The sequence below is a fragment of the Acartia tonsa genome, chromosome 2 (assembly GCF_053477335.1).
Source record: "Acartia tonsa isolate MP-2025a chromosome 2, ASM5347733v1, whole genome shotgun sequence".
Lineage (NCBI taxonomy): Eukaryota > Metazoa > Arthropoda > Copepoda > Calanoida > Acartiidae > Acartia > Acartia tonsa.
The window spans coordinates 710,308-782,396 of NC_137261.1; the positions used below are offsets into that span (position 1 = coordinate 710,308).

Sequence of the window (72,089 nt, forward strand, 5' to 3'; positions counted from 1 at the left end):
TCGACGGAGCCTATACAAGCCTACATATCCACCAAGTGTGCGCTGTACCGGGAGGCCTACAGCCACGAAGATTTGGAGTTAACTAAATTGCGGCATTCGCAACGCCAATGTGAAACGCGTTATGATGGGACATGAGATTGCCTTGGTACCTGAGTACACGAGGCGAGCCATGTTCACCGTGACCATGATCACCAAGCAGCTGAAGGAGGGTGTGTGCCTAATGGACGCCACCGACGGGCTCACGGGATCGGCCAGCGTCCAGTTGCCCCAGTACAATGAGTCGGAGCCAATGGAGATTGGCGCCTTGGCTCCGGGTCTCCACCAGATGGGGAAGGTTGCACCAGACGACAAGATTCCAGGCCGCTGCTACCGCTGCCATGGGAAGGGCCACCGAATCAGAGATTGTCCTACGCCTATGGAGGTCAGCCTAGAAGAGCGACGCACCCAGCCACGCCGTGACCGTCCTGCCAAATGTGAATGTTGCCATTACGCAGGCCATACGGCAGCCGAGTGCAAGGCTGACTGGGACCAGGTAGCCGGCAGGAGACGTGTAGCTGACAAGGGCGCTCACTCAGGGAAGCCCAGCCGGGTAGCCAACATGGAAGGGAGCATGCCTCCAGCAACACTCCAGCAAGCAGCCGCCCCCAGCGCTGCGGGCCAATCAGAAGGAATGCCACAGTTTGGGACTATCCCAGCCAGGATCAACGTGCTGGGAGGAGCGGCTGAACCCAACCGGGTTGGCCTGGGCTTCAGCCTCAGCCACTTGGGACCGGAGTTCGTGCAGCCAACCAACATTGCGGAGCCAGAAGTCCTGCGGCCTCAACCATTCAGCCTCAACATGATGGGGCCTGCCAGACCGAGTCCCCCCAGCAAGAGCGGAGGGGCGCTACCCAGCGCCACCGAGACAGTGTACGGGGAGGCCCTGGCGGCCGCCGAGCGGGAGAGGCAAGAGGCGCTAGCCAGCGCATCTGAGTCGATGTATGGGGCGCCATCCGGCGTTGCCACCTGGGAAGGACGAGAGGTGCGATCCCGCACCCCCAAGCTGATGTCTGGGGCGGCAACCGCCGACGCCACCTGTGAAGACTGGGGGGTGCTATCCAGCGCCCCCACACTGGTGCCTGGGGCGACAACCGTCGCCGCCACCGAGATACCTGGACCCTGGAACGAGCCTGCAGCCCCAGAGGGAGGGGTGACATCCGTCACCCCCAGTTAGCCAGCGCCACCAGCCAGCAGGGAGAGTCCAGCTATCCATCATCCAGAGCCCCCTGCCAGCAGAGAGAGTCCAGCTGTCTACCACCCTCAACTGAGCCAGGATAAGTTAAAATTGACAAATGCATTGTATCCAAAATATTGTAACCCTCCAGCCTTGCCTGTGCCTCCCGCACCAGAGGCTGGGGAGATTGAGATTTGGGGTTATCAGGACTTGCCTGTGCCATATGCACCTGAGTTCCTAGGGCAGGGGAGGGATGTAATACAGGGCGAGCCTGTGCCACACGCACTCCAGCCCCATGCCACTGGGCATGCCATGGACGAGGGAAGGGCCACCTAGGGGCTAGGGGAGCTGACGCCCAGACAGGCGCCAGTCGCCTGTCAGTCTGTCATTGGGGAGGGCATCGGGACGCCCCGGGCGTCCAAAGATAACACTCAATGGAAATTTATATCTAGCCAGGAGCAGTCCAGCAGTGTCCAGCCCCAGGAAGCAGTTGTGGCCAGAGCCGAGGATCCCCAGATGCGTGCGCGAGGACGATGGCTGTCTGGCAGATTCTCCCATTGGTGGATGGTTCTGTGGGGCCTATTGCTAGCAGCTGTGTGGCCTACAACTAGCTATGTCTTAGTAGGGTTGGACTGTGCCAACCCCACCCATGTCACCACCTACAACAAAGAGCAGATGTGTAGCAAGGAGCCGCTACACCAGGAGGTACATGTCCTGCAGCAAGTCAAGATTCGGGAGACCACGGGATATAGCTGTCAACTCACAGTGTCCCAGTGGACATTTAGGTGTGGAGTCTGGGGCCACCTGAAGGTGACCTCGGTCCCCACCCTCATGCGGCCAACCAAGATTGACCCAGAAACGTGCCGGGACCTGGCCCGGAGCCGAGTCTACACCCTGCCAGGCAAGACCAAGCCATTGACGTTCCAGCTGAACCACCCCCTGTTCTTTACCCTCGATATGGTAGGCGCATTGGTCAACAGCCCCGAGGGGGTGGGTTGTGAAGGGGAGGACGTCCATTTTGAAGGCCAGCTGTACCGAAATGAGTTAGTGCTCCAGGAGAGACGGCTGCTGGTCAAGGAAGAGACCTACGTAGTTGAGAACGGACGGGTGGAGTCCCAGTCTGACCACCTGACCCTAGAGTGTCCCCAGTCCGAGCTGTCCTGTGTCACTGGAGAGGCCACATATGTGTGGGACCACCTGGGGAGAGATTGCCCCTTGAGGCTGATCCGCAGCCTCCAGCCCAGCCTGGTGATGGATGCGTTCCTGGTTGACCATCAGGCCCAATTCTTCATCAACATGACTACCCCCACCTCAATAGTGAACTGCGACTTTGAGGCCCATGCTACCAACCACCCAGCATTGTTCGTGGCAGCAGACCCGGCTGCGGCAGCGTTGCCCAGAGTATTGGCCAGGGACGTGGATGTCCCCCTCCAGGCTCAGATACACGCGGGTTACATCGGATTTACCCTGGAAACTCGAATGAGAAGTGCAGCAGCAGAAGAAGTAGCGGCCAATTGCTGGAAGCTCCAGCAGCTAGACCCGGCCCATCCAGTGCGTGTCCAGGGGAGCACGTTCTCTATTTTGAGGGGAGATGTATTGCTCCAGCTTACCTGCCAACGTAATAAGTACGTGGTAAGGGAGAGCAATGAATGTTGGGACAAGGTGCCGGTGGAGCCCACAGGATTTGTAGATGCCGTGACAAAGGTGTATAGCGGCCACGCCACCAAGATTCCCTGCTCCTCCACCTACCCCCTAACTGTACACGCCGAGGAAGGGTGGATAGAGCTAACTCCTGCACCTAAGAAGAGGCCGCCCCCGCTGGATACACCCAAGCAGCTGCTGACCGAGCCCTTGGATGACTTTAGCTCGGGAGGATTGTATTCTCAGGCCGAGCTGAATGACTGGCAGCAGCTACTAGCGTTCCCGGCGTATAAGGCCGCCATGCTGACCGGCCTGTCGTATGGCTCATGCGTCCAGCAAGGCAGCTGTTCAGCCACCGGAGACCATGGGATCGTGTCCTACAATATTGACCGACTGGCGGAGGAAGGGGAGGAAACCCTGGATGTCTGGGCTGGGTTCAGACAGGCTATTCACGAGTGGGGAGATGGCGCAGCCATACTGTGTCTGCTGCTGTTGATCCTCAAGCTGCTGGGAGACTTAACCATCATCTCCCTGGCAGCTGCACAAGGAGGTGTACGAGCCGCCCTGAACGCGATGTCACAAGTATTCCTGTATCACCCAACCCTGTATCGTAAGGCCTTGGCCAGGGCCAGGCTCACCCATGCCAAGTCCCGGGACTTTTCAGTGGACTGGGATGCCATTCCTATTGGCCGGGAAGCAGCCGAGGAGATGGTGTCCATGAAATCAGCCGATAGTGGAAATGACCGCCCAGGCAGGCCTGGGCCACACTCTGGAAAGCCCCGCGGCCCCTCGGGAGGCCAGGCTGTCGCCCAGACAGTCAACCTGGTAGCCAGTGCCCCAGCCGCTGCCAACACCAACCAGAATGCCCCGTTGCTGACCGGTCCCGCAGCGGCTGCGCCCCATGCCAACCTGACACCCGCTGGCGCCGAGCTACGTGCCCAACAAAAGCCAGCCTCTACCTTCTACCCCACGTTGGGGGCCCATCAGCCCTGAAAATCACCACTAGGATTCCATTGAATCATTATCTCTTGTACATAATAGCCCCTAATGAGCGGGCCGAAGGCCTCAACCACTGTCGGAAGTCTGGCAGGGAAACCCCCTCCCAGCCTTCCGAGGGGAGAGTTGTGGTATTCGGCAGCCGTGAGCCATGTTCTATGGCAACCCTGACCTTGGTTCGGAGAAGGGCCAAGGGCCCTCCCCCGAGTACTGGGGAAGGGGTCAGCCGACCCCTCCCTATGCTTTAAAATTAATGATAGATTTTGACAGACTTATTATGGTTAAGCTGTATTGTTTGGTTCCCCCACCCTTTCCAGGGATGGGGGATCATTATTGCCCAATCTGATTATTGTATATGTATTTATATTGATTCTGCTTTATGATTACTTATTCCAATCTGTGTATTTATTGTTTGTTGTATATAACTTTAGTAAACCTTAGACCCTGAATAAAGGAACATCTGAATAGACTCTGTTTATTATTTAGTGATTGCCAGAGAAGCGTAGCTTCTCTATAATATATGTGTCCACGTCTGTTCGCACTGCCGTAGTCATTTGAACTCGGGTGTCTGCCATTTAACCTAGGCGGATACCACATTAACACATAAAGGCACTCTCTGTTAGGAACTCCAGACAGTTAGTTTGGCCACAGGAGCAAAGATACTCTGTTTTGGGGATGTCTCACTAAAATTATACTAAATAAATGAAGGAAGATTTAAGTTTGTATTTGGATTTTTAGTGTAATTTTACATAAAATCTTAAAATGGCGATATCTGGCAAGAAGGAACGGCAAGGATTTTGTTCTCAACTGATTCTAACTACCACTAGGTCCTATTTGAACGCCCAATTGTCCGAATGTTTGGAAAATTTTTTAAATCTAAAGTTCGGTTAAGGAGGGGTGTGAATTATAAAGATCTGAGGCTACTGGAAGGCACGCAGACAGACATACCCTTACTTTTATATACAAACCTTTGCATCAAATCTTAACACAGCTTTAAACTTTGCCGCTCTACAGCTGTTTCAATATTTAGCGGCTTGCCGCTAAAAAGCGGCCAAGGAGAAGTTTGACAGCTATGACTAGAACAAGTAATGTTCTCTAAAAATACACATGAACCACCAGAAAAAAACTTTTACGTCTTTATCTGTAACAGGAGCCGAGATAGAAAGGGGGCTCTTAGAGCCCCCCCCCCCCCCCCTGATATTATAAGGTGCGAATTGGGGTCCGATCTGTAAGGGTTAAGCAAAGGTGAAATTCAGAAACTGAATCAACTCAACAATCGTTGCCAGAATGTCCGTAGGTCCAGTATAATAATTCAAGAGAATTTTGAAAAGAATAAAAAAATCATGGGTAGCAATACTAAAATACAAATAATGAAACGTAAATCACATCAAAAATAAACAAAAACTTAGACGTAAAAATCAAACAAAAAAATCCCAAAGTAATTAAAGAAAATTAAGTGTATCTATTTTGAGAACTTAAAGAATGGGACTATCAATAAAAAAATATATTTTAATCCCAAATAATGACAATCAAAATTATCGCTTATGTAGATCAGCATTATTTGTGGAAAATATATTTTACATCCTCCATTTTTTCAAGCTAACGAATTGTAAAACCAATTTTGTTAGGCCAGAAGGCCTTTGTTATTTAATCTGGTATTAATTTCATCATTTTTATTTTATTATTCGTAAAAAAATTTCTGTAATACGATAATTTTTCAGTATGGTTGAGAACCGGTTCTATTCCAGCGGATATTTATTGGTTTCGACGTCATACTGAAAAGTTACATTCAAACAAAAACGTTTATGTCAAAATATGTTTTAATTTTCATTCATTGACTCACTTTGAAATGTCTCAAAAGTAAATAATCAATACAACATCGTAGTTGGAATTTCACAAAGGTTTTCCTTTAAAATGGATAAATTATTAGTTGGATGTTGCATCACATTTTCATGTACTCTAATAAAGTGATGCAAGTAGCTGGCTGAAATAATGATACCACCTTCCAACCTCTTACTCCATCAACTCCCCTCCCACTAGATGAGCGAACTGACCAATAAATGAGTAACATAAATAGTTATTAGCAAGTTAAATTTACCCTGTCAATATATCCAATATATTGCATATCCATTTCCTTTCATAGCAACTAGTTAACTAACTCTCATAATTTTGTCTTTGAATAAGAATAAATTGTTTTTATTTTATAGTTTCGTGAATTTAATCAGAATATTGCTTTAGTTATGGGTTACCTTTTTGTTATCAACACACTGAGGGTTTTTCCGTCGCTACGTCAAATAATTTGATTAAACATAAAAAATCTCCGAAAAAGTAAACTCATTGTTTAATTAGAATACCTAAAAAACAGATACATTTTCTGTGTACATCGTTTTCTAATGCTAATTGAGATTCAAATGGGACATAAATTGATGTACATACCCAAATATGATAAATATAATTACCCCTTTTGTAGATTACATTCAGTGGTTAAAACGTTAGGACACTTAAATAAAAAAACCTACCAATCAAAATTTTAAAAAAATTCGAAAAAGTTTTCAAGCCAAAAAATAAGAAAACATTATTATAAATATTTGGGGACTAGTGTAATAAACAGCCCAATATCACCCCCTTCCGCCCTGTAATTCAACGCTACCAACGATAATAAAAGTCCTTGTTTTAATACTTTTAAGTCTTACTCACTCATTTATTTGCACGTAAGAATTAGTTTTGTTTTGGGTTTACAATGACTATGAGGTCCTCATTCGTAGGATTAGTTGTTTTATGTATACTGTGGACAGTAAGCTGTACTACTAATACTGTAAGAAAGAAACGACAAGCTTATGGTTTAGACAGGTTTGTTTTTGAAAAACGAAGCTTTTCTATAATTAGGGTCGGTCCGTCTGTCCGTTTCGTCGTTTCTTTAAGCATGCTAAAGGCTTTAAATATTGATCTTGGCATACTTATTCCTGTGACTATTAGGTTATTTAGAAAGCGAGCATAACAACTCTTTAATCATTGTCTTATCCCTTAACCCTTAACGGTCGGGGGGGAGGGGGGGGGGGCCTTAAACGCACACCCTAAGTTTTTTTCTATCTCATTTTTTGTGTGTGAAAGATAAAGAGCCCAAACTGCATGACTTTTTAAGTATGGGTATGACACATAACTGAGAGTTGGAAATTTTTAAATATCTCCATCCTGGCGGGCACAGGATGCCAGCAAACCTGGCAGAGTCATCCAGGTAAAGAGCAAAAATATTTTTTTGACCTAAACAAGCATTTTATCTTACCAAAATACTAGAATATCCTCTAGTAATACATTCTTATATTAAAAACAGGTGTTCAAGTCAATATCAGGTTCCAGGTATGATCCTGCAGGTCCTGATCCTCCAGGTCTCAAGAAATCTTTAAAAAGCTCCTGTGGCCGCAATTTTTGACTTGGAGACTTCAAATTATAAACTTAAGCTTTTCTTACATGTCTACATAACGTATTAAAATTTTATGAAGATCCGCGGCCATTTTCCTGCCGACCGCGGACTGCAGCGGCTTGCAGCTGCCATATACAGCTGCGGCCGCTGAAATTTATATTTTAATATTTCTAATATAAAATTTACATAAATATAAACATTTCCTGCAAATAAATTGTTCTTCTAGCTTCAAAAATAAGAAAATTACAGCCGTTTGAAATTTTTAAGTACAAAAGGACCTAAAAACAAAGGTTATTAAATAAAAGTGTGAAGGAAGCGAAAATTGACTTTGACTTACTTAAGGTCGGATATTCATTATCAAACAGGGGACTTCCACAATTTTTTTTAGCCATCTATCTCTTATAGAAACTAAGATAATAAGGGAGGGGGGGAGTTGAACAACACCCCCCCCCCCCCCCGACCGATTAAGGTGCGGCAAGGGGCCCGACTGTTAAGGGTTAATATCCATGTATTTTAGTACATACAGCCAAGCAGCCAACTATCTTCCCCTTATACCATATCCATACACTCCTAATATATATCATTATTCCATTGTCTTATTCCTTAATATCCCTGTATTTTAGTGCATACAGCCAGGCAGCCAACTATCTTCCCCTCATACCATATCCATACACTCCTAATGTAAGTAATTGAAACTCTTAATAGTGTCTACAAAGAATGACATCATACAATACAAATAACCAATGAGAGGAAAATACACAGAATAAATTACATTGCAGCCGAGTGTTCATTTTAATTGACCAATGGAAGGCAAGTATGACGTCATGTCTTATAGGCACTATAAAAAAGCTGCTAAGTGATTAGTTATCGTATAGTTGCTGTAACCAAATCAATATTAGTATAGGCAACTATATAACTTCTAAATATCCATGAATGTTATTTCATTTTCCAGTATGGTTCAGAATTCGTATAATACCCGCGGGTTTTTAGCCAAACTGAAAAATAAAATAAACAATATTGATTTTCTCGTATTCATTCGAATCCGGTGGATAGGAACCGGTTCTCATCCATACGAAAAAACTATGTCTAGCATCGTATTATATCCAGTTTTCTACGAATATAGAAATGTACAATCATATGATTAAAACCAGTTTTTTTAGCCGGTGCCTCCGGCACCTCGGGCCTAAAAAAACTAGTTTTAATCTTATAATTGTACATTCTATATCCGCGGAAAGCCGTTTATAATACGATACGAGAAATAACTATTATACATTTATTATTAATTAAAAATTCCCTGTTTCGTTGGCCTGGGCCTTGGACTACCCCTCCGGGCCAACAAATCTGTAGATAATATTTAAATCCTTTATTATTAATTTTGAAAATAGAAGTAAATATATATTTAATTTTTTATCAGGTATTTGGATCCAATTTTGTGAGTCTTGCTTCAGGCATTGTAGGTTATTTTTACATTGAAAAAATTATTTATAAAAATTAAATTAATACAACAAAATCATTTTTTTAATTTCTAGACTGGGTATTCCTACATTCCACCAACTAGGTATATTCATTTCCAGCATCCGATTTTAGGCAGTTGTCTGCTGATACGAAAATAAAAAGTCATACATTTTACTCAGTGATCTAAAGGGATAAGACAATGGCCGATAAATTGATATATACCCCAAATGTAAAAACACAAAAATACTCTTCTGTAGATTGAAATTAGTGGTTGAAACATTTGAACACTCAACTTAATGAACCAGCCAATTAAAATCCATTAAAAGTCCCAAAAATTGTTTAGTCGACGTAAAAGAAAACATTATTATAAAACTTTGGGGACTAGTGTAATAAACAGCCCATTGTCATATATATATCTCTCTCTCACGTTACAAGGTTACTCCTTTATTTGAAGGCAATATTATGTTATATTCCAATGTACAAATAGCCTTAAACTATCCCAAGACTTGTAGAATTACAATAACCTTAATTGCCATCCGTGAACTGATGTGAAGAATTCAAAATAAAGAATCAAATGGGTTAAGTGGATAGCGATATCTTAATGGACAAGCAAACAAACAAATACAAAATAATATTCTTTATATTAGTAGCAGACACGCCTCCTAGAAACCTGTAGGGGCACTTAAGGTGGGATGCGAAAACGTTGACACCTCCCCATTTTTAATATGTTTTAAAAAGAACAAGGATGATGACAACATCCATAAAAGCGAAGCACTGAAACGGTAGGACAAACGGACATCAACACTTGTATAGTGTCAGAACTGAATAATCATAATATAAATGTATAAGAGTCAAAGCAAAATTGTAAGTAAATTTGTTGAAAAACTGCTTGATTCAGGATAATGTTTATGGACATACTTTCATTTTTAAGACTTGATTATAGTGTTGCTTCGCTTATTACATTATACTTTGTTGTCCCAGGAATCAATATACCAAAAATCAGTTCAATCGGATGATTAGACACATAAAAATTTGTTGTTAAAAAGTGAAAAAATCAACATGTTTAAAATAGACGTATGGACATTTTGGTGATGATTATAGAGTTGCTACGCTTTCTAAATCGTACCTAACTATTAAAGGAATCACCATGCAAAATTTGAAATCGATAGGACTATTCTAACATTCCTAAATTAACGAAAAAAGTTATCCGTTACGGACGAACGGACGGACGGACCGACCCTAATTGTAGAAAAGCTTCGCTTTTAAAAATTAAAAAAAATTGTTGAGGGATCATTTTTTACTTCCCCAAAAGAGTTTAAAACCTTTCTAGGACCCATAAGAAGCTTCACTGTAAAGGAGAACTATATAGGATTAGCAGATAGCAAGATTTTTCTCTACTGACAAAATATCTTATTACTTTATATGATAGGATAATATGAAAACTAGATTATTGTTTATTTTTAATTCACCATTACTTGGTTTGTTAAACCTAGGCCTTAGTGCAGGAACCAGTTTGGCAGTCAGCGAGATCTTAAAGGACAAAAAATACTACTCTTTATAATATAGTATGAAAATTAACATTTTTTTTATTTTTAGTTCGCCATTACTTGGTTTGCTAAACCTAGGCCTTAGTGCAGGAACCAGTTCGGCAGTAGCATTATTACAGGTGAGGTATTTTTATATGCAAAGCTTTTTTATAATTAGGATAGGTCCTTAATGGTTAGCTCATTTCATTAATTTAGACATGTTAGAATTGTCTATCGATTTCAAGCTTAGTATCATGATTCCTAACAGTTAGGTACAGTTTAGGAAGCGTAGCAACTCTATAATCGTTAGTAGACGTCCAATAAAAAAATGATGATTTATAACTTTTTAACTCAGTTATTAGCTAATGAAATTAATATCAAAGTGAATAAAAAGTTCAATTTCAAAGAATAATTTTAATGAAGCTTTAATTATATTTCATTTGAATCATTTTATCACGAAACTTTTAGATTATAAAAATCACAAACCCTCAAAAATTGTATTGTAAAAATGATATGGTATTAATGGATATATTATTACTTATTTTTCATGCTCTGTAATAAAGTGAAAATCACAGCGGGCTAAACCCTATCTACCCATTTTGTCCCATTGTTCCCCTCCTACTGGATTAACGAACAAATATATGAGATCCATATTAACAACCTAAATTGACAACAAATTTTCCCCTGTTGATATATCCACGTATATCTTATATCCATTGTTTTAATACATTACTTTTTTAGCAGGGAATCATGGGCAGAACAAGATCTGGCCGCAGAAATAACAGGTATTTTCCAGTGAGGGATGGGACATTGGACTGTTTATTACACTTGTCCCCAAAGTTTTATTATAACGTTTTGTTTTTTATCAAATTTTGATTGGTTAGTTAATGATTAGTTGGTTGAGTGTCCAAACGTTTCAACAAGAATCTGCAATCTACAAAAGGGGATATTTAGTGTATCATCATTGTGGATTTACATCAATTTATCTTTAAAATAACAAGAATATATTGTTTTAGATGTAGTGGTTCAAATAGATGTACTACAAGAAATGGAAAGTAAGTATTTAAATAAATTAAAGATCTTTAATAAACTCAACTTTTAATTTAAAATACATAGAACAGTTTTAAATAATTGATTTATAATCAATTAAAAAGAATCTGTGTTGACTTTAGAAGTTAAAACATAAAAGCTCAATATTTGTATATCCTTATAATAAAGTAACAGGATGTTTGTAAATTGTCTGTGTGTTTGTTTGTACCGAAGGATCTCGCTAAACGCTGAACCGATCGGGTTCTCCTTAACAGGGTAGCTTCTCATAGGTCCCGGGAAGGTTTATAACTATTTTCTTATGAAAAATGAAAAAAAATGAAAAATCCCCTCTCCAAAAATTTTTTTTTTTAATTTCTTTAACTAAAATTAAAAATGAGGACGGGGGCAGCCCCCCCCCCAAAAAAAAAAAAAAAATTTTCGTCCCCCCCCAATTTTTTTTTTATTACTTTTTCTTTTAAAATCTAAAATAAGAAATTGAATTATTAAATTCGACTCTCTCCTCAAGTGCCCCTATAGGCCTCTAGGGGCGTAGCCGCTAGTGATTGAATATATAGTTTCAATAACAAGGATAATTTTATCCATAAGAACAGGTACGTTAATCATAGAACTTAATCTATAATACGTGGATTCATTTACAGGGGAAAATTTGTCTTCATTTTAGGTTGCCAATATGGATCTTATTCATTGATCAGTTCGTTCATGCAGTAGAAGAGTAGGTCCGGGGATGGGGTAAAAAAGGTGGATGGAAGTATCGATATTTTGGCGAGCTGCAAGTATTACTTTATTAGAGTACATGAATATCTAGTAAAACATTCAAGCAATAATAAATCCATTACGTTTATAGGTGTTGCAGGATGGTAAAAATCAGACGAAGATTGCAGTGTCCAGCTTCGTGTTGATTAAAGGATTATCAAGAATGGCTGCTGAAACTTACAGCTGACGTCAAAAAGGATGGTACATTATCATCTGGCTATACAAGAAAATATATTCAATAAAATTGTATCTTATATATGTATGTATATTTCTCCTAATTGCTAGTTTTTCTTTTTGTATCAAAAAAAAATCTAAAATAAAAACTGGAAACGGACAAAAATTTACTGTTCCAAATAACTGTAAATTAAACTTAGTGATCATTACAGTGTAATGTTTTCTTTTCAACTTAATATGTTGAATTTATTAATTGTCGTATCCCTTAAGTAGACTTTTAACACCCAGGGAGGACAGGCCAATAGGATGTTTATTACACTAGTCCCCAAAGTTACGTTTTACGTACCTACTTTTGGGACTTGATTTGAGTGTCCAACGTTTCAACCACTAATTGTAAATTGTAATCTATAGAACGGCAAATTTTGTGTATCATCATTGGGGATGTACATCAATTTATCGGTTATTGTCTTATCCCTGTAGCTCCCTGTCAATCTTGACTGTAAACACCAAATTAAATACGTGTACTAGTATTTTTATATGAATTATTAATCAAAGGTTACTATGTTGGTATATATGTATTTGGTTATAGTTGAGAAAGGACTTCCTTTCCAGGGAGTGAACATTGGGCTGTTTATTAGTCCCCAAAGTTTTATTAAAACGTTTTCTTATTCATTTGCTGCAAAACTTTGGGGACTTTTACTTAATTTTGATTGGTTGGTTTCCAAACGTTTCAACCACTATTGTAATCTAGGGAATGGGTAATTTTGTATATTATTATTAGAGATGTACATCAATTTATCGGCCATTGTCCTATTCCTGATCCCTGAAAAGGACTTCATTTCAATAGTTTGTCTAAAAAATCAGCCAAGTATGGATTGTTCATTTGATCCAGTCAATGGACATTATATTTTATTTGTGAACTGAACACGTTTTAAAGTTTTAATCCAATTCCATAAAGTAGATACAGGCTTTCTGATATATGTATACTTGGCAGCCACGACTAAGCCTCATAATTAAAACCCGTTTGGGTGGATTGAAAAGTGGGATTGCAATATTGGGGTCAGGTTGAGACTTCCAGCTGATTTTCAATTTAATAAAATTTAAATTTACCCGAGGCTTAGAGGCGACTGTATTTTTTCTCTGTTTTTCTGCATTTAATATTAATGTTTTGATGCGCTACTTTTTAGAATATTTGCCTTGTTATAAGTATAATTTTCTCACTGTTTAACTTAAAAATTCAGGGCTAAAAATGTCAGAAATTTTACCTTTACGAAGGAGAAAACGTAATAGTGTAGAACAGGTAGACTTTATATTTATCCAGGGAAAAAGGAATGTTATTCTGACAAACAATTCTAAGTGAAAATTTCCTCTCAGCACCTTTCTGTCTTTTTCTCCTCCTTCTTACCCACTTCCCTTTCAATTACACAAAAAAAAACTTTTACTCCAACAAATATTTAATTTTGTGCAATTTCAAATGGAGTTAATTGGTTGAATAGCAGCCTCTGAAATTTATAAATATATTAGTTTCTTTAAAGAATCACACTCAATTATTAAATGCTATGGTACTCTTTTTAAAAGCAAAGCTTGTCAATAATAGGGTCGGTACGTCCAGAACGGTTAGCTCTTTTCGTTAATCTAACATGTTAGAATTGTTCTATCGATTTTAAAATTTGTATGATGATTCCTATAACAATTAGGTTCGATTTAGAAAGCGTAGCAACTATATAACCGTTACCAGAAATCCCTAATTACAGTTTATCATCCTCAATACATAAACAAATAACTATTGAAAGTTATCGTGCTATGAACTTATTTGAATTTTAGATAGAAAATCTTCCATTGACGAAAAGTGTAAAATTTGAGGATGAGGAATTTTCCAGCAAAAAGAGATCTTCGAACCCAAAGAAAGGTAATCAATAAATTTAAACCCAGAGAGAGGGGTCCCTAAAGTTGAATAATGTTTTCTTTTTCGTTGGCTTGGGGACTTCTATAGAATTTTGATTGGTTGGTTCATTTAGTTAAGTGTCCAAACGTTTCAATCACTAATTGTATAAAGAAGTGCGATTTTGTGTGTCATCATCGGGGATGTACATAAATTTATCGGCCATTGGTTTATCCCTTAAAAAAATAATTTTAATCTTATGATTGAACATTTTTATATTCGTAGAAAGCTGGATATAATACGATGCTAGACATAATTTTATCGTATGGATGAGAACCGGTTTCTATCCCCCGGATTCGAATGAATACGAGAATAGTTATTTCTCGCATCGTATTATAAACGGCTTTCCGCGGATATAGAAAGTACAATTATGAGATTAAAACTAGTTTTTTTAGCCCCAAGGTGCCGAAGGCACCGGCTAAAAAAACTGGTTTTAATCTTATGATTGTACATTTCTATATTCGTAGAAAGCTGGATATAATACGATGCTAGACATAGTTTTTTCGTATGGATGAGAACTGGTTCCTATCCACCGGATTCGAATGAATACGAGAAAATAAATAATTTATTTTTCAGAATTGAAGGATGTTTTGAACCCCCGCGGAGAGGAAGGATGGATACCAACCCTGACTAAAGTATATTGTCAAGATATTTTGATTTTACTCCAGGTCAAATTTAGATTTACAACCTGGGTGACAAAATCCATGAAATGGTAGGACAAACGAACATAAACATCTGCAGAGTGTAAGAACTGAATAAAGACAAAATAAATATGTCTAAATTAAATTTTCAGTAAATTTGATACAAAACTTCCTAAATACAGGATACCTACATTTTAGGACTTGATTATAGAGATGCTTCGCTTATAACATTGTACTTTGTGGTATTAGGAATCATTATTTCAAAAATCAGATGAATTGATGTTAAACTTTTACAGATTTTATTAGTGTGTGTTTGTTTGGTAGCTTTGTATCTTTGTTATCATCATCCTTCTTGGTTTTCTTTCCAGGTACTAATTATTTTTCTTTCTATATACTTCTTATTTTATTGGTTGATAAGTTATACAAAAAAATCAGTTTTGCTATCTATATATATCTATCTATCTATTGTACAATTACATCTTATCTTAACTGTCAGCTTTTCTACTTAGATATCAATAATATTCATTTGACATCATGCAGATATTCATCAACCCTTTTGACTTTGAACTATCTATCTATCCTACTATATATCTTGCTATCTATAAATCTAGGTAGCTAAGACCTATGCACATCTTGGTCATGCTGATTCTCTACATGCTATTGGACAAGAACTATCTATCTATCCTTCTATATATCTTGCTACCTATAAATCTAGGTAGCCAAGACCTATGCACATCTTGGTCATGCTGATTCTCAACATGCTGTTGGACAAGAACTGTCTATCTATCCTACTATATATCTTGCTATCTATATATCTAGGTAGCCAAGACCTATGCACATCTTGGTCATGCTGATTCTTGACAGGCTGTCGGACAAGACCTATCTATCTATCCTACTATATATCTTACTATCTATAAATATAGGTAGCAAAGACCTATGCACATCTTGGTCATGCTGATTCGCAGCATGCTGGTGGACAACTATCTATCAATCCTACTATATATCGTGCTATCTATATGTCTAGGTAGCCAAGACCTATGTATATCTTGGTCATGCTGATTCTCAACATGCTGTTGGACAAAAATTATCTATTTATCCTTCTATATATCTTGCTATCTATATATCTAGGTAGCCAAGACCTATGCACATCTTGGTCATGATGATTCTTGACATGCTGTGGGACAAGACCTATCTATCTATCCTACTGTATATCTTGCTATCTATATATCTAGGTAGCCAAGACCTATGCACATCTAGGTCATGCTGATCCTCAACATGCTGTTGGACAAGAACTATCTATCAATCCTATTATATATCTTGCTATCTATATGTCCAGGTAGCCAAGACCTATGCACATCTTGGTCATGCTGATTCTCAACATGCTGTTGGACAAGAACTATCTATCTATCCTACTGTATATCTTGCTATCTATATATCTAGGTAGCCAAGACCTATGCACATCTAGGTCATGCTGATTCTCAACACGCTGTTGGACAACGACTCCTTCATGGTAAAGGAATTCTTCAAGATAAGGTAATTTTGATTTTTTATCTCTAGACTTCTGCAGAGGGTAATCAATAAAATCAGAAATATTTAACAAAATTGTTTTGGTTCCAATCAGGAGCTGCTATTCAGCCAATTAAATCCATTTGAAATTGTCGAAAATTAAATATTTTGTTGGAGTAAAATTGTTTTTTTTTTGGTGTAACAAAAAGGGAAGTGAATTAGAAGGGGAGAAAAAAGGGATGGGGCTTTAGGGGAAAGTTTCACTTAGAATTGTTTGTCAGAATCACATTCCCTTTTCTCTGGTTCCAATGAATTGTGGCTTTCTAAGCTCCCTTTAATTAAAGACATATTTAATATAATAGGATGAAGCAATGAACTGGTTTTTGAAAGCAGCAGGTCAAGGTAAGAAAAGTTATTTATCGCATCGTATAATGAACAGCTTTCTGTGTATAAACAATAAATGTACAATTATACAAGTTTTTTAAGCCCCAAGATCCCAAAAGTTTAATATTATGCTATATTAAGGGCATCCAGAGGCTGCTTACAACTTAGCTATAGGTCATCTCAAAGGACATGATCTAGGTTTCCAGGTAATTAAGAACATTTTTTTCATAGTAGAGTAACAGGATGAAACCCATCCATACCATTGGCTAACAAGGGACTTCAAATTATTTGGACATCTATGGATGCTGTATACTATAATATGCCAGATAATGGTGAAAATGTTGACAAAAAAATTTTAGTTCTGGCTATGAATATAGTAAATCTCATTTCTTTCATAGCATTACAAACTAACAGTCAAAGTGAGTTATAGAGTGGCTAATAAAAGATTTAACATTTATTTCTGCAGGATGGTGAAGAAGAAGACCTTTTAAAACATGCTGCCCACCATGGAATTAAAGAGGTATGTTGCTCTTTGGTAATTCATAAACCATCAGACAACCAACTCTTTGTGAGCAATTTAATATGAAGCTAGGGTATATCTAAATATAATACAAAGTAGCTTGATGTCTGTCCATCTGTTTGTCCTTCTGAAGCTTAAGATCTCAGTAACCGCTTAACCAAATGGGCTTTACCCTTCAGGGAATATACCTACTAGTCCTATTATATAAGTAGTAAGCTTTATTTTGTCTGTAGCATAGGATATCATTAAAAGCTTAACCAATATGAATCTCCTTTACAGGGTAGCTTCTCATAGTTCTTGGGAAGGTTTAGAACTATTTTGTACCACCATCCTCCTACTCACCACTAGAAAAAATCACAAATTTTTTAAAATTTTTCTTTTAAATCTAAAAAAGGAGTTATCCAATTCAACTTCCCCCTTTTCTGATTTGAATTACTATAAACCTACTAAAATATTCATATCTATTTTTCAGGCAGAGCATGCACTGAAAAACCTTTGTATAACTGGTACATGCTCCAGAAATACAGACAAACAAATTGATCCAGACTTCTATTCGGATTATTAGTAATAAAATATGTTTGAGTTTTAATATTTTTTTAACACATTTCTTTTTTAATTTTAAAACATTAAATATAATAAATATTCTGAAAACTATTAATGAATTATTTTTATAAACTCATACTCAAATATTAGGAATTACTTTAAAAATTATAGATAACCAATAAAGGTTGACACAATCCTGTTAAACATCGTAATTACTCAGTGATCTAAGGGATAAGAAAATGGCCAATAAATTGATGTACATCCCCAATGATAATACACAAAATTATCTTTTCTGTAGATTACAATTAGTGGTTGAAACGTTTGGACACCTAACTCAATAAATCAACCAATTGAAATTCACCCAAAGTTGTAAAGCCAACAAATAACAAAACATTATAATAAAACATTGGGGACTAGTGTAATAAGCAGCCTATTGTCCCCTATCTCTCTGGAAATTTCTGCAATTAGAAACATCTTAAAAAGCTAAAACAAAAATCTAGCTTACTATAAACATGTATAAGAAGAAATTGGTTTTTTATAATTTATAATTTTTTTCTTTTGTTTCTTGACCTTTCAAGGTGTTTGATATTAATCAATAAAAAAATATTAACACAAAATGCATCTTTTTAATGTTGAAAACAAGATTTTGATATTTATTTCAAGCTTGAATCTACAAGCTGTCTTAGATGTGAATTTAAAAATGCCAAACAATTTGTTTTACAGAGTTGTGTAATAAATAATGTCCTGTCCTCCTCTTATTAAGGTTTTAATAGGGACCTAGTTATTGAAAATTTTAGTTATTTATTGGTCTGAATTATGGCCTCTGTAGAAACTGAGTTTTAAGCCAGGAATTTAAAAGGATATGACAAGATTCACAAGATTACCCGTTTCTAGATTAAAATTAGTTGTTGAAACGTTTGGATAACCAACTTAATGAACAAACCGATCAAGATTTAATAATAGGTACTAAAGTTTGTAAACCAACAAATGAGAATAGTTATTTCTCTTATCGTATTATAAACAGCTTTCCGCGTATATAGAGTGTACAATTATAAGATTAAATCTAGTTTTTTTAGCCCCGAGGTGCCGGAGGCACCGGCTAAAAAACTGGTTTTAATCTTATGATTGTACATTTGTATATTCATAGAAAACTGGATATAATACGATGCTAGACATAGTTTTTTCGTATGGATGAGAACCGGTTCCTATCCACCGGATTCGAATGAATACGAGAAAATGTTTTATAAGACTTTGGGGTCTAGTGAAATAAACAGCCCCTCCCTCCCTAGGTTTAAGCTGCCGAGGATTGTTAATAGACTAAAGGTTTATCAGCATGCAAAACTTTAAAGCAAGGACAGCCTGAATCTAGAAACAAAATTAATCAAATTAAGCCATCCAGTTCATTTATGTCAGCAGTTGTAATTTAGCTTTCGGCTGCAATGTAGAAAAAATTTAATTTCAAACTTCTAGTAGTAGCTGAAAAATTCTGCAACTGCAGATCCTTGGTTCCAAACTATTTTCAGGTTAAGCGTAATAAAGATAGTGATAATCAATAATCTATAAAATTTTATTTGTTAATCATATTAGTTTATTCAGGAACCTATTTGGAAATACCCCAACATGGCCCATACACAACTAACAAATATTTATAATGTATTTAAAATATTGGCTTTTGGATTCTTTTTATTTCAAATGTACCATGCTATGATAAAGTTTCTTGACATGCCAGAAGTCAATGAAAGCTCTGTGACAACAACAGAAAAGATTCTGAAACCTCTTATTTATGTTTGTGATGATGACCAGTTTAATTATGATACAGCAAGGAAACTTGGATACCAAGGCAAAACAAACTATGTTGCTGGAAAACTGAATGGTTCTGAAAACCCGTCTTGGATTGGAAACAGCAATGGAAATTTTTCTGCTGATGAGCTCCTAGTAAGTTTAAACAACTTTAACTATACTGATGTCAATGTCAATAATGAAGATAATGCACAAATAATCACTGAACAACTGTACATACATCCAAATGGTTTCTGCCTAAAAATATTCAACTTTAAATTTGACCAAGCTATTGAAATTACATCAAAACATGAAGTTAGATTTTATATCTTGGATCCTTACAAGAGCAGCCAACTAAGAGTAGAAGAAGCCCTTGGACATTCTACTTTTTTGGATGTCAAAAAAGATGAATTTGAATTCAACAAATACAAAGTATCCTACACTCTATATGATGAATCAATCCATGATGGAAACACTTGCACCGACTACACAAACAAAGGAAGCACATATGGAGAATGTATCGCAAATGAAATGAATGAAAAGCTACTGGACTGGTTTGAGTGTATTCCTCCCTGGTTTTATGGAAACATGACAAAGTGTGTAAACAGTTCTAGGCCACATAATGAAGAAGCTGAAACATTCCTGACTGAATTTATATCAAACTCAGACATGGAATCCAGATGTCTGCCATCCTGCCTCTCTCTACAAATGAAATTCATGAAAGTGTTTAAGATCTCCAACTATCCTGACAAAGCAGTACTGATTGTGAAGCATGATAAGAATGTACAGGTAAAATACTCTCTAAATCAGCCAATAGAAGAATACTAAAGAGACATCCCTTTGGTTGAAACATTTTACATATCTTGGTACCTAATGTCAAATTTTTTTCATTTCATTTGCATTATGAGTCAGCTTAGAATCATCACCTCTTACATCTTAGGGTAAAGGTTTACTTTAGTAAATCATTTCATGAAAATATTTCTTCCCTTGTATAATGTAAAGCATTTGACAAAACAACTAACATGTTAGTTATGAATAATTACATTTTTTTAGGATAAAGTTAGCTTTCCAAAAATTATATTGTGGTAGCATTTTGTCGCAAGGAATGTCGCCTGTATCTTGTGTATAACAAAAAGTAAACAAAGGTTTCTTTCCTATTAAGTTTGATGAAAAATGGGGTCATATAGACCATCTAGATATATTATGTCTATTTGCAGGTCTACAGGAAGGTGTACAGCTATGATATGTTTAGCCTGATTGTTGAGATAGGAAGCGCTCTGGGTCTTTGGATGGGGTTGTCTGCAGTTGCAATTCTGGACAATGTTATTGAAATGTGGAAAACAATTCATAAACATTTTTAATAATTTTTTGTTCAATTCAGTGCCATAAATGAAATAATAGTCTAATTAAACTTTTATTTCATTTATGGGATTTGATAATAATATTATTGCACTTTCAGCCTATAACCCTAAAAGGTTTTTTCAAGGATAGTGAGGATTATTACTTTAAGCTTATTTATTGACCAACTCCCCCCCCCCCCCTAACCAACAATTCTTCTCTCTACCATGTAATAACAAACTATCATCCTCAATAATATCAAACTGTTTTAAACCATTAAAAAAAAAACATTAAACATTTACCCAAATGGACCTAATTAATAGAAGTTAAAATTCAAAATCCTAATCAAAATTGATTTGGGTTATTATTCATATTTTTAACTCTGTAGTATGATTCTACAGGTGTCAGACTACATTTTTGATACTCCTTTCAAAAATGTTTCAAAGACAGTTTAAAATTCAATCATGTTTGTTTATTCTGTCTACTGTAGTAAAGAATAAATAAAGACATTTAAAATTTTGGATCTACTGCAGTTCACGGTAAAATATTGCTGGTAGGCAATATTTCGGAAAAATCTAAGAATTTTAAAGGCTGCTAGCTGCCAAACGGCTGAACGTACAGATCATGCCCGCACACTGTTTTAATCGGCATAAGAAGGCCTAAAAATAATCTGGGATAGCCATAAATCAATAATGAATAATCATCCCGCAGTGCAGAGAAATGCGCGAAAAAGACCTATTTTACGCGTTTTTTCTTCAGTGAAGCTTTCCCTTTGCATAATTGGATCTTGGCTATTCCAGATTATTTGTAGGCCTTCTAATGCCACTTAAAATGGTGTGCGGGTATGATCTGTACGTTCAGCTGTTTGGCAGCTAGCAGCCTTTAAAATTCATAGATTTTTGAAAATATTGCTTACCAGCAATATTTTACCGTGAACTGCAGTAGATCAAAAATTTTGATTCCTGGCGAAAACAGCTCATTATATCTATAGAATTTGAATTACTTTAAGGATTAAATTAATTAGGTTATAGAGAATCATTTATTATAAATAATATTGTCATAAAATATATATATGAATATAGCTTTATATAATTTAAAGTATAAAATAGAATATTATCGATATATGAGTAAATATGACTAAAAGTTTTGATAGCGAGTTGATTTTGGAGGTTAACAAGGATATTTGTATGCATTGTGGCGCAACAATAACACAACAATAATATTTCCAGTATGGCCTAGAGACCGATTAATTACCGCCGGATTAAAACCAGTTCTCAGCCATACTGAAAAATCATGTATCGTAACATATTAAAGACAATTTTCTACTAAAGTAAAATGAAAAATCATAATATGAATACCAGTTTTGTCATTCCGGCTTTCGGCACACCAGGTCTAACAAAACCGGAATTTATCTTATAATTTATCGTTATACTAACCGCGAAAAGTTTTCTATAATACGATGCGATAAATAACTCTTCCACCAAAATAGAACACTATAACTGTATAATAAGAATAGAGAAAATATATCACTGAAAAAAAATTGCTATTAGTTGTGCTGTTTCATATCAGGTAATACAAGTTTTTAAAAGAAGGACAGATTCTAGATATAGAGTAAAATTAAATCATTAAATAAAAAAAATAGAATTTGATTTTAATTTTGATTTTTGATAAGTATCTTGCATTACGTAATTTCGTCAGTCCATTATTCAATACTAGCGGCTCTGCCCCTAGAGGCCTCCATATTTATGCAATATTTGTAGTTGTCGATGTTATTTCGATTATGGTAATTTTAGGGAAGCTTCCACTTGGTCAAAAGTCCAATTAAACAGTTACAAAAACTTTCTTCTTGTAGAGGACGAAGGCGATAAAAATCCACAAAGACATTCCCCACAGCGCCTCTGGCAGCCTAAAAAATATATATTTCATTTCTGACTTTTGACCACTGACTCAGGCAGGGAGGGGACATAGGGCTGATCATTACTATAGTCCTCAAAGTTTTATAATATTTTTTTCTTATTCGTTGGCACAATAACTTTGACGGCTTTTTAAAAAAATTTTAAATATTGTTTCATTAGATTGTCAAACGTTTCCACCAAAGAAGAGCTAATTTTGTGTATCATCATTGAGAATGAATATCTAATTATTGGTTATTGTCTTATCCCTTTAGATCCCTGGTAATACTTACTTGTCCGCATGAATAGTTATTTATCACATCGTATAATAAACAGATTTCCGCGGATATAAAAATGTACAATTATAAGATAAAAACCAATTAGGTTAGCCGAAGATGTCGAAGGCACAGTCTAACAAGAGGTTTAAATCTTGTTATAAATTTTTATATTCGAAGAAAACTGGCTATAATACGATATGATACATAATATTTCAGTATGACTTAGAACCGGTTCCAATCCAGCAGATATTGATTGGATTTAAAGCCATACTGAATAATACGTACTTGTCCGCATGAGTTCTCATCTCCCCGACCATAAAATGCCAGGGGAACAGGTTATAGCCCACACTATGTCCACAATACAACAGAATAGAGTTCATTCCTTAAACAAGAACAGGTTATGGCCCACTCTATGCCCACAATACAACAGAATAAAGTTCATTCCTTAAAAAAAATAGGTTATAGCCCACACTATGTTCACAATACAACAGAATATAGTTCATTCCTTAAAAACAACAGGTTATAGCCCACACTATGTCCACAATACAACAGAATAGAGTTCATTCCTTAAACAAGAACAGGTTATAGCCCACTCTATGCCCACAATACAACATAATAGAGTTTATTCCTTAAATAATAATAGGCTATAGCCCACACTATGTCCACAACACAACTAAATATATAGGCCCTGGCTAACAAAACTGGTATTAATATTATGATTTTTTTCAATATTCCTGAAAAAATAGCTAAAATAAGATACGATACATGATTTTGATACTAGAAAATTTTATTTTCCCAATAGGTATAAATTCCAAGTTCTCAAGTGCAATTGGAAAATGAATTATTTTGATTCAAAAAGTACCAAAAGACAAAGGTTTCAAAATAAAAAGGTCAAGAAGTGAAATTATACCTGCATAAACAAAAGGCTGGCCCTTCCACCAATTTCTCATGTCAATAATAACAAACAAGAACGCGAGTAGAGCGAAGGCAAAACATGAGGTGACCATTACAAAGGAGAGGGACCACAGGTTTTTGTTGAGAGGAATCCATCCCCCGTGTTGGGACCCACCACACAGCAGACAACCGATACCTCCTAAAAAAAAGTCTGTTAGATTATCTTCATAATTTTGTTTTCCAATGTGGCTTCAAAACCGATTAATATCCACTGGATTAGTACCAGTTCTAAGCCCTACTGAAAATATATCCAGTTTTCTAACCAGTGTTGTGAGCCCTGACTTCGGCATCTCAAGGCTAACAAAATTGGTTTTAATCTTACAATTGTACATTTCTCTATCCGCGGAAAGCTGTTTATAATATGATGCGAGAAAGAACTATTCTTTCTTTACAAGTCTATATTTTTCTCTATGCGAATGTCCATTTTTATACCTGGCTGTTCTACCATATTCTATAACCGTCTGAATGTCAGTCTGTCTACTTGTATGTCTGTCTTTCTGTCTGTTTGTCTTTCTATATGTCTGTCTGTCTCTGTATGTCTGTCTGTATATATGTATGTAGTCTGTCTATCTAACATTTATTTTATCGATCTATCATTTAATCAATCTATCTGTGCATTTACCTGTTAGAACAGACCAGAACAACCAATGATAACCAACCTTATATTTATTATCTGCACGAACATGGAGGGTGTAACCTGTTAGTAAAGACCAGAACAGCCAATGAGAACCAACCTTATATTTATTATCAGCATAAACCTAAAGAGTAAAACCTGTTACCTGTTAGAACAGACCAGAACAGCCAATGAGAACCAACCTTATATTTATTATCAGCATAAACCTGGAGGTTGTAACCTGTTACCTGTTAGTACAGACCAGAACAGCCAATGAGAACCAACCTTATATTTACTATCTGCATAAACCTGGAGGTTGTAACCTGTTACCTGTTAGTACAGACCAGAACAGCCAATGAGAACCAACCTTATATTTACTATCTGCAAAAACCTGGAGGTTGTAACCTGTTACCTGTTATAACAGACCAGAACAGCCAATGAGAAACAACCTCAAATTTATTATCTGCATAAACCTGGAGGGTGTAACATGTTACCTGTTAGTACAGACCAGAATAACCAATGAGAAACAACCTTATATTTATTATATGCATAAACCTGGAGGGTGTAACCTGTTACCTGTTAGTACAGACCAGAACAGCCAATGAGAACCAACCTTATATTTATTATCAGCATAAACCTGGAGGTTGTAACCTGTTACCTGTTAGAACAGACCAGAACAGCCAATGAGAAACAACCTTATATTTTTTATCTGCATAAACCTGGAGGGTGTAACCTGTTAGTAAAGATTATGCCAGCCAATGAGAACCAACCTTATATTTATTATCTGCATAAACCTAAAGAGTAAAACCTGTTACCTGTTAGAACAGACCAGAACAGCCAATGAGAAACAACCTTATATTTATTATCTGCATAAACCTGGAGGGTGTAACCTGTTACCTGTTAGAACAGCCAATGAGAAATAACCTCAAATTTATTATCTGCATAAACCTGGAGGGTGTAACATGTTACCTGTTAGTACAGACCAGAATAACCAATGAGAAACAACCTTATATTTATTGTCTGCATAAACCTGGAGGGTGTAGCCTGCCTGATACCCCAACCAAACCTGCAATTAGAAAATATTACATTATATGCAAAAGATATTAATATAAGACTGTCCAACTATTGTCATTTAATTCAGGGATCTAAAGGGATAAGACAATAGCTGATAAATTTATGCATATCCCCAATAATGATACACACAATTACCCCTTCTGTAGATTACATTTAATGGTTTTTACGGTTGGACACTCAACTTATTTAATCTAAATTCAAGATTACAATAACGAATAATAAAACTTTGAGGACTAGTGTAATCAACAGCCCATTGTCCCACTCCTCTCTCACTCTCTCTCTCTGATAACTTTACCTGAAAGATTGTGGTTAAAGAACCAAAGAGCCCCTCAGGGTCGAAAGCTGAGGCTGTATAAACATGTTTGGCTGTTGGATTACCATAGATATGGGATGTTCCAAAGAATTGCTGAAAACAAATTCAGGGTTGGATTGATCAATGTATTATAGAATTTTATTCCCCTAACACTTACTTTACTATGTGTGTTTTTGTTAAAAGTATAATCCCTGCGGGGCCAATTGCCTAACCTAACCTAAAATAACCTTTCAAAAGCTACTCTACTGTGAAAATGCGACAATACGCCCCTAAAGAGGCAGTGTCACGAAAGGGACTATAATTAAAAGTATTTTTTTCAGATTTAAATTTGTTAAATTATTAAATTTATAAAATATGTCTATAAACAAGTAACTAAACGACTTTCTTTGGCTTGAAAATATTGCAGAAAGAAAGATGTCTTTCTTTCTGTGTGTAAGCGAAGCTTCACATAGGTCCCGAGAAGGTTTTATGCCATTGTATTTTTTATTTGAGTATTTGGGGGGTTTAAAGCTATTCGTGCCACTTTACTCCGGTAAAGAGCCCCTATATACTAGGGGCACCCTCGCTTGTAACCAAAACGAAATGATAAAATAACGTAATATTTTGAGGCTACCTTGTCGATATATCCAGTAATTCCTCCAATGCAACCAGAAAAGTTTCTTTCAGGGCTCCAGTCATGTAGCCCTCCGGGACCTCGATAACCCTAAAACATTTAATATTATTATCTATCTTGGAAATATTTTCCATACAAAACAAACCTATAAATGGTTCCACGCCAAAAGTAGGAGTGGAAAAACATCGGAGTGGCCAAACGCAGGAGTCCCAAACGTCGGAGTGGGACAAACGCAGGAGTGGGACAAACATCGGAGTGGACAAACGCAGGATTTTTGGGACAAACGTGTCGGAGTGGACAAGCACAGGAGTTCCAATTTTTTTTCAATTTCAATTTTTTTTTTCAATTTTATTTTTATTTTCAATTTTGAATTTTTTTTTATACAAACCCACCCCTCCCCCCCTCGGTCTCGTTATTTTTTTAGTTAGGTTTGGTTAGGTTATAGGCAAGGGGGCCGAGCGCTGCAGCCATAGTCATTATTTTGTAGACAGGGGTATAATAAAAATTTCAAAATTGTCATATTATTAAAATAGCGGACACTCCTAGGTTTTACTTAAGCAATGTCCACTCCGACGTTTGTCCCACTTCTACGTTTGTCCACTCCGACGTTTGGGACTCCTGCGTTTGTCCACTCCGACGTTTGGGGTAGGACCCTATAAATAAATCTTTGACAAGCTTTAATCGAAGCCTTTGCCACCATTTAAATCTTGAGATTATTTTCTATATCTAATCTATATGATTATCTATCTATAGGATTATCTAAATATCTTTCTCATTATCTATCTATCTACATGATTATCTATCTATATATATGATTATCTAACTATCTATATGATTATCTATCTATCATTCTATCCATCTGTATGATTATCTATCTATCTATCAACCTGTGGACACCCTGGAGCTGGTACCAGCCAGACAACCAGCTAGTGAATTAAGATTATCTATCTATCTTTCTTTCTACCTGTGGACACCCAGGTGCTGGTACCAGCCAGACAACCAGCTGGTGAATCAAGATTATCTATCTATCTTTCTACCTGTGGACACCCAGGAGCAGGCACCAGCCAGACAACCAGCTGGTGAATCAAGATTATCTATCTATCTTTCTTTCTACCTGTGGACACCCAGGAGCTGGTACCAGCTAGACAACCAGCTGGTGAATCAAGATTATCTATCTATCTTTCTTTCTACCTGTGGACACCCAGGAGCTGGTACCAGCTAGACAACCAGCTGGTGAATCAAGATTATCTATCTATTTTTCTACCTGTGGACACCCAGGAGCAGGCACCAGCCAGACAACCAGCTAGTGAATCAAGATTATCTATCTATCTTTCTACATGTGGACACCCAGGGGCAGGTACCAGCCAGACAACCAGCTAGTGAATTAAGATTATCTATCTATCTATCTTTCTACCTGTGGACACCCAGGAGCTGGTACCAGCTAGACAACCAGCTGGTAAATCAAGATTATCTATCTATCTTTCTACCTGTGGACACCCAGGAGCTGGTACCAGCTACACAACCTGCTGGTGAATCAAGACTATCTATCTATTTTTCTACCTGTGGACACCCAGGAGCAGGCACCAGCCAGACAACCAGTTGGTGAATCAGAAGAATTGTCAGCATGACAATCCAATGTGGGGCAAGATCCAAAATATCTTTCAGTATGTTCATCTTTTTATTGTCAGAAACCTAAAATTTCAACTTTTTTATATCAAATTCTTCTTCTTTAAAATATATTGTAAAATGTACATACATACGAGTTGCAATGCTTCCTAGATTATACAACGTCATAAAAAGAATCACCATACAGATTTGACTAGTAGCCATACGATGACTTTTAGTTATAGACTGGATGTGCTACTCTAATTCTATCTATAATACAAAGTAGTATGATGTCTGTCTGTCTATCTGTCCGTCTGTCTGTCTGAAACTTAAGATCTCAGTAACCACTGAATCGATTGGGCTCTACTCTTCAGGGAATATCCCCACTGGTCCTGTGATGGTTTTAAGCTATTTTCTTTAGGGGTGGAACACCCCCAACCCCCCTCCCCCTCCAAAAAAAATAAAAATTCTTTTTAAAACTAAAATTAAACCAAACAAAAAAATATTCCCCCCCCCCCCCTGAAATAATTTTTTTTAATTTCAATAACACAAAAATAGGTTGATCAAACTTCTTGGGGCTAAACCCCTAGAGGCTAGGGGCGAAACCGCTAGTGTATCTTATGAGAAATAGAAATACGACAATAGGTGAAAGTTTAATATTCCATTAAATTAGCCTTTGTTAAAAAGAGAATGGTGGGAGCAGAATAATTTATCTGCCATTGTTGACTCCCTCCCTGCAAATATGATATCAATTTTTTCAATTTCCTGTGTTGATAAGTTGATATTGTATTAATCATATGCTGTATAATTTTCATTATTGATAATTTTCGGCACTTGAAAGGGGGGGGGGTGGATTTAATTTGACAACCCAATTTTTAAAAGCGAACAAAGAACAATAGTATAAGCGAAGCAACTCTATAATCAAGTCCGAAAAATGCAAGTATGTCCATAAACATTATCCTGTATCAAGCAGTTTTTCAACAAATTTACTTACAATTTTGCTTCGACTCTTTCGATACTTTTATATTCTGATTATTCAATTCTGACACTATACAAGTGTCAATGTCCGTTTGCCCTACTGTTTCAGTGCTTCGCTTTTATGGATGTTGTCATCCTTGTTTCATATTAGTTTTAACAAGAAAATTAAAATAAAAAATTTGGGGGGAGATTTTTTTGTGTGGGGGGGGGGGTAATTTATTTCTAGAGCCGATTTATCATGGGAGTGTGGTGGTACACTCCCCCAAATTATTCATAAACCTTCCCAGGACCTATAAAAAGCTACACTGTAAAGGAGAACCATATCAGTTAAGCGGTTAGCGAGAAACTTCGGTACAGACAGAGCCTTTTAAAGAGAGGACATTTTAAGGGGAGGAAATTATTTTGAAATAGAAAGCATATTTTTTTCTTATAGACGGCAGGGCATCCAATAAATTTTATTAATTAAACTCTCCTAGGACATTTAAGAGGCTTCACTGTAAAGAAAAGCCACATAAGTTATATATGAAAAGCTTACTACTTTATAGAATAGGATTTTAATACGATGATATTTAAGTCTGTAATTAGACAAAGACCTAATTGCTGCAAAATTGTGTCAAAATGGTCCATGTGACGTCATAAAAATAAGGGGGAAGAGAGGAGAAGTGGGAAAGAAAAACCCTAAAAAAGAGATGGATACTCCGATCCCTCATTTTTATGACGTCACATGGATGGTTTTTGACAACAATTTTGTCTTTGTATGTAATTAACCTACTTTTGGGCAGAAGTTGACTTTAGCCAGCAGATTGGCTACAACAGCCACTACAAAGTAGGAGATGGCGAATCTTTGTAGAACACCGGGGACGCGTAATCTAAATATTAAGAGGAAGAAGTGAAAACTATATGTTGTTTTTCAAGAAAGGCATAACAAAGTTAAGATAGATGGATATATATATTAAGTAATAAAAGATACTTATAAAGCATGAAACTTTAAGTTAAATATTAATAAAATTGAAGTAAAAACGCTGTTTTACTATGAAATATAAAGCTAGATAGATATAAATATTGATATTACGTCCAAGCTTTTTTTAGGTACTTGTGGGGATAATCTAATGAACAGTCAAAAGTTTTGGAGGTGTGGTTTGGTATACACCTCTTCTTATCACCCTTTCCCCTCCTTGGACGTTCCTAAATATTTTAAAAATATTTTCTGAGGGGCAATTTCTCTTGGGAGGGTAGTTATAAACCTTCCCAGGACCTATGAGAAGCTACCCTGTATAGGAAAATCATATCGGTTCAGCAGTTAACGAGATATTTTGGTACAAATAGACACACAGACATAGATCCTGTTACTTTTATATAAGGATAGATATAACCTTACCTTTCCACCCTAATCCAACCTCCAAGTGTGTTCAAAATAAAACCAAGACAGAACAACTTCACAGACCTAAACGGTAAAAGATTACAGGTATCTCATGGGATACCACAATGGCTGATAAATTGATGTACATCCCCATTGATTATAGAGAAATTACCCTTTTTGGTAGATCACAATATTGACACTCAACTTTATGAGCCAACCAATCAAAATCAATAAAAGTTCCCAAGGTTATTAAGCCATTGAATAAGAAAACGTTGTTATGAAACTTTGGGGACTAGTATTTTTAACAACCAATGTTTTGAAGTCCCAAGGAACACAAAAATGACGAGAAAGCTTTAAGAAAATTGTTTTGATTGATTGAAGAAGTGAGAATTTTGAGCCAATTTTGTAAAAAGCCATAAAATCACATTTTTAAAACGAAGCTTTTCTATAATTAGGGTCGGTCCGTCCGTCCGTACGTCCGTCCGTCCGAGATAGATAGCTTTTATTCGTTAATTTAGGCATGTTAGAATTGTCCTATCGATTTCAAACTTTGCATGATGATTCCTGTAGTAGTTGGGTACGATTTAGAAAGCGTAGCAACTCTATAATCATTACCAGAATGTCCGTACGTCCATTTTAAACATGTTGATTTTTCTACTTTTTTAACAACAAATTTTAAAGTGTTCTAATTATCCGTTTGATCTGATTTTTGGTATATTGATTCCTGGGACAACAAAGAACAATATTATAAGCGAAGCAACTCTATAATCAAGTCCAAAAATGTAAGTATGTCCATAAACATTATCCTGTTTTTAAGCAGTTTTTCAACATATTTACTTACACTTTTGCTTCGACTCTTATACTTTTAAATTCTGATTATTCAGTTCAGATACTATACAAGTGTTAATGTCCGTTTGTCCTACCGTTTCAGTGCTTCGCTTTTATGGATGTTGTCATCCTTGTTTACCTTAAAGTTATTTGATATATGACAGATAGGAGAGGGGTATTTTTCTTTTGGTTAGACCTGAAATATATTTCAAATTCAAAATATTTTATTACCAAACAAACAGTCTTTCTATATGCTTAAAATAAGTCCATCTACCTACTTATTTATCTTTCTACTAACGGCTACGCCCCTGGAGGCCTCTAGGGACACGAAAAATTGTTTCTTTCAATCTAAAGTTAAAATCAGCTATTTAGTATTTACCAAAAATATTTTTTTCGCCGATAGATGGTGTTTGTTATGTTTTTAGTTAATTGCAAAAATGTCCGCAGGGCGGCGTTTTTTATATATTTTTGTTGCATTTTGTACCCTTCCCCAAAACTTATAAAACTTCCGGGACCTATGAGAAGCTACCCTGTTAAGGAGAACCCGATCGGTTCAGCGTTTAGCGAGATCCTTTGGTACAGACAAACACACAGACAGACAGACAAACAAACAAATAGACATCCTGTTACTTTATTATAAGAATTTACCTAACGGACATGGGTATACAGACCCCCATAATCCAGAGAAACCATGGAAAGACCAGGTCCGCCACATAGAGACCGTCCCAGGTTGCATGCTCGAAAAAATAATAATGACCTAAATAGAAAGAAATGAATCTTCAACTCTGGTTTAATAGGAATAATAAGTTATTGAAGCCAAAATTAAGAATAAAAGTGTAACTTTACAAAGTGTCTCGAAAATCAGCCATGTCACGTCATAAAAATGAGGGAGATGTAATGAGAAGTGGGAAAGAAACCCAATAAAAAAAGGATGGATAATCCATCATTTTTATGACGCCATATGGCTGATTTTTGAGACACTTTATAAAGTTACATAAGTGTTGAATATCCACAAAAACAAATGTAATAAAATGCAGATTAGAAATAAATTTAACAAGAATAAAAACATCCATAAAATATAATATAACATATAAATGTATACGTTTTGACAGAATTAAGTACAGAATACTGTTTAAGGACATAATTACAATTTTAGGACTTGATTATAAAGATGCTTCGCTTATAACATTATACCATAGTGTAAAAGGAATCATTATTTCAAAAATCAGATGAATATGTTAATAAAAACACATAAAAATTTGTTGTTATAACAGACCAACCCTAATTTTAAAAAAGCTTTGCTTTAAAAAATGCCTACCTCCACCGTCATTAACAAATATCATGATGGCCAGAGCTATTCCCCTAAATGTATCCAGCGATCTTAATCTCTGTTTTCCTGTCACATCACATTTTCTATCATTTCTAATCAAAGTTATGTATATAACTCAAATTCTAACAGGACATGCATGTGTCAACAAGCACCTCTAGGAGATGGGGTTTGCTGACACAAAAGCATGTGATCACTGCAATGACCCCATTGAATCTATTGAACATATTTTAGGAGATTGTCCCAAGTACAATCAAATAAGGGTAAACATCTTTGGTAATAATATCCTATTAGCCAAACACCTTTGGGAACTAAATTTGAAGGATTTGGTAAAATTCTTCAAGAGAACCAAAAGATTTAGTTATTTTGAATAAGTCTAAGCAATGAACATATATATTTATTTAGGTAAATACTGTAAGCTCTACTGAGAGAGGAGGAGAGGAAGAGAGTGAGTGAGAGAGAGAGAGAGAGAGAGAGAGAGAGAGAGAGAGAGAGAGAGAGAGAGAGAGAGAGAGAGAGAGAGAGAGAGAGAGAGAGAGAGAGAGAGAGAGAGAGAGAGAGAGAGAGAGAGAGAGAGAGAGAGAGAGAGAGAGAAAGAGGGGAAGGTGGAGAAGATAAGGTGAAGGACCTAGTGTCTAACCTTGGTGACCATCAAGTTGGCTGTACAGCCCAAGAAGATCACCACCGTACCCGAAGTTATTAGGTAATCAAAGGTTATAAAGCAGGCGTTTTACCCCATGCTCCTTTGCAGAGAGTGCCTTTCATTACGGTGACTTTATTTGGGACACCTGCCATACTCGGCTAGGGGGAGGTAATAAAGATTAGTTCCCTTGAGACTTTTGTACTTGAGCATGGAGCTTACTCTGGCCCTGGTTGCTAGCGTACAAAATTGTTTGGTCCTGCTCCATGAATACTTAGATCAAAACACAAAGAAACAATGGCCACACAAACACGGACAAGGTATAGAAAATGTTTCCTGAAGCCTCAGGTTTCTCTTGCTCTCCGGCTCTCCATCCAAGCCATCTTTCAAACTAGATAGATAGACATCTAGATTTTAGGATAGATAGATAGTCAACAATTTTTGCAACTTTTTACAACCATGCTAGGAATGAGCAATCCTTATATAATGGTAACGGGTGTCTGTAGGTCCTGGAAGATGTATATTGTATATTATAACTATTTTTTTTATGGGGGGGGGGGTCCTCAATCCTTCTAATGAAAAACACCCCTGGAAAAAATAACCAATCTCCCCCAATTTTTTTTTTACATTAAAAAAAATATAATGAAAGTTGGGGTCGACATCGCCCTGCCTTATAGCAAAAACTAGTGTCAAGTTGTTGGTCTTTTATTATGGAATACAAATACAAATTATCTTGTTACATTGTAATATTCTCTTACCTTATGAACCGGTTTTCCAGGGACAAATTTCAGGCCAAAACAGAAGAGGGCCAGGCCAACATAGGCTAGAAAACACACAAGGATAGCTAGATGGGCATTCACTGGCTCTAAAGAAGTTTCTATCCTAGATAGATAGAAATATAGATAGATAGAAATATAAACTGGGATGGATAAATAGGCATTCACTGGCTCTAGTGCAGTTTCTATCCTAAATAGATAGACATATAGAAAGAAATATAAACTAGGATAGCTAGATGGGCATTTTCTGGCTCTAGAGCAGTTTCTATCCTAGATGATAGACATATAGATAGATAGAAATATAAACTTGGATAGCTAGATGGACATTCACTGGCTCTAGAGCAGTTTCTACCCTGGGTAGATAGACACATAGATAGATAGAAATATGAACTAGGATAGCTAGATGGGAATTCACTGGCTTTAGAGCAGTTTCTATCCTAGATAGATAGATATATAAGGATAGCTAGATGGGCATTCACTGGCTCTAGAGCAGTTTCTATCCTAGATAGATAGACACATAGATAGATAGATATAAAAGGACAGTTAGTTGGACATTCACTTGCTCTAGAGCAGTTTCTATCCTAGATAGATAGACACATAGATAGATATATATATAAGGATAGCTAGTTGGGCATTCACTGGCTTTAGATCAGTTTCTATACTAGATGATAGACATGTAGATAAATAGAAATATAAACTGGGATAGATATCTAGGAAAGCAGTTTCTATCCTAGATATCCTAGATATAGATAGAAATATAAACTAGGATAGATAGATGGGCATTCACAGGCTCTAGAGCAGTTTCTATCCTAAATAGATAGACATATAGATAGATAGATAGATATATAAACTAGGATAGCTAGATAGGCATTTACTGGCTCTATGGCAATTTATACCATAGATAGATAGACATATAGATAGATAGCAATATAAACTAGGATAGCTAGATGGGCATTCACTGGCTCTAGTGCAGTTTCTATCCTAGATAGAAAGACATCTAGATAGATAGCAATATAAACTAGGATAGCTAGATGGGCATTCACTGGCTCTAGAGCAGTTTCTATCCTAATAGATAGACACATAGATAGATAGATATAAGGATAGCTAGTTGGGCATTCACTGGCTCTAGAGCATGCAGTTTCTATCCTAGATAGATAAGACACATAAATAGATAGATATAAGGATAACTAGATGGGCATTCACTGGCTCTAGATCAGTTTCTATCCTAGATGAGAGACATGTAGATAAATAGAAATATAAACTGGGATAGATAGATAGGCAAGCAGTTTCTATCCTAGATAGATAGACATATAGATAGAAATATAAACTTTTAACTCCTTTAATAAGTTAGCTATGGATTGTTGAATTCCTTAATATAAAGTTAGCTTTCTAGAAATTATATACTCGAAAAATTTTAAGGTGTTTTGTCAGCTGGAGGAGTTCCTTTGTCAGATTTACGAAAAAGGGGTTCACACTATAGTTCCTCTCTTATAATTCTATTCAGTCCCCTTAAAATTAAGGTGGGGTTTCTATGTGCCGAGATAAGCTTCTGAAAATTTATTATGACTATTTCTTGGTTGTTCTTGATTTTAAAAAAATAAAATGTGTGTGCTTCGCTATTATTGAATGGTATCATCCTTGTTTATTTGCTAGTTAGATAGATTAAGATAGACATAAAATTAATGGACAGATAGAAAATTGTACATCTATACCTACAGGCATCAATATCAAAATCATAAACTCCAAACTCCCCTGGGAGGAAAGAGTTGTCACAAACACGAATCTCGGCCAGGCTCGCAGAATCTGTTCTTATGTATGTAGATTCCCCAGATTTTGATACTAAAACAATAAAAATTTAATCAAATATGTATTGTTTATAGGAAGCCTGCAAGAAATACACCGCTCTAAATGCTGAAAGATTACGTTTTGATATTAAAAATCTAATGAACCAACCAATCAATATTCAAAGAAAGTCACCAAAGTTGTTAAGCCAACAAACAAGAAAACCTTATTATGAAAATTCGGGGACTAGTGTAATAAGCAGCCCAATGTCCCCTCCCCCTCAGCTTAGTTTCTTATTGCTTTTAATAGAGCAGATATTTTTAAAAGCGAAGCTTTTCTATAATTAGGGTCAGTCCGTACATCCGTCCAAACGTCCGTTCGTAACGGATAGCTTTTTTCGTTAATTTAAGCATGTTAGAATTGTCCTATCGATTTCAAATTTTGCATGGTGATTCCTTTAATAGTTAGGTACAATTTAGAAAGCGTAGCAACTCTATAATGATCACTAAAATGTCCGTACGTCCATTTTAAACATGTTGATTTTTTTACTTTTTAAACAACAAATTTTTATGTGATCTAATCATTCGATTGATCTGATTTTTGGTATATTGATTCCTGGGACAACAAATATAATGTAATAAGCAACTCTATAATCAAGTCCTAAAAATGTAAGTATGTCCATAAACATTATCCTGAATTAATCAGTTTTTCAACAAATTTACTTACAATTTTGCTTTGACTCTTATACATTTATATTTTGATTATTCAGTTCTGACACTATACAATTGTTAATGTCTGTTTGTCCTACCGTTTCATTGCTTCGCTTTTATGGATGTTGTCATCCTTGTTTTACCTAAGAAATGTTGAGTATGATGCGTAGAAACTTCAGTAACTAGGCTGTTAGTAAAGCCTGCCTCATCATATCTCTTCCAAGGGCACAGGTAGCAGTCTTCGCTGGAAAGAAGAAAATAATTTCAATTAATAGAAATAGGCATTCATTATTTAATTTGACAGCTATTTATAATATAATTAAATGAACAGCTGTGATTTTTTCATATTTGGACGGCTGACTATTATTGAAGGAAAAAGAGCTGCAGTATTAAAATTTCCTTCACGGTTGCAGTAGACCTCTAACTATGACTTTTTTAATAAACAAGGATGACAACATCCATACGTAGCGAAGCACAAAATTTTGTGGATGGGACTGACCGTCATGGTTGTTTCTTCAAACGACGTGAAATTTAATTTTGATATCTTTAACTGAAAAAATTTTGAAAATCGGACTAAAAACACCAAAGATATGTGGGAAAATGTAAAAAATATAAAAATAGCCAGAAACCTGCAAAAAGGCAGTCTGACCGTCATTATTGTTTTCTCCAAACGACGGAAAATTTAATTTTGATATTTTTAACTGAAAAAATTTTGAAAATCGGACTAAAAACACCAAAGATATGGGGGAAAATGTAAAAAATATAAAATAGCCAAAAACCTGCAAAAAGGCAGTCTGACTCTCATAGTTGTTTTCTTCAAACAATGTGAAATTTGATTTTGATATGTATAACTGAAAAAATTTTGAAAATCTGATCATAAACACCAAAGATATGGGAGAAAATGTAAAAAATATAAAAATAGCCAAAAACCTGCAAAAAGGCAGTCTGACCGTCATTATTGTTTTCTCCAAACGACGGAAAATTTAATTTTGATATCTTTAACTGAAAAATTTTTGAAAATCGGACCATAAACACCAAAGATATGGGGGAAAATGTGCAAAATTAAAAAATAGCCTAAAACCTGCTAAAAAGCCGTCCGACCGCCATTGATGTTTTATAGTTAATTGTGCTCCTTAATGATGGGAATGTTGTCAACAAATTTCAGAATCCTATCTTTTATAGGAGCTGAGTAAATCCCATTTCCCCCATAGCGTTACGGACGGACGGACGGACTGACTGACGGACGGACGGACATAGTGAATTATAGAGTAGCTTCGCTACTAAAAAAAAGAAATTCAGTAGTGGCAAATGCAAATAAATAAGTCAGTCTGTCAGTTTACATATTAATTTTCAAAAACAAAAGTAAAGGGGTAAAAACAAATAGATTTCGCGAGTTTAATCTACCTATATCTTTTAGTGTATTTGTTGTCAGGGATCTAAAGGAATAGGACAAGGGCTAATAAATTGATGTACATCCCCGATGATGACACACAAAATTACCCCTTCGGTAGATTATAATTAGAGGTTGAAAAACTCATTTTTGTCCCCAAAAGTCCCCAAAGATGATGAGCCAACAAATGAGAAAAAGTTTTATAAAACTTTGGGAACTAGTGTAATAAACAGCCCATAGTCCCCTCACTCTCTGATCTATTGATGCTTACTTTCTAGTGTAGAGCCAGTATTGTTCATTCAGTTTACTTGTAATGTTTAGGTATGCTGTATCTATTTCTAAAAAAGTATTAAACTAGTAGAGCCACCTAGTACAAGATCTATTATGGTTTAAGGATTTAGTGGTGATTTCCCATTACTGGTCTGTTAAACACTAATACAATCCCCCTCCCCCCAGGATTTTTGAAAAAAGGGTAAAGGGTATTTTTTTCCCTATGCCTGATACATATACCTGAGCTGGATCTTTAAATCATTTTAGTGGTTAGTCAGATCGGGGTGCGCCGAATTTCAGCCAATCACAGCGCGGCATTTCATAAAATTCTGTGCTCTCATTGGTGGAAAGTTGGCTCACCCGATCTGGCTCACCACTCAAATGATTTAAAGATCCAGCTCTGCTATGGTCTAACTTTGCGGAGTTACACTGTATTCAATATAACCTAACCTAAACCTTAAATAAACAAACAAAAACAACTCCGCCTCCCTTATTTAAATTATTTTCAAAATATAGTGTACTTTGTGAGAAAATTTCTAAATTGCAAAAAATATATTAGACATACACACAAACATCCTATTACTTAGGCAAAAGAGACCTCAAATTACTGCTTTTCGAATGCTCTTAGCAGAAACAATTAAAAATCCGATGAAAAATTAGGTACGTTAATAAGCAAAATATAGACAGACACACACAACTCCTTCTACTTTGATTGATGGACATACATTTACTACTGCAGAGAACGACTGTACATCATTTTCCGGTGTGGCTTCGAAACCGATTAGTATCCGCTGGATTAGAACCGGTCCTAAGCCATACTGAAGAATCATGTATTTGTTATCCGTGCCTTCGGCATCTCGGGTCTAACAAAACTGGTTATATCGTATCACAGAAATTTTACACAAATATTAAAATAAAATCATTTAATTAACACCAGTTTTGTTAGCGCGGGCCTTCACAGCTAACAAAAGTGGTTTTAATCTAATAATTTTTTAACAAGGGCATAAAAAAGATAGACAGACACACAAACAGACATCCAACGGTTTTATGATAAAATTACCTAAAGCATAAAGATCTAATCCTCTAAAGTAATGTCCAGGGTCCTCCATTTTATTTTATTGTAATTTGTTTCTTTTATTTAAACATATTCTTTTTCTAAGATATATTATTTTTACAAATGAATATAATCACAAATGAAGAAAAAATCGTAATATTATAACTTTAATTTTAGCTAGATGTCTAAACCTATTCCTAAACAAACAATCCATATTTTCGCGTATTTTTTTGTCACACTGCACTGGTAGGTTTAATTTAGAGGCTTATGCGCAGCTGCCGAGCCCTTTTAACGTCACTAACTTGAAAAACTTGAAAAAACTAAATTTCAATGTTATCTTATTTAAATATGATTTACGACTGACAATCTTAAGTAGAAATTATGTTCTTACAAAACATTTTAAAATATTTTCCATTATCGCTTCGAAAGCGATTAATATCCGGTGGGATAATATTAAGTAGAAATTTTATTCTTACAAGACAATTTAATAGTTATTTATCGCAAAGTATTATAAACAGCTTTCCGCGGATATATAAAAGTATAGCTATGAGATTAAAACCAGTCTTTTAGCCCCAAGATGTCAAAGGCACGGGCTGAAAAAATAGTTGTCTCAATAGCCTTGGGGACTTTTAATAAATTTTGATTGGCTGGTTCATTTAGTTGAGTGTCCAAACGTTTCAACCACTAATTGTAATCTACATAAGAGGTAATTTTGTGTATCATCATTGGGTATGTACATCAATTTATAGGCCATTGTCTTATCCCTTTAGATCACTGTTTTCTCCCACACTCATGGGGTTGTTATTGGATTTAATTGTCATCTAATAATGATACTAAGAATTTAATTGTGATAGTTTGAATAACAACCTGAAAATAACTAAGAAAAGATAACACAGTAAATAAGCAGGGAGGGGGGGGGGGGGGCATGGGCTGTTTATTACATTAGTCCCCAAAGTATTAATAACGTTTTCTAAATTGTTTGCTTAATAACTTTGGGGACTTTTGATAAATTTGATTGGTTGTTTTATTATGTTGAGTGTCCAAACGTTTAAACCACTAATTGTAATCTACAGACTATTAAGAATGTAAATCAATTTATCCGCCATTATCTTATCCCTTTAGATCCATGGTGAATAAGTCATAAAACTAGAAAAACTAAGTCCATATATAGCGTAGACATAACACGACTTTCATATTGCATACGAAAAAAGAACAGTAACATATTAAACAGAGGTATATTCTATTTCTAACATTTTTGTTTAAAGGCGGATTTTTAAAAAATGATCTACATGAAGCTTACTTTTATTGAGATCTCAATGGATTTAGTAATAATCAAAAACCTTTATCCTTATGATAAAATAACAGGATGTGTGTTTGTCTGTCTGTGTGTCTGTACCGAGGGATCTTGCTAACCGCAGATCCAATCGAGTTCTCCGTAACAGGGTAGCTTGGTCCCGGGAAGGTTTATAACTATTTTGGGGGAGGGTACCTGGTACCACCACCCTCCCAAGAGAAATCACAAAAAATCAATTTTTTTATTCATACTCCTACGCAACATAGCTAGGTATCGTAGAAACTTGAAAGCAACGTAGATAAGTATCGTATTATATATATTTTTTAAAACAAACACTGTACTAGAGGCATAAAATAGGAAAAAAATAACATCACTTTATAAAAAACATATTCACTATGTTGTTGAGTTATTTCTGAACTAATTATACCAAAAACTAATTAAAGATGTAAAGTGACCCTTTGTCGTAACTCGTTTCTTAACGATAAAATAACTGTTTCATATATTTCTAGCTACTAAAATACATTCATATATATATCTAAAATTAACCAAGTCACCAAGTCTGCTCCTTAGTACACTTTACCCTTGTGAGTGTCCGTGCGTGCGTGCGTGCGTGCTTGCGTGTGTGTGCGTAAGAACACACACAAACACACCCGCACACATGAACGTGTGCGCGCACAGACGCAATAAAAACGAGGTGCGTAATGGTTATGCGCGTATACACACAAGTCCATATCCTATTATATAAAGTAGCAAGGGTTTTTGTCTGAAGCTTAAAATCTCAAAAACTAATGAAAGGATTAGGTATTTTATTTTAGGTAAGCTTCACATAGGTCCCGTAATGGTTTTCGGCTATTTAATTTTCAGATTTAAGTCCTTGGATGGTTTTAAGGTATTTTACTAGCAGTCCCTTTGAATACAGAGCCCCTAGATGCTAAGGGCGAAGCAGTTAGTATTACAAATAACAAATTCTGATTGGTTGATTCATGAAATTGAGTGTCCATACGTTTCAACCAATAATTGAAATCTAGAGAAGCAGTAATTTTGTGTATTATCATTGGGGATGTATATCAATTTATCTACGATTGTCTTATCCCTTTAGATCCCTGGATATAATACGACAGATTTCCTTTATCTTACTAGTTAACCTTTTAATATAAAAGTCCAGACATGTCAGGGAGATGACAATGGATGGAAATTAAATTTTTTTCAAATTATCTAGTAAAAATTTCACCTTCTTTACCTTCCAGTTGCTTATTAAAAGAGCATTAAGAGTTAGAATATAGACCAGCATATTAATTGCTCTTTAAAACAACAGGATATATGAAAGTTTGTAAATCTATTTGGACCGAATGATATCACTAACCGCTGAACCGATATGGGTCTCTTTCTAGGAGATTTCTCATAGGTCCTGGGAAGGTTTATATCTATTTTGTGGGAGGTTCCAAGAGACAATGCCCCATGAAAAGAAAAAAGTGGCGTAGCCGCTAGTCCAGGATGTATGTGAGTTTGCACTCAATCATAATGATATCACTAACCATTGAACCGATATGGTTATCCTTTACAAAGTATCTTCCTATAGGTCCTTTGAAGGTTTATAACTATAACCCTCCCTAGATAAATAGTCCTTAGAAAAAATGACACTCCACCCCCAATGTTTTCTTCTACCTTTTTTCTTTAAAACTAGAATTAAAAATGTGAGGGTCAAATTCCTCAAAAACACCCACCTCAAGTATATAGGCCTCTAGGGACATGACCGCTTGTCTTGAATAGAGAAATGTAGAATAGCTTTAGCTTACTTTTAATTAAAGAAATTAAACATTATTTTTTTTTGTAAAATTTTATCATAAAAATGGAAAGCACAACAGAAAGCTTGAATGTTCATATTGTTTAAAGTCATTAAAAGAACAACAAGGCAGCGGCAACACACCCAAACCAAATTAAATTAAAATTGTTTACTGGTTATAATAAAATAAAGTTACAAATACAAATTAAGATATGTAAACATCATGACATACTAAAAGTTTTGCATGATTAATATTTAAATAATAATTATTTAATGTGTATATTATAATTGATCATCTATGCATTGGTGGTAGAAACACTCTGTGACTTTGTTCCTTTCATTGTTGACACTCTTGATGATACTACTGTGGGGCCACCAAATGTGCTTGTAATGGTTTCCCTGAGTGACTTGACAACGGTGGGCTTCATACACACCAGCATCAGGAATGCCAGCAGTCCAAAGAAGGCATTCGGTGTGTCCAGGACAAATCTGACTGGACATGACTCATTTGTTCCATAATCCGTGTTGATAGCTGAGGTGATGATCTCAAAAATCCAGAAGCAAAGCATGGTGAAGTAGAGCTGGACAACAATCTTCAAATCCTTCTTTTGCTGCTCTCTTCTTTCCACATTGTCGGGGGTCACTTGGAAGGTGAAATAGCTCTTGACAGTGACAGCAAATATGACAAAGTTGACAAAGAAGATGAAAAGTTGAAATGACTGGAGGTAAATGAATTCTGGAGTCACAAAATAATTTATGTCCCCTCCCGGATTTTGGAAGGACATTTGACAAAACACAACACCTGCATTTGGAAATAAATTCAAATCTTTTTCTTTTGCAGCCATTCTTCGCTTTCCTTCCATATCTATCGCATAGGTAATTAGACCTATGATCAGTGGGAAACCTTGAATGTAGGCTATGCCCTTCAGCAAAAAATATTTTTTCTTTGGATCAAGAAAGTTTCCAATGGCTACAAGAATTTTGTTGTCTGCTTCATCTGCCATTTCTCTAACTGTTCGAAAACAGATAAAGGCCAAGGTATTTATTGAGAAGAAAATTGCAAGTCCAAAGTACTGAAACAAGTAGGCAGCCCATACACAAGGTGTTGATTCCTGTTCAAACTTATTTATCCTTTCAACCATAATTGTAACAAAATTTCCCAACAAATTAAACAAGAACACAACAGAAATTTTTCCAAATACTGTTACATTCAATTGTTTCTCAATGATATGTGCAAGAATGGCAAGAATTATGAAGATGATGGAAATAATGAAGGCAGTGTTGAAGGTATGCCATCTTGTGATTTCGCAATCATTGGGATCAATTTGCTTCTCAAGATCACAAATATTAATTCCAACTGCATTATTATTCTCAAAGACGCAGTAGGTTCCTGGGATATATCTCCTATCTTCCTTGTTAGTTTTATGGTTAATTACACCATTAACTCTGCCAAATTTGTCAAGAAACAAATCATCTCCATCGCCATACCAATAGTTTTCTTTAATAGGACATGTGAAAAGGATTCCATCTCCTTTAAGGGGACCTTCTTCAGTTGGCCCTACAACTATATAATTTATTCCTTCTTTCCAATCAAGAGTTTCTTGAGTTGATGTATCAATGAATGGAATTGTTGGCATTGGATCATCAGAATCCACACATGTTGAGTTGGGTAATGATTCTAGTGAAAGTGATGATCCCTGAGTTGTTATTGAAGAATTATCAAGTGAAGTACCATTTTCACTATCTTCATAAATAAAACCAAAATCAGGCATAGAATTGTAAAACTTTTTGTTGAAAGGACAGCACTTGTGTATGCAAGGTATGCCCTGTTTGCACTTATCACAAGTGACAACTAGTTCTGTGGAGTTATTATCTCTATCGACACAGTAACTGTCCGAAGGTATGGGGTCTTTATACTTTCTCAGTCTTACTGTATCACTGGCAGCATTGTAGTCATCTTCAGAAACCTTAAAAATGAGAATTTCAGCATTAATAAGAAGCAAAGCTGTTAGATATATGAACAATCAAGCAGATGGAAAGAAAAGTAAGTAAAAGAGTAGACAATCTAATGTTAATAAATATCTTAATATAAACATTATCTTACATAGCAACTGAGATAAATCATAAGTCTAAAAGTGAATATCCATTTAAAACACAGCATAACTGTCAGACAGGCAGAAAGACTAGGTTAAAAATATTCTTTCTAGAGCAGTATAGACAGACCATCAGACCTTATGAATACAATGAATACAAGAGTAAATGTACACTGGTCAGCAATATCTTGACCCTTTACAGTCGGGCCCCTTGCCGCACATTAATCGGTCGGGGGGGGGGGCGTTCAACTCCCCCCCCTATTATCTCAGTTCCTATTAGAGCTAGAGGGCTAATTTTTTTTTTGTGCAAGTCCCCTATTTGATAATGAATTTCCAACCATTTATAAGTCTAAGTCAATTTTCGCTTCCTTCCCCCTTTTATTTAACAACCTTTGTTTTTAGGTCTTTTTTTACTTAAAAATTTCAAACGGCTGTAATTTTCTTATTTTTGAAGCTACAAGAACAATTTTTTTCCAGAAAATGTTTATCTTTATGTAAATTTTACATTAGAAATATCAAAATATAAATTTTAGCGGCCGCAGCTGTACTTGGCAGCTGCCAGCTGCCGTAGTCGGCGGTCGGCGGGAAAACGGCGGCGGCGGATCTTTATGAAATTTTAATACGTTATGCAGACATGTAAGAAAAGCTTAAGTTTAAAATTTGAAGTCTCTAAGTCAAAAATTACGGCCACAGGAGCCTTTTAAAGATTTCTTAAGACCTGGAGGATCAGGACCTGCAGGATCATACCTGGAACCTGAAAGTGACTTAACCACCTGTATTTCTTATAAGGATGTACTACTAGAGGATATTTTAGTATTTTGATATGATAAAATGCTTTGTTTTAGTCAAACTAATATTTTTGCTCTTTATCTGGATGACCCTGCCAGGTTTGCTGGCATCCTGTGCCCGCCAGGATGAAGATATTCAAAAAATTTCAACTCTCATTTATGTGTCATACTCATGCTTAAAAAGTCACGCAGATTGGGCTCTTTATCTTTCTCACACAGAAAATAAAAAAGAAAAACCAAAGGGGGGGGCGTTCAACCCCCCCCCCCCCGACCGTTAAGGGTTAACGTAGATTATGTACTTGATTAGTACAGAGAATCATCACACATAAATTAAGCTGTTTATCTTTAGTTTCAGTTTTAGACGTCCATGTAAGTGAAATAATGATGGTCATTATTTCGACAAACTGACTAGAAATTCAGCTAGCTGATCTGTCAGTATGTTAATATAACCAGAATTAAAAGGTGTAAAAAGGCAAGAGTTACAATGATTACGAAAATTGCTGCTTGATTTGTATGCGGACATTTTAAAGTTATTTTGTCTTAAAAACTTAATTCATTCCTATTATATAAAGTACCTACTAAGGATTTTGTCTGAAGCTGAAGATTTCATTAAATGCTATTTCAATTTTAGATTTATTCCTTGGTATTGCTGTTGGCTATTTTTTTTACCTTATATCTACCTATTTTAATACAGAGATTCCTAGATGCTCGTGGCGCAGCCGCTTGTTAATCAGTATTTTAAAAATAGTCCCCAAAGTCTTATAATAATGTTTTCCTAATTGTTAACTTAACAACTTTGGAGACTTTTACAAAAAATTTATGAACACAGTAATAGTGTCTGACTGATTATGACGTAACAAAAAAAAAATAGCCAATGAGAGGCCGTTATTGACTAATGGTAAAATTTATAGTGGCCTCTCATTGGCTAATTTTTTTTGTTACGTCATAATCAGTCAGACACTATTACTGTGTTCAAAATTGATTAGTTGATTCATTCAGTTAAGTGTCAAAACGATTCAACAGAAGGGTTAATTTTGGGGATGTACATCAATTTATCGTCCATTGTATTACCCCATTAAATCCTTGAATTAAACTACTTACTTTGAATACTTCAAGATAGCAGGTTGGAAGTGCAAACAGAGATGGTGTTTTCTGTCCCAAAAGAGTGCCTGAGTTGAGATTTTAAGAAGTAAGTGCTATAATATTTACAAAATATGCATAGAGGCTACAAATAATACATTGTGTTAAATTACTTTAAATAACTCAACTTTTATTTTCTAAAAATTAGGAAATTAATCAACTGAAAAAGTCTAACCTTAATATTTCATGGAGAAATTCTAATTTTAATCTAACTAGCTGTTAAAGAGACAGACATATGGACAGACACTTGTTATGTAGTATGACCTCTCTAGGGCTCTGTGACGCTTAAGGTACAAGTCCTCTATACGCCACCTTGAACATACTCTGTTTTAAATTGCAGTATAACGAGCTAAATCGACAAGGGTATTATACCATCCAATAGACAACCGAATCTTTGATTGCATACATTTGTCTAAAAGTTCCAGCTATTAATGTTAAGAAGTTGCGCTTTTTTTTCCCAAGGCATGCTTCCTACTATAACTATTTATGTCGCGCACCTGACATAGCAGCAGTAGGTACAATATTTAACATCTTTAATTAGGAATGCCCTTTAATTATGATGCATAGGGCCAAGATTCGAACCAATCACTTTTCCGACAACGAGCTGATGCGGTACATGTTACGCCACAGTCGTGGGTTATGTCATAGAGTAGCTGCACTAATAAAACTAAACAATAAATGAAATTTCTTAAAACACTCCTGTATCAATAACATTAGACGCGCCATACTCTATACAAGTAATGGAATCCTAAAATATAATAATAATAATAATATCAATAAATTAGATGTCCCTAGGGGCCGTTAGGAACTTAAGATGGGGGAGGGCGAATTTGAACCATGCCCTATTTTCAATTTAGTTTTAAAAGAACAAAGATGACAACATATATAAAACCGAAGCCCTGGAACCAGAAGGAATAAAGAACTCTAGTAGAGTGTCTGAACTTATTAAGCAGAATATTAATTTCTAAGTCTACACGAAATTTTACATAAATTTGTTGCATAATTGGTTAATTATAGGATACAGTAAAAGGACATACTTATATTTATAAGTGGGATAGATTGTTGTTTTTCCATTTCTATAAAATGTTGAATAATAAATGCGTTGTCACTTTTTTTAAATATTCGATTGTCCAGCCTCCAAATTTGATAAGCTATGCTAAGTGACTTCCCCAAAAAGCCTAATCGAGCAGAGAAAATCCTGACTCCCACCACCCTAATGTTATATTTGGTACAGTGTAGTCCTGCAGGATTAGAATCCCCTAAAGACTTATATATATTGGGGAGAGAGGTTTCAGTGCTCGACTGGCACTTTGAAAGAAAGCACCAACATGTAAAACAGAAACTGTTTCTAATAATAAAATCACTACCTTATCTAATATTTCTCCTACAGGACAACATTTTTTAAATCCCAGGCAAATTTGCCAGGGAACTGACAGGTAAAAAATACAAAGAAAATATGAATATTTCATTTTTTCTTCTTTGGTATGGAACTTATAGTTCCATTATGCAAATGATACTGACGTTGATATTATAATTATGATCAAGTTAAAATTAAAGCAAGCTTGTTATCAAATATATAGAAACAAGAAGGCGAATATTATTAACAGCAAAACTGTAACATGTAGAAGATCTGCTAGAAGTTTAGTACCGGCATAAGATGTTAAAAATTCCTCTTTTTCCTGTGCAGTAACTGCTCGCCTCGTTTTATTGCACTGCAGCATTACAGGCCTAAATGACCATTAGCATCACGTTAACAAAATATGGCCCTACTTTTATTAGAAATAGTGTACATATTTAATAGTAATAATTTTAAGATAAACTTAGCCTTATTAATCACAATATTCTAAGTTAGGGGCGCTTGCACTTTGTTGATGCTGGTACAAAGTGTTTGCAATATTTAAAATAATTTATTATTATGATATTTGCATATAATATATAGATAATTGTAGGTTAGGCTTGCTGCTGCGTTGAACAGGTTGCTGTGTCCACTTTAAAGGTTCACCTTAGCCGAAAACAGGTCGGCTCTTAGAGGTCTGCTTTTACGGCAGTACCCTTCTGGGGTTCCAGGTGGGGGCTAGCTGTCCAACAAAGGTGCTGCGGTTGCAGCTGGGTATGTGTGTGTGGAGGTGTGTGTACTTCGACGTTGTCAGGCCATTCACTGCTGCGTGCCAATGACTAAACAATGCCAACCCTCCCCTCCTAATTTTACTGTGCTTCGGCAAGGTTGTCCTTTAAAATGGCGTAGAATAATTGTTTATCTCATCGTATTATAGACAGCTTTCCGCGGATATAAAAATGAAAAATTTTAAGATTAAATCAAAATTAAAGTTGGGGGTGAATTTAAGTATTATAAGTCTACATAGATAATTTTTCTTTGCCTTTCCAAATCTATTAGGTAGTTAGACAACTGAATAGCTTTTCCGATACAACAATACAAACAAAGACACGAAGTACAGAAGCATCGCTGCTGATATTAGTCAGGGCGTGAATAACAAAAATATTATCAAAATCATAATGAGTAATATATTGGCAGAGACATATACAGTAATGTCAAACAGTATGTACCTAGATTGAGAAACAGCCATAAGATTTGTCAATTATAACATAATCAGCTAAGCTCCTTTATAGCTCACCGTATTTCCCTCTGTCAATGATATAACAAGAATAATATATAGCGCATTACATAAAAAAGCTTAATATAGATAGAAACAAGGATGACAACATCCACAAAAACGAAGCACTGAAACGGTAGGGCAAACGGACATTAACACATGTCTAGTGTCTGAACTGAATAATCAGAATATAAAAGTATCGAAAGAGTCGAATCAAAATTGTAAGTAAATTTGTTGAAAAACTGCTTGATACAGGATAATGTTTTGGACATACTTACATTTTTAGGACTTGATTATAGAGTTGCTTTGCTTATACTATTGTTCTTTGTTGTCCAAGGAATCAATATACCAAAAATCAGATCAAACGGATAATTAGATCACATAAAAATTTGTTGTTAAAAAAGTAGAAAAATCAACATGTTTAAAATGGACATACGGACATTCTGGTAATGATTATAGAGTTGCTACCCTTTCTAAATCGTACCTAACTACTACAGGAATCATCATGCAAAGTTTGAAATCGATAGGACAATTCTAACATGCCTAAATTAACGAATAAAAGCTATCTATCTCGGACGGACGTACGGACGGACATACGGACGGACGGACGGACGAACCGACCCTAATTATAGAAAAGTTTCGCTTTTAACGACCCTAATTATAGAAAAGCTTCGCTTTAAAAAAAACAGTGACATAAAAGTTTTGTCCAAAAGGGCATTCCAAAATTTTTCTTGTTTATTTACATCGCAATTAATGGTTGTCCTATTACTCCTTTATTGACATTACTTTATTTTCTTAAATCATAATAATCAAGCTTCGTTTTGATTTATATAGTACTAGCGGCTACGCCCCCTAGAGCCCTCTAGTGGCACTTTAAATGTTTGTTTTTTCAAATCAAATATAAAATTTGAGACTTAATTTCTATGTTGCGTCCAAGTCTCTAAGCAAATTTTTTTTTGGATTTCTTTGTGATTTCTCTTGGGAGGGTATTGGTATCCCAAAATAATTAAACACTTTCCCAGGACCTATGCGAAGCTACCCTGTTAAGGAGAACCCGATCAGTTCAGTGGTTAGCGAGATTCTTCGGTACAAACATACAAACAAACAGACAAATAGACATCCTGTTACTTTATTTTAAGGATTAGTAATACTTGTTATTTTACTTATCATATTAAAGAACTTCCCTTTTAGTCATTCTTGAAAATGTTTAAACTTACATTTAAAATATTTATTTATTATGTAACATTAAATATTTATATAGTCACTAGCGGTTTCAACCCAAGACTCTTGGGGATTTGCCCCAAGAGGTATAATTACATCTTCTATTACCTACCCAGCCGAAAAAATGCAAATTTATCGCAAATTTTCGCGAATAAATGGCGAATTTGCAAAACTCGTAAAAATTATCTTTAAAAAAATTGAGGGGGATTTTTTGTGGGGGGGTTTGGGGTGTCCCACCCCTCAAGAAAATAGCCTAAAACCACCACAGGACCAGGACCTGAAGAGTAGAATCCTATCGGTTCAGTGGTTACCAAGATCTTAAGGGACAGACGGACTGACAGACAGACATCGTTCTACTTTGTAGTATAGATAAAGCAACAGACAAAAAAAGCTCGCACATCCTATATTAATAAAGAAGAGTTTTTCGAAAAGTACAATTTAAAGTTAAATAAAAAGGAAGATTGACTATAATACAAAGTGTCAGTGTTTTCATATCCCTTATATTTTTTCCATTTCATCTAACCCTCCAGGAACGCTGAAGGCGGCTGTCAAATCCCGCTGAATATGCCAATTTGAAGCCAAATGAGAGATTATTTGAAGAAAAAAGGAAATGGTGTTGGGATTTTCTCTATCTTTCTCCAAATTACAAATAGCTTCTTATTTCTTTCAAATTAAATACCATATTGTGTTTTCTAGCAGCATTGAAATTTTCTTTGTTGTTATTAGAGGTTTCACTTTTTCTGTTCGTTCGTTAGTCCGTAACGCTAAAAAATAAGATTTTATATGCTGCTATTTTAAGACAGAATGCTGATTATTTTGGAGAAGATAACTCCCACCAAATAGCAACCATAATACAACTAAATTGGTCTGTCAGTTTGTTGGTCATGCTACAAATGACATATATGTAGGTGTATATTTAATGTAAAAGGTTATGTAATTTAATATCATTTACTAGCGGCACGCCCCTAGATGCCTTTAGGGTCTTTTAGGGTGGGAGGGCCCGGGGGAGGGGGAGGTTAGGCTGGTTGTCGACTCTCCACTTACAATTGTAGTTTTTCTTTTGGGAGGGTAGTAGTACCTTCCCCCACGTAGTGCAATACAAATGAACAGTATCCACTGTAATTGACCAATGGTAAAATTTATACTGACCTATCATTGGTCATTTGTATTGTATGACGTCATTTTTATTAGGCACTAAAAGCTGTCTCTTAATAAAATCCTTTGATTTTTTTTCATTAATAAATTGGATATTGCTTTATTAGATGATTCGTATTAATGTCGTCTTCAAAAGGAATAGGACTAAAACCAGGGATCTAAAGGGATAAGACAATTGACGGTAAATTGATGTTCAACCCCCAAGGTTAATATAAAAAATTAACCCTTCTGCACATTAAAGTTATTGGTTGACATTTTTTGACAATCAACATAATTAATCAACTAATCAAATTCACCAAAAGTCCCCAAACGAATAAGAAAACGTTATTATAAAACTTTGGGGATTAGTGTAATAAACAGCACATTGTCCTCTCTCAGACTAAAATGAAAAAAAAGGAATAAGCGTAGAAAAAAACCCTTCCATAATAATTTTTAAAGCGAAATGTTAGAAATGTCCTATCAATAAATCTATAGTATAGATGTACTAGAGGCGGCGTTCTAAAATTATACCGCTATAGGCTAGATTGAATACTAATCTTTTTCTTACATTATCCTATCCCTGAATATTCGTTTTTTCATATTTTTTAAAAAATTAAATGTCCCTCTTTCTCACATCCCGTTCCTTTCGTCTTTTTTAAAATTTAATTATTTTTATTTAAAACCCTATTTATAATTTGTCTCTCTTTCTTTAAAATATTTTAGGATGCTAGTATTTTTCTGTTTCAAATTATCTTCCTGAAAGGGTTAAAATGTTTCGTTAAATGTTAAATTTTAGTTTAATATCTGAACACATTACGGACTAGTATCAAATTATTTTAAAACTTAGTTTTCTTTGATTTACTATTTCAGAAATTAAATTTTTTTATTTAATGAATAGAAATTTAATACTTCAATATAATACAAATAGCAACATGAAATATTAAAATAATTTTACTCTTCATAGAGTAAAATAATGGGTCTTATCATTCTGGTCAATGAGAGTTTATTATGGATTATTGGAGCACTATGAGTATTAAACACTGTACCATTGGAAGACACTAGCTCATATATAGACGTTTATTTCCTATATAGGTCTGTCATGGATCTTGATGCAATAAAGCAAGCTGTTTTATAAAAAATCTGTCGAAAATAATTCATAAGGTAAAAAACAGAAAAAGTAGTCGCTCATATAGGTATAGAATAACTAGAAAACTATCTGCATCCCCCTGTTTTGTTTTGGGACATTCACTCTTATTTAGCAAATTGCCTGTGTTAATCCCGACGCTATTAGTTGATTTCTAAGACCCAATTGAAAGTCGGCATAGGGTACCCGGGAAGGGAACATTTAACCTCCCCCCCCTCGAATGTTCAATAGATTTTAAACTTTGTATGATGATTCCTTTAACAGATAAGTACGATACACTTAGCGTAGCAACTCTATAATCGTTACCAAAAATTCCATACGGTCATTTAAAACATGCTAATTTTTTTTTTTTTATAAAATTTTTTGTATCACATAGTTATCCTATTCATCTTATTTTTGGAATTATGATTTCTAGAACAACAAATTACAATATTATAAGCGAGGCATCTCAAATACTCAAATACAAATAATCACATAATGAATTACTGAAAATGAATTTACGTACGTCCTTTTACTGCTTCCTGTAATTACTCAATTTTGCAACAACTATATGAAAATTATGTTTAGACTTACAAATTAATAATCTGCATATTAAGTTCAGACACTATACAAGAGGTTCGTTTGTCCTTCATTCTGATTTTATAGCTTCACTTTTATGGATGTTGTCATCCTTGTTTCAAAAAGAAAGCGTCTCGAATCGTCTTTAATTAGCACAAGAAATTAGAAATTTATAGAAACCCGAAAGGGAGGGTAACTTTGGTCTGGTTATTACACTAGTCCTCAAAGTTTTAAAATAACGTTTTTTTATTTGTATGCTAAACAATTTTGTGGACTTTATTGAATTTTGATTTGTTGATTCAAAACGTTTCAACCAGTAATTGTATTCTACAGAAGAGGAAATTTTGTGTATCATTATTGGATATGTACATCAACTTATCGGCCATTTTCTTATTCCTGGCTACGCCTTTTTGTATTGGATAAATAATACAAAAACAATATACAAACTTTAAAAGACTAATTATTGAGATGCTACGCATAAAAAAATATATTTTTTAGTATGCTACGCCTCTTTTGTGTTGGATAAATAAGACAACAAGATTAATTACAAATAACACTGCAGAATACACACAGGGGCAGGGGTATGGCAACAGAAAGATTAATTACAAATATCACTGCAGAATACACAGAGGGGCAGGGATATGGCAACATAAAGATTAATTACAAATAACACTGCAGAATACACACAGGGGCAGGAGTATGGCAACAGAAATATCAATTACAAATAACACTGCAGAATACACACAGGGACAGGGATATGGCAACATAAAGATTAATTACAAATAACACTACAGAATACACACAGGGACAGGGATATGGCAACAGAAAGATTAATTACAAATAACACTACAGAATACACACAGGGGCAGGGATATGGCAACAGAAATATTAATTACAAATAACACTGCAGAATACACACAGGGGAAGGGATGAGGCAACAGAAAGAATATTTCAAAATTAACTTTCTTTTTATGTGAAGTCATTGTGTGATTGGATTATTGTCAAATATTTTAATTTAAAAATGAAAAAGATTGGTTTTATGAAAAAAATTCAGCAAATATTTATTGTTTGTAATTAAAATTGGGAAAAAATTGGGGTATCTAGGAGCCCTTAAGGTGGTGATTGGGGGAGGGGGGGGGGAGGGAGAGTAGTTCACCCCTTCCCCTTTTTATTTTAAAATATAAACTTTGGTTCCATTGTAGGAAGGGAAACCAGTAAGTTATACAGTGGCTTCTTATTTGTTACTTTTTCTCTTGGGAAGGTGATATATAGCTATTGATATATGAGAGGCTATACTGTACAGGAGAACCATATCAGTTCAGTGGTTAGCAACATTCTTCGGTAGACACAGAAAGACACACACACGCAGACAAAGATCCTGTTACTTTATTATGGGGATTAAAGACACATTACAAACTTTCCCGATTTTGTATTACTTTTGAGGAACATGATTCCAGTTACGTCATATTTTTCTTTCCCGAAAAAGGGAAGGGGGAAAGAAAAAAAGGGAAGGGGGGAAGAAAAAGATATGGGAGAAAAGGGGGTTTTCCCCATCTCTTTTGAAGAGATTTTCTTCCCCCCTTCCCTTTTTCGGGAAAGAAAAATATGACGTAACTGGAATCATGTTCCTCAAAAGTAATACAAAATCGGGAAAGTTTGTAATGTGTCGGATTAAAGTGTTTGATTATTTATGAAATTACTCATTCCTGTTTATGGGAAGAAAATACATTCTGTATAAGAAAATAAAATAAATACATTTGTATAAATATTTGTCAGGTAAATATTCAACAATGTCGGTAGGGACGTCTAAGCTTTTTATGAGAGGGATAAAATGAGGGGTTTCATCGTGTAAAAGGGTGTCATCAAATATATTTTTTCAAAAATTTTGATTGGGGAAAAAGACCTAAGTAAAACGTTTAATGTATGATTATAAATTATCAAAAGAAAAATCACGCAACCTTGCTGTCAAATATTGCCCAAATGTTCGTATTTATTATTATAATTAAAACATATTAAGGTTGTTTTTGTCTGAAGCGAAGGATCTTGCTAACCGCTGGACCGATTTGGTTCTTTGTTTTAGACAAGTTTCACATAGGTCCCGGGTTCGTTTTAGGCTATTTTATTTTTATGAAAAGTCTTGGTATGGTTTTAGGCTATTTTTCTTCACTTCCATATCCCTTATAATATATGTAGAGCCCCTAGATGCTAGGGATGCAGCCGCAAGTATAAAAAAGTATGGCAACAAAATATATGCCATAAAAGGCAAACATTAAAATCACTCCACGCGCGTTCCTACTAAGCTTATATTGAGTTTAAGGGCGCAGCCACCAATACTACTAGATTAATTTTGTTTAAATCTCAAATCTCTTTAATCAATGAACTGTTTAAGTTCTCCATTTCAAGGAAGCTTCAAATAAATCATAAGATTATTTTAGCTATTTCATTTAGAATTGTCTTGAATGGTTTAAAGCTATTTTCTTCTTAACCTATATAGATGCTATTTAATTGCGCAGTCGCTAATAGTTTATTATTTTTATGTAACTAAGTAATGAACACTTTTGATTATGCAGATTATAAAATTTATTTATTTTCATATATTGATCATCTTCAGTATAACCAATTTTTTCCAATAATTTTAATAATAATAATAAATTTTCATGTATAACTGTAGAAAATAAACGGTCATAACTTTTCATATAATTATACTCAATATAATAATAAGCCTTTAGCTAAATCTTTTTTTCTGTAATTATTACATAAAAACAATTCTTACATCTATTACAGGGTCCTCACAAAAATTCTTTTTTATCAATTCCTAATATCTAATTTAAAAAAATGTTTTTGTATTGACGCTGTACATGTATATTCTATAAGGATGTAAGGTATGTTATTTTTTATATGTTCATTCATGTATTTGGACATAACTCTGTAAAAAATGTTTGCAAAACAGACGTTTTTTGACCCAAGACACTGAAACAGTTTATTTACAAACCCAAGAAATCAGTTTTGAAATATCTTTCTTATTTCATGAAAAATTGATGAAAAATGGATGAACTTTGGGTACTGGCTTAAAGGGAATGTGCAAGAATTCAGCAGGTTCTCCCTGACTTTGGGTACTAGTGCACCAATGCCCCGCTAATTAATTTAGTTAGTTTTGAATATAGCAGACAGAGAAATAATTTGTTATTAGATGGCTGGTTTTAACAAATATTTTTCTCAAGAAAATGTCATTTCATGTATAGAAACTCTACTGTGATATTTATGTATTAAACAATCTAAGAACCCCCTGAATTTTGGTGGCATTTTAAAATATATGAGAAGGGTTGAAGAAGTTCTAAACACGATTTTTCTAGTGATTAATTACAGAATATTACTACATTGTGATGTACTGGTAATTTAATTTACAAGTAAATGATTTTATTCTTAGAACTAATTTTGTTCTAAATTATATTACCATAATCCCTTTACAATTTTGGTCAAATTTTCTAGATAAATCTGGTTTTCATTGCTTTTCAGCGAAAACTCTTTTATTAAATTAATTACCCATTGTCCGCTCCCTTACTCCCTGGGGATTTACGCATGAGGTAGATATAAATGATATTAAATTTAGAAACCAAAGAATAATAGTTATGGATGCTGTGAGAATTGGTGCAAAAAATATGACGTAACAAAAAAAATTTGCCAATGAGAGGCCGTTATTGACCAATGACCGCCACTACCATTGCCGCCATTGGTCAATAACGGCCTCTCATTGGCTAATTTTTTTTGTTACGTCATTTATGCACCAATTCTCACAGCATCATAGTTATGGCCAAATTCATGATCCAACATATAAAAAATAACAGACTGTAGTGTGCATACATATAATTTTACAGGACACACTTGCCAAGGTGCAGCCAGCAGAAATTATTTTTAAAATATTGTAGGGTTGGGCCGGATGTCCGGCTGGATACCGGATATTGAAACTATCAGATAAACAGGATAATTATATTACCATTTTCAATATCCGGCCGAGTACCGGATATCCGGTATTCGAAATCGGCTTGATATCCGGTGTCCGGCCAAAAAAGTTCCGGCCCAACCCTAAATATCGGGTACACTTTTTAATTTGCACCCTGTAGATATTAATGCTTACAAAGTTTCTAATTTCTAATTTGGGGATCAGTAAACTTCTATATCAAAACTTCATTTTTTTGTCAAATTTTAAATGTCTCTGAATTCTATTGATAGAAATGGCTATTTAATGTTTCTTGTACATTTTTAGACGCTCTATGGTATCAACAAAGGTTTCATAAAACTGTTAATTTTTAGGATAATCCAAAAAATGACAAAATTTATTTTTCTATGAAAATTTTAAAGGTTTTTAGAAATTTTTGAGCCAATATGACTAATTTTTACTAATTTTATGAAATCCATTTGATAAAAATTTTGAATTATATTTATATGTATATGTGTATATTTTAAAAATTTTAGATTTATCAATTTTTATTCTATACTATGAAAAGGATTTTTGTGCTTAAAATTTGATTTGGTTGTTGTTTTTTTGTTTACATTTTAAATTTTTTCACTTAATTATGTTAAAATACAAATCATAGTTTCACAAAAAAGCTCTAAATTTGAGTTAAACATAATAAAAATCTAATAAATATAATATTTTTTGCATAATACAATTAAACTATGCAAGGTCTCAACATAATTATTTTTTTAAAAATTACATATAAAGTCATTCTAGAATTTAGAATAAAAGTTCAAACATAAGTTTACTATTTTAGGACTATTTTACAAAGTTTAAATATATGTAGGAAAAAAAAATTATTAAAGATAAAAAACTTTTGTTTGTTCCATTTAATTTTATACTTATGTTTTAATAAATAAATATTTTAGATATTTTTAAAAATAACATTTTTTGACTAGACTTTTAAATAAATTTTTATTAAAATTTTAAATAAAGTTTCATAACAATAGTTTTATTACTTATATTAAAATCAATATTCTAAAATACTCTATTATTAGCTAAATTTGATAAAAAGTTACATTCAAATTTTAAATTATAAATTTTTACATATTTCATTTACTTTAGCTATAGTAACATTACATAAAAATAAGTAGAAAATTTTTAACTTAAACTTGATTAAGTTGATTGGGCCTAATCCTATAATTATTTCCTAACAATTAATTAATTATTTAAAGTCTCCTTAACTCGTAAGGGTGGGATTCTCCTTCGATTTTTAGATGATCATCTAGCTAATCCAGAGCATAATCCGCTTGTAATGGGATGTGATACTTTATCACCCAAGGATATTAGGTTAAGTAACCTCCAACAGACAACCAACTCTTGCACTACCCCTGTCTGAGAAGTCCTACCTGTGCAAGGTGATGAGCTGCACCTATTTATGGGCTAAGACATTCCCCCCTACTCTAACTATTTCTGTCGCGCACTTGGCATGTGCAGCATTAGGATCTATTTTTAACGTTTTTAGTTATGACGCGGTGTCGGGCGGAGATTAAAGGTTTTATAGGATCTGACCCAATATCATATTTTGCCTTTTACAAATTTTGAGGAAAAGTAGAGGAGAAAAAAGGGATAGGATTTGATATGTCACCGGGAGAAAAAGTGATAGAGGGATAAAATATATGTTTGCTTTCTGGAAAAAGGATAAAAGGGCCAAACAGTAAAGCCCTTAGTATTAGGTAGCGCAGCTACTTTAGTATTTACTTTAACTTGAAATAACATATCTATACAATTATGATAACAATTTATAATAGAATTTTCACATTATAAGTTATTACAGTATAATCTTACATTACATTTACTTTAATTGTGTTTCATCTATCTATATAAATTTACATATTATTAGATACAAAGTAGATCTATCTATCTATCAATCTATTTTTTCTATCTAATCAGATATAAAGTTGGTTTTCATTAGATTGCTAACTATAGACACAAATTTAAATCACAAATTTTTTTAGTATAATTGCAGTATTAACTATTTTCTAAAATAGCGCAGATACTTTACAATCTTTTCTAATCACATGATATATAAAAAATGGGTTTGAACGGTTATATTTTCTTAAATGTATGGGGCACTTTTTTTATTTTGGAGGTTTGAGGTATGGGGAGGGATGGTGGGGGTTTACTATCTCCCTTCAACGTCACTCTCCCGCCGTTTTTTAACACTTTGTTTTCTACTCAACGGCGGCGATTCACGTATGCTAGTCAACGGGATTGATTCCCCTACCTCCTCATCATAACTTTCTTGGGTTTCCACCGCCGGCGGCTTACTGGACAAAGCCGAAGCTGCTGCTGCCGCCGATTTGGGGGGCTGTGAAATAATCGGCTCTACTATCATCAAACCGTCGGCCTCTTTGGCCGTTGGATTTGTATTGGCGTCTTTTGGCGTATCACGATCACTCACTTTTGACGTTACCGAGCTGATGGAAACGGTGGATTTTATTTTGCCGCCGACACTTCCGCCGGTCACCGTGGATGCAATGTTGCGCGCTAACCGCTGCGTTACCTCGCTTATAACCTTGGCCTGCGCTTGGACGGAGTTGGCGGCGGATTGCGCAGTTATCCCGCCGTTTCCACTGCCACCTCCGCCGAACAATAGGCTGGCACTTCCCGGGCGGACTAGCAGGGAGGCAATACCGCTAAACCCGCCCGAGGATTGGCGGGTTATTGGCGGCATCGGCGGATTGTTGTTTTGGCTGCCAGGGGGCGGTGGCATGATATCACGGGTGAGTTTGAATTGTTTACGCCATACTGATTGTATCATTCTAAAGCAAATAAATTGACAATTAATTTAAATGTTTAATGAATAAGAAATAATGGTAGAAATGAACCTCCCTTATGATGATACACAAAATTACCCCTTCTGTTGATTAAAATTACGGGTTGAAACATTTTAACACTCAACTTGATGAAGCAATCAATCAAAATTCAAGTCCCCAAAGTTGTTAATCCAACAAATAAGAAAATGTTACTATAAAACAATGGGTACTAATGTAATAAACAGCCCATTGTCCTCTCTCTCTCTCTCTCTCTCTCTGATCATGAGCAATCTGTTGTATGCAACATATATGACAATAGGTTATAGTCCTTAGATTATAAATAAACCTTTAAAGGACGCCAGGTCCAACAATCCAGAATAGCTACGGGGGAGCCAAATCTCTCCTTTTCAGCCCAAACACCCGGGGTATTAAGTTAAGTAACACCCATTAACCCTTTGGCTTTGAAGTCCTAACTGTGTATGGTAATTTATTTTGGGCCAAGGCATTAATCCTACTCTAACTATTTACTAATGTCTCGCACCTGACATAGTAGCAGTAGGAACCATTTTTAAGGTCTTTTGTTATGACGCGATGTTAAACGATATTTAAACCTATCAACTCCCCCTGACGACGAACGGCTGCAAGTGCTGAGCCATGGTCGCTGGTTAATAATCTTAAGATTTTCATCAAACTTAAATGAAACAATCGCCGATAAATTGATGTACATCTCCATTGATGATTAACAAAATTACCCCTTCTGTAGATTACAATTAGTGGTTTCAACGTTTGGAAACTTAACTTAATAAACCAACCTTCAAAATTTAATAAAGCTTCCCAAAGTTGTTATGTGAACGAATAAGAAAACTTTGTTATAAAACTTTGGGGACTAGTGTGATAAACAGTCCAATGTCCCCTCCCTCACTGAATAATTACCTTGCACAATATTCTTCTCGTTGTCGCCACAAGGTCGAAGATATTGGAGAATAGCCAGGCCTATCTGCCTGTGCGGTTACCTAGACAGATAGATAGTTAGATAGATAGTCAGATACACAGAGGATATTGGAGAATAGCCAGGTCTATCTGCCTGTGCAGTTACCTAGATAGATAGATAGTTAGATAGATAGTCAGATACACAGAGGTGCCTGGGCAGTTACCTAGACAGATAGATAGTCAGATACACAGAGGATATTGGAGAATAGCCAGGCCTATCTGCCTGTGCAGTTACCTAGACATATAGATAGTTAGATAGATAGTCAGATACACAGAGGTGCCTGGGCAGTTACCTAGACAGATAGATAGTCAGATACACAGAGGATATTGGAGAATAGCCAGGCCTATCTGCCTGTGCAGTTACCTAGACATATAGATATTTAGATAGATAGTCAGATACACAGAAGATATTGGAGAATAGCCAGGCCTATCTGCCTGTGCAGTTACCTAGACAGATAGATAGTAAGATAGATAGTCAGATACACAGAGGATATTGGAGAATAGCCAGGCCTGTCTGCCTGTGCTGTTACCTAGACAGATAGATAGTTGGATAGATAGTCAGATACACAGAGGATATTGGAGAATAGCCAGGCCTATCTGCCTGTGCTGTTACCTAGACAGATAGATAGTTAGATAGATAGTCAGATACACAGAGGATATTGGAGAATAGCCAGGCCTATCTGCCTGTGCTGTTACCTAGATAGATAGATAGTTAAAAGTAGATAGATAGACATATACATAGATATATAGACTCAGTTCGGTCCATCCTGGCTAACAAAATTTGTTTTAATCTTAATTTTTTCATTTTAATATCCGTGGAAAGCTGTCTATAAAACGATTCAATAAATAATTTTTGTTGTTTACCTCTCCTAATTCTGCTGTTTCTTCCACAGGGTTGCCTTTGCGAGCGAAAAAGTCCTAAAATCAAGGTTGTCAAATTTCATTTTTTTTTATAGTAAAAATACCTAACTGCTTCTTTTTTTTACATAAAAATATATATTTGTTGAAAAAAAGCATAGAAATTTGAGGCTTTCGCTTAAACATTGTTATTATTTCTGCGGGAATATTCTAACTTCCTCTAACCTAAAATATGAGTAAAAAATGCGGGTTTTTTTAAAAATAATGTAGATGCAATATGATAGGAGCCCAATTTTTTTTTATAAGTGAATCTTCAATTTAGTTACGGCTAGTGATTATTATCAGGTATATAAAGGAATAAGGCAATGGGCGATACATTGATGAAATTCCCCAGTGATGATGCACAAAATTACCCCCTCCCTAGATTAGAGATTAAAACGTTTGGAAACTTATAAACCAACCAATCAAAATTCAATAAAAGTCCTAGCAGTTGTTAACCAAACTAATAAGAAAACTTTGGGGACTAGTGTAATAAACAGCCTAATGTCCCCTTCCCCCCCCCCCTCCCCGGAATATTTTAATTTGACAGCCACATTCCTTAGTGAGAGCATCTAGTACATCAACACAGAAGCACAGATCTCCTCTACATATTGGTATGTCCATACTGATTATCTTAAACTTGTTGGGTTTGTGAATTTGCAGGGGTGGCTCCAAAACGTCCAGAAAGTCTAGAAGGAAAGATGACTTAAATAATTTTTCATTCTTAGATTTTTTTTGTAATAAGGGGTTCAATTTCTATATGTATAATATGAAACAACTATTACTAAGCACAGTTTGACTTAATAAGCGCATTTGACTAAACGATAACACACAATTTTACGGAAAATACATGACCCCCGTTTTATAATGTTAAAACTGCCGTATCAGTATATTTAGATTACATATAATTTATCAAATTTAATTTCATAACTTTATTTTATTTTATGATAAAAAGTGGTAAACTTTTTTTGTCTGTAGCAAAGGATCTCGCTATGACCGCTGAACCGATATGGTTCTTTTTTATAGTGAAGCTTTTTATAGGTCCAGGGAAGGTTTTAAATATTTTGAGGGAGGGTATCTCCACCCTCCCAAAAATGCTCCTAAACTCCCTATTTTTTGTTACTTTTTTTAAAAATGGGAGTTAGGTGCCCCTAGAGGATTCTAGTATTTAAATAAAAAAAAATAAATTATATAAGTTCGTATTTTCCTGATAGTTGGTTGTATTTAATATATTGACTTCCTTCTGGGTCAAACTGCTGCCAGATCTCATAGTACATGTCATAATCGTCTCCAGTTAGACCCTCCTAGATAGATAGATAGACAGTTAGATAGATAGATAAATCTCATAGTACATGTCATAGTCGTCTCCAGTTAGACCCTCCTAGATAGATAGATAGATAAATAGATAAAACTCATAGTACATGTCATAGTCGTCACCAGTTAGACCCTCCTAGATAGATAGATAGACAGTTAGATAGATCTATAAATAGATACATCTCATAGTACATGTCATAATCATCTCTAGTTAGACCCTCCTAGATAGATAGATAGACAGTTAGATAGATAGATAAATAGATAAAACTCATAGTACATGTCATAGTCGTCACCAGTTAGACCCTCCTAGATAGATAGATAGACAGTTAGATAGATAGAAAAATAGATAAATCTCATAGTACATGTCATAATCGTCTCTAGTAAATGATAAAGATAAAGAAATGTTGATGTTGTAGCCCTGATTCTCTGAAGTTAGGACTCAGATGCAAACTGAGACTGAAAGAAGTGAGAATCCTTTGGCCAATCTTAGATTGGTAAGCTTCAAGCACAGCTGATTATATTCTATGTTACATTACAAGCTGACCCACAATTCTCGTGAAAGCTACTCAATTATTTCATCACCCTGGCCTAAAGTTTTTGCAGGTGTTCCATCTTAAGCCACCCTAATTAATGACACTATTATACGAGGAGCATGGACGAGGGAACGCTGCTTGATTGGTAGAATCCTAACTTCCTACAAATCTCTCTCCTTACAACCTTAGTGCATCTCAGGTAAGGTTGCGTGATCATAATCTGACAAATTGCGACAGCATTTTTCAACCAAGTGCAAAGTCTATGTGGGGACTTGAACTCGGTTCCTCCCAACTACAGCGTAGTGCGCTAACCACTACACAATGGGACACCCTTATAAAGAAATGTATCAATTGGTAGGGAATTTAAATAATAAATACATAACAAACTTATAAATAAATCAAACCAAAGATAGATGGACTGATGGATATATGTGATAGACATCTATAATGAAAAGAAGAACTATGTCTGTAGGTTTAAAACTAAGGTAGCAAGGTTATCGTTCTAAAACAAAGATCTGGCTGTCCACTAATACATTTTGGAGAAGCTTACATAGGTCCCAGGTTGTTTTAGTTTTTGAATTTAAGACTTTGATTGGTTCTAGGCTATTGTTATGAGCCCATCCCTTTCTTTTTTGAAAACAGAGTCTCTTGATGCAAGGGGCGAAGCTAGGTATAGATAAAAATGGAAATAACAAATCAAATCTGTATTAATATAGGTATAAAAAAGATACAAATTATTATCATATCAATAAAGAGAAAGAGAGAGAGAGAGAGAGAGAGAGAGAGAGAGAGAGAGAGAGAGAGAGAGAGAGAGAGAGAGAGAGAGAGAGAGAGAGAGAGAGAGAGAGAGAGAGAGAGAGAGAGAGAGAGAGGAGAGGGGGGAGGGAGAGAAAACAAATATTCGATAATATTGCTGATATATATTATTGGGCTATTAAACCCCCTTAAGCCTTATTTTTACTATTACATAACCGTTTACTTCTGCATGTACACATACATCTATAACAGAAATATATCAAGTTTTACTACTTTGCAGTAGAACAGCTACTCTTCGCTTCAGTTTAGTCCATACGTCTATTGAATCAATGGCTAACATAATTAGGGGGGGAGTGCTTATTTTTAAATCTTCAAAGAAGTTCCTATGATTAGTTTTTAACCCAAAAAATGGCGGCAGTTTTTTACGATTTTTGCCATTCCCAAGATTTTGATGGGCACTTAGGGTGGGAAGGAGTTGTTTATTAAGTTGACTCTGAAATACTTTTATTAGGACAATTACATGTACTAAATATCATGTAAAGTAAATTTTTTTGCACATCCAACTGGTTTTTGTTCAGATAGATTTCAATTGGACGCGGATTTTATAATCTTTTTTACAATAATGTTACCGGCCCCGATTATGGTTAAAAGATCGCAGTGTTTTTTTTTTTATTGGAGAACTATGTTTAACATAAAAAAACTTATCCTATGATATAAAATTAAAGATCTTAAAATTTCCCTAAAGAGTTGCACTTATTTGGGAAGCTTTATAAATGTATTGAAGTGGTTTTAGGCTATAATCCTACATCTCTCGCCCTCTCCTAGGGTCAAAGCAACTAGTTATATGCCTAGGGGAAAACACTAAAACTCACCGTTACATCTTCCGTGGCCTGTGAGTAGTTCTCGAGGATGACAGCAATGTACATGTTGATGACAATGAGAAAGCTGATGACCAGATAGCTGAGCAGGAAAGTGATGCCGATGGCGGTGTTGCCACAGTTCCCGGAGTAACCGGTCTCGGTGTTAGCTAAAAAATATGTATCTTATTTAGAGTAAAACAATAGAGGGGAAGGGGGTTAAATAACCATATGCCGACTTTCATTTGGGCATTCGAAAATCAACCAATATCGTCGGGAATATTAACAAAGCCAAGTCGCTACAAAAGAGCAGAACGCAATTTTCTAGCAGACGAAAAAGGTTCCCAACAGGGGGATCCAGGTAGTTGTCTGGTTATTCATCTATACTATAGATTTATTGTATTTTATTAAATAAGTCTGAAATGCTTTTGAACAAATTTCGGCGCTATTACACAAAGTAACGTTTTGAGCACTGGTAAAAAAAGGGGGGGTTATATTAAGTACTGTGTATACCCGCAGGGTTAGGTATATGAGAGACAAAAAAAAATTTGGAAAATTTATTTTAAAAAAGAGGAGGTGGCGGATTGTCATTTTTTAAATGAAACCTTTTTACAAAAATTCAATTTTTAATCATGACTATTATTAGATAAATAAAGAGCAAAGACCAACATTTTTTTTGATAAAATAAAGAAACTCTGAAACGGTAGAACAAACGAACATTAACACTTACAGAGTGTCAGAACTGAATAAACAGATTGTAAATAAATAAGTCTACACAAAATTATAAGTAAATTTGTTACAAAACTGCTTAAATAGAGGTTACTGTTTATGAACATACTTACATTTTTAGGACTTTATTATAGAAACGCTTAGTGTATGACATTGTACCTTGATGAAATAGGAATCAGTATTAAAAAATCAAATGAATAGGATGATCATATCACATAAAAATATTTTGTGATTTAAATAGACATACGGACTTTCTGGTATCAATTATAGAGTTGCTATGCTTTTAAAAACTGGGCAGCTAAAGGTCTAGAGATTTGTATGTATATTTTGTAAGTTTTGCCAATACTATCATAAATCATCAGAATATCTGATTAATTCAGATTACATTTTCAGAGTAAGATGTTCATACAGTGCAAATAAATGTCTAAAAAGCTGAAAAGTATATTTATTCAAGTTTACCGGTTTGTGTTTTAAATAATAAAAAAAAATGCATGAAAGAATTGTAAATTAAATATGGCATTAAACAGGGAAAAAAATTCAAAAAAATGAAAGAAAGAATAACTTTCTACTTATAGAGAAGCATCTTATAGTGCCTAATATAATTCAAATGACCAATGATAGCCCAGTATAGATTTTACCATTGGTCAATTACAATGTATAATGGCCTATCATTGGTCGTTTGTATTGAATGGCGTCATTTTTTATTAAACACTATAAGCTGCTTCCCAAATGTAAAAATTTGTTTTGAAGTGGCTCTAATAATTCTTTAATTCATCTATTAATTATACCATTTAAACATTGTTAAGCTTATAAGATGTGAAACTATTGTAGTTAAAAAAACCTTTATTTACATTATATCATCTTTTTTTCTCTCCATTTTTTTCTATTTTGTTGAAATTTACACCTTTACCTAAACTTTTTTGAAGTTATGAAACTGTTTGGAAAAGTTGAATTTTGGCTAAATCAATTATTCATAATTAATTAACAATGGTAGATTGATCTGTCTGAAGTTATTTTTAAAAGCAAAGCATTTATATAATTAGGGTAGGTCCGTCCGTACGTCTGTAACGGTTAGCTCGTTTCTTTAATTTAGGCATGTTAGAATTGTCCTATCGATTAAACTTTGCATGATGATTCCTATAAAAGTTAGTTACGATTAAGGAATTACTGATTAGAATTACAAGATAGAATGTTAAAAGCGAAGCAACTCTAGAATAAGTCCTAAAAAAGTTAGTATTTCCTTAAACATTATCTTGTATTTAAGCAGTTTTGCTACAAATCTACTTACAATTTTGTTTAGATCTATATTCTGCTTATTTAGTTCTGATACTCCACAAGTGTTAATGTTCGTTTGTCCTACCAGAGCTTCGCTTTCAGGTATGTTGTCATCCTTGTATACTTTTATTTCAAATTGAAAGTTATAGAAGCGACCAAAAAAGTTGAGAATCCTCAAATATTATGATAGAGTTATCCTTTTTCAAATTTTATATATTTAGATTGGAAAATTACATATTTATATGAATTAAAGTAAAATAAATAGGAAATAATTAATTTGTGGTTTGAAAAAAATTCTTAAAATTCTTCATAATAAATTTAATACCAAAAAATATCAACTACTACTACTAACCCTAGTAAAAATTATATACTTTAAATTAGAATAAATGTATCTTTGACTTTAAAATAGCATTTGATTATAATTTTATACTACAAGGAACGTTTGATCCTTAAGTTTCCTAGGAATTTTATGGGGGAAGACAATGGACGATAAATTGATATAAATCCCCATTGACGACAAACAAAATTGCTGCTTCTGTGAATATTATCAATTTTAATAATTGAAAAAGATTTTATTTTCTATTTGCATATAACTGCAACCCTGGCAACTATATATTATACAAGTGCTTGATATTAAAAACATAAAGAGAGTATTGTACTTTAAATATTATCCTTTTATAGCAATATAATAGCATTATGTAATGTAATGGTCGTAAACATGTTACATAATCAATAAAAGAGTTAGGATCTAGTGCTGTTCACGGTGAAATGTTTCTGGTAACTATTATCTCCAAAAATCTATGAACTTTAATGGCTGCTAAGATTTCCCTGTGCATTATTGGATCTTGGCTATTCAAGATTACTTGTAGGCCTTCTTATGCTGCTTAAAAATGAAGGATTGGCACGACATGAACGTTCAGCCGTTTGGCAGCTAGCAGCCTTTAAAATTCATAGATTTTTGGTGATAATCGATATCAGAAACATTTTACCGCGAACTGTAATAGATCCAAGAGTTTTAATAATTTATGAGGAGAAAACTAGGCTTAACTTTTACCTATACAAAATTTTGTCAAGAATAATTTCAAAATACTGCAAATCATTTCTTTAGTAAAAAAATTTGGAAACCAAAAAATAGTTTTTAAAAAACCTTATGATATGAAATATAATATATATTTTAATAAGGCGCTTAATTTCTAGGCAATGCATACATCTACATTGTTACTTATTTTTAACTTTTTACATTTCCTTTTTGAAGAGATGTTTTCTTTCAAAACATTTGTAGTTAAGGTTTAAGATTTAAAAACCAAAAATATGACCAAACGCGAAGGAGACTTATTTTCGATAAAACTTAATGCAGTTTTAGTTTCAACTCAGAGCATAGAGACTTTAATATATTGATTATAAATTAAAGGTGAATAAGTTAGAAAATTAGTTTCATTTTTAAATGTTTCGATCCCAAATTTAAAATAGCATAATACTATTATGTAGATAAATAATTAGCTGAATAGATAGATAGGTAGATGTTGAGATAGATAAATATATCTATAATACAAAGTAGAACGATGTCTGTCTGTCTGTCTGTTTGTGTGTTTGTCTGTTTGTTTGTAGCGAAGGATCTCGCTAACCACTGAACCTATCGGGTTCTCCTTTACAGGGTAGCTTCTCATAGTTCCCGGGAAGGTTTATAACTATTTTCTTGGGGGGTGGGACACCCCTAACCCCCCAAAAAATGAAAAATACCCCCCCCCCCAAAAAAAAAAAAATTTTTTTTTCTTTTTAAAACTAAAATTACCCCCCCCCCAAAAAAAAATCCCACCCCCCAAAAAATTTTTTTTTTCTTTTTTATTTTAAATCTAAAATAAGAAAAATTGGTTTGATCAAACCTCTTGGGGCAAAACCCCTAGAGGCTAGGGGCGAAGCCGCTAGTATGTATATATAGAGATAGATAGAATGATAGATAGAAAGACAGCTAGCTAGATAGATAGATAGATAGGAAGACACTTTTATACCTGGCTCACAATCTTCTTCATCCACGATGCCATTCAGTACTCCATAGATAGATAGACAATGAGACATTGAATGTAAAGATAGATAGATATCAAGATATCTTTATACCTGGCTCACAATCTTCTTCATCCATGATGCCATTCAGAACTCCATCCCATCCAGCTGAGGTCGACATTTGGAACAACAAGATCATACTTTGTCCAAAGGTTCTAAAGATAAAGATTGATTGAATTTTCTCTTTTTGTGAGTTGATTATTGTGTTTTCATGTATAGGAATGAGATACTATTAAATATTTGGATCAACTGCAGTTCACGGTAAAATATTCCTGTTAACGAATATTTCCAAAAATCTATGAATTTTAAAGGCTGCTAGCTTCCAAACGGCTGATCGTACAGATCATGCCCGCACACTGTTTTAAAAATACCTATTTTACGCGTGTTTTCTTCAGTGATGCTTTCCCTGTGCATCATTGGATCTTGGCTATTCAGGATTATTTGTAGGCCTTCTTATGCCGCTTAAACAGTGTGCGAGCATGATCTGTACGATCAGCCGTTTGGCAGCTAGCAGCCTTTAAAATTCATAGATTTTTGGAAATGTTCGTTAACAGGAATATTTTACCGTGAACTGCAGTTGATCCAAATATTTAATAGTACTTTTTTACATTTAAAAAAAAATTTACCCCCCCCCCCTCAAAAAAACAACAACAAATTAATCCCCCTTAAAAAATGTTTACCCCCCCCTCCCCCCCAAATTAAAAAGCATGGACGGCCTTGAAAAAAAATAATATTTGTTTTAAAAGTGTTAAATAAATGTTTAAAAAGTAGAAAGATATATTTAGAATCAGTTGTATCCATTCTTTTTTCTATTTTTCTACTATTCTCATCCTTATAATAAAGTAAAAGGATCTCTGTCTGTCTATGCGGAATTTGCATGTGTACCGAACAGATTTGGTTCTAATTTACAGGGTAGCTTCTTATAGGTCATTTGAAGATTAATAACTAGTTTAGGGGAGGTTATTATCACCATCCCAAGAAAATCTCCCCAAAACAAAAACCCCCCAACATTTTTTACTTTTTCTTTTTAAGACTACAATTGTGGCTGTCGACCTATCCCCACCTCTCCCGGACCCCCCTCCCACGACCCTTGAGGCGTCTAGAGGGTGTAGCCGCTAGTTACAAAGATAGTTGGATATAAAGAAGATAGATAGATGAAGAATGAAAGTGTATAAAAGTTGTTTTAACTGTTCTTTTCCTAATCTAATTGAAAAGTTTAAAATTGTATACACTCAAAAACACGCTCTTAAACACACACTTACACGCACACACACACACAATGACAGGGGCAAGTTTAGTAAAACATATTCAGTTGAATATCTAACCGCTGAACCGATATGGTTCTTCTTTATAATATAACTTCACATAGCTACTTTCTTGCTCTTAATTAGACATAAACGGACAAAATAGTTTTCGTTAGGGGAATTATCTCTCTATTATTAAAGGAAAAAAAATAGAGGGGAAGGTGTTAAATAGCTGTATGTCACATCCCGAGGACCCTGTGCCGACTTTCAATTGAGTCTTTGAAATCAGCTGATTGCTTCGGGAATATTAACACAGCCAAGTCGTTACAAAAGGGCAGAAAGCAATATATAAGCAGATGAAAAGGTCTTAAGCAGAGGAATCCAGGTAGTTGTCTGGTTATTCTACATATACCTATATGAGCGACTACTTTTCCTGTTTTTTTCCTTATGAATTATTTTCGACAGATTTTTTTTATAAAACGGCTTGCTTTATTGCATCAAGATCCATGACAGATCTATATAGGAAATAAACGTCTATAAATGAGCTCGAGTCTTCCAATAGTAGAGTGTTTAATTCTCATAGTGCTCCAATAATCCATAATAAACTCTCATTGACCAGGACGATAAAACCCATTATTTTACTCTATGAAGAATAAATTCTTATTTTTTATTTCATGTTACTATTTGAATTATATTAAAGCATTAAATTTATTTTCATAAAATAGAAAATTTATAAAATAGTAAATCAAAGAAAACTTACTTTTAAAATAATTTGATACTAGCGACATGTCCGTAATGTGTTCAGATATTAAACTAAAATTTAACATTTAACTAAACATTTTAACCATTTCAGGACGATAATTTGAATTAAAAAAATACTAGCATCCTAAAATATTTTAAGGAAAGATAGACAAAATTTATGAATACGGTTTAATATTTAATCTAGCCAATAGCGGGATTATTTTAGAACGCCGCCTCTAGTACATCCATATTTATAGATTTATCCCTCTATGTTAACTATCTTAAGAATGGTTGTCCTTATCTCTATAAACACACAAACACGCATTAGAACATTTGAAAGTTTAACTTTTACTATTTCTACTGCAATATAAGTATACCAACTTTTTAAATTTTTTTCGAGGATAACATTTTAAAACTGTGATATACTATTTACAAATTATCGGCTGTGCCTCTATGGGAGGGGGTTAAGCAAACAGTTTGATTGCAGGACCTTTATCTGAAAGTAATAACTGTGCATGGTATTGGGTAGTGCCTGTTTTGGGCCAAGACAATACCCCCCCACTCTTTCTATTAATATCGCGCATCTGACAAGGCAGCAGTAGGTACAAATTTTATCATCTTTAGTTATGACGCGGTTTGGGCCGAGATTCCAACCTATCATCTTCCCAACACCGAACGAATGGTTGCGCTAAGTGTTACGCCACATTTATGGGTATTCATTTTTTCGTATTCATTAGAATCCGGTGGATAAGAACCGGTTCTCATTCATACGAAAAACTATGTCTATCATCGTATTATATCCAGCTTTCTAT

The 72,089-nt window shown here is 35.0% G+C and overlaps 5 protein-coding genes across 14 annotated transcripts in view; 2 read left to right on the forward strand and 3 right to left on the reverse strand.

Annotated features, from left to right (window-relative positions):
• The first annotated feature begins 6,576 nt into the window (after positions 1-6,576).
• Positions 6,577-12,395, forward strand: LOC145333409 (uncharacterized). 2 transcript variants are annotated; one of them, XM_080178529.1, is made up of 8 exons: positions 6,577-6,700; positions 7,895-7,952; positions 8,686-8,724; positions 8,801-8,829; positions 10,323-10,392; positions 10,994-11,037; positions 11,269-11,307; positions 12,147-12,395. In XM_080178529.1, the coding sequence occupies exons 1-8, from the start codon at positions 6,591-6,593 to the stop codon at positions 12,199-12,201; spliced, it is 444 nt and encodes a 147-aa protein (XP_080034655.1). In that variant the 5' UTR covers positions 6,577-6,590; the 3' UTR covers positions 12,202-12,395. The 2 variants fall into 2 exon arrangements, with proteins under 2 accessions (XP_080034655.1, XP_080034662.1); XM_080178536.1 differs by having other exon boundaries at positions 10,997-11,037.
• A 992-nt stretch (positions 12,396-13,387) lies between these two features.
• On the forward strand, positions 13,388-17,876 carry LOC145333424 (uncharacterized). 4 transcript variants are annotated; one of them, XM_080178577.1, is made up of 10 exons: positions 13,415-13,529; positions 14,054-14,138; positions 14,748-14,839; positions 15,109-15,180; positions 15,424-15,448; positions 16,278-16,345; positions 16,681-16,720; positions 16,844-16,908; positions 17,169-17,222; positions 17,695-17,876. In XM_080178577.1, exons 1-10 carry the CDS (start codon positions 13,479-13,481, stop codon positions 17,785-17,787), a joined length of 645 nt encoding a protein of 214 aa, XP_080034703.1. In that variant the 5' UTR covers positions 13,415-13,478; the 3' UTR covers positions 17,788-17,876. The 4 variants fall into 4 exon arrangements, with proteins under 4 accessions (XP_080034676.1, XP_080034703.1, XP_080034695.1 ...); XM_080178569.1 differs by lacking the exon at positions 15,424-15,448 and adding an exon at positions 15,736-15,760; XM_080178559.1 differs by lacking the exon at positions 15,424-15,448 and adding an exon at positions 16,149-16,173.
• A 4,111-nt stretch (positions 17,877-21,987) lies between these two features.
• Hgsnat (Heparan-alpha-glucosaminide N-acetyltransferase) lies at positions 21,988-39,558 on the reverse strand. Of its 6 annotated transcripts, none has more exons than XM_080178617.1 (19): positions 39,346-39,549; positions 38,287-38,353; positions 36,769-36,869; positions 35,846-35,972; positions 34,116-34,239; positions 33,690-33,748; positions 32,709-32,782; positions 32,039-32,147; positions 31,530-31,586; positions 30,581-30,646; positions 29,975-30,071; positions 28,180-28,311; positions 26,620-26,709; positions 25,989-26,099; positions 25,650-25,685; positions 25,196-25,256; positions 23,963-24,145; positions 23,338-23,434; positions 21,988-22,788 (listed from the first exon to the last, which is right to left on the reverse strand). In XM_080178617.1, exons 1-19 carry the CDS (start codon positions 39,392-39,394, stop codon positions 22,704-22,706), a joined length of 1,725 nt encoding a protein of 574 aa, XP_080034743.1. In that variant the 5' UTR covers positions 39,395-39,549; the 3' UTR covers positions 21,988-22,703. The 6 variants fall into 6 exon arrangements, with proteins under 6 accessions (XP_080034743.1, XP_080034729.1, XP_080034736.1 ...); XM_080178603.1 differs by lacking the exon at positions 25,196-25,256 and adding an exon at positions 25,435-25,495; XM_080178610.1 differs by lacking the exon at positions 25,196-25,256 and adding an exon at positions 25,435-25,471 and having other exon boundaries at positions 25,626-25,685.
• Positions 39,559-42,421: 2,863 nt separating this feature from the next.
• LOC145333491 (uncharacterized) lies at positions 42,422-48,029 on the reverse strand. Its single transcript, XM_080178646.1, has 4 exons — positions 47,805-48,029; positions 47,136-47,185; positions 46,399-46,465; positions 42,422-44,383 (listed from the first exon to the last, which is right to left on the reverse strand). The coding sequence occupies exons 1-4, from the start codon at positions 47,904-47,906 to the stop codon at positions 42,713-42,715; spliced, it is 1,890 nt and encodes a 629-aa protein (XP_080034772.1). The 5' UTR covers positions 47,907-48,029; the 3' UTR covers positions 42,422-42,712.
• A 10,138-nt stretch (positions 48,030-58,167) lies between these two features.
• para (sodium voltage-gated channel paralytic) overlaps positions 58,168-72,089 on the reverse strand; it is a 311,186-nt gene continuing 297,264 nt past the window's right edge. The window contains exons 54-60 of the mRNA XM_080152120.1: positions 69,347-69,447; positions 65,243-65,397; positions 62,975-63,071; positions 62,328-62,456; positions 61,735-61,790; positions 60,814-60,893; positions 58,168-59,886 (exon numbers count right to left, since the gene is read on the reverse strand). Coding sequence (XP_080008246.1) covers positions 59,247-59,886; positions 60,814-60,893; positions 61,735-61,790; positions 62,328-62,456; positions 62,975-63,071; positions 65,243-65,397; positions 69,347-69,447 — 1,258 coding nt within the window. The 3' untranslated portion in view covers positions 58,168-59,246. The remainder of the gene's footprint in view (positions 59,887-60,813; positions 60,894-61,734; positions 61,791-62,327; positions 62,457-62,974; positions 63,072-65,242; positions 65,398-69,346; positions 69,448-72,089) is intronic.

Bases quoted from the DNA above. Each gene is read 5' to 3' on its own strand.
- LOC145333409 (XM_080178529.1), top strand. From the start codon at position 6,591: ATGACTATGAGGTCCTCATTCGTAGGATTAGTTGTTTTATGTATACTG. The intron at 8,830-10,322 runs GTATATTCATTT...TTTTATTTTTAG, and splicing joins TCCTACATTCCACCAACTAG to TTCGCCATTACTTGGTTTGC. The intron at 11,308-12,146 runs GTAAGTATTTAA...TTACGTTTATAG, and splicing joins TGTACTACAAGAAATGGAAA to GTGTTGCAGGATGGTAAAAA.
- Hgsnat (XM_080178617.1), bottom strand. From the start codon at position 39,394: ATGGAGGACCCTGGACATTACTTTAGAGGATTAGATCTTTATGCTTTA. The intron at 26,710-28,179 runs GTAGAAAAATAG...TAAATGTTTTAG, and splicing joins CTGCTCCTGGGTGTCCACAG to GGTTATCGAGGTCCCGGAGG. The intron at 22,789-23,337 runs GTACGTATTATT...TATATTTTTTAG, and splicing joins ATGAGAACTCATGCGGACAA to GCTGCCAGAGGCGCTGTGGG.
- LOC145333491 (XM_080178646.1), bottom strand. From the start codon at position 47,906: ATGAAATATTCATATTTTCTTTGTATTTTTTACCTGTCAGTTCCCTGG. The intron at 47,186-47,804 runs GTAGTGATTTTA...ATTATATTTTAG, and splicing joins TAGGAGAAATATTAGATAAG to GATTCCATTACTTGTATAGA. The intron at 44,384-46,398 runs GTAAGTAGTTTA...CTCATTTTTAAG, and splicing joins GCTATCTTGAAGTATTCAAA to GTTTCTGAAGATGACTACAA.
- LOC145333424 (XM_080178550.1), top strand. From the start codon at position 13,479: ATGTCAGAAATTTTACCTTTACGAAGGAGAAAACGTAATAGTGTAGAA. The intron at 15,181-16,252 runs GTACTAATTATT...CTATATATCTAG, and splicing joins CTTCTTGGTTTTCTTTCCAG to GTAGCCAAGACCTATGCACA. The intron at 16,721-16,843 runs GTAAGAAAAGTT...TGCTATATTAAG, and splicing joins TTTGAAAGCAGCAGGTCAAG to GGCATCCAGAGGCTGCTTAC.